We start from the raw sequence: 71,333 nt of genomic DNA on the forward strand, positions 1-71,333 counted from the left end.
TATTTAACTTCAGTGCGTGCAGGCACATGTCTACCCACAGTCCGTGGGCACAACATGCCTGCCTACATCCAACATTACATCAGCTGCAATAAACTTCCACCAAGCAACACCTACGTTTGTTTCACCCACTGCGGCCTTAATTCCTCACCAAGGGAATATTCCAGTGTTTAGTAAAAACCTTTAGCAACAATGTTAATTCAGCCCCCCCCACACACATTTAAAATATGATTATCCTTAAATAACTCTGCAGAATGTGGAATCAGCTGACTAACAACTCACCAACATGGCTCGTAATGAGACAGGTCAAGCAGCTCGTACTGTCATGAGTCAGTTAACATGGTGCGGTCCAACAGGCGGGTCGTGATTGATTGTACTAGTGTGTGGGGGCTCATGTATGTATAAGCCTCTTTTTGGATCAAGGTGAGAGTGTCTCTTTTAAATCGCATTCATACAATGACTAAGACACATTGGAGTCAGCTCTGATAGAATTTTTTTGAATAATTTAATGGTCGACAACACCGCCCCTATCAGAATATCGGCTGCTATCCACTTCAGATTAATTTGTGTCGTAATGAATGAATGGCTGTATAATGATTTCATCACAAACTCAAAAAAAAAAAATGGCTGCATAATTCATTGCACTGAAATTAAAAGCGGGATCGATGACTCTCTCTCTTCTATTGGAAGAGCGGGTGTGCGCCTGTGTGTGTGTGTGTGCGCTGAGAGTGTGTGTGGGAGCGAGGCTCGATGCACACACCTACTGCCATGTAGGCAAAAGGTGCTGTGTGTGGAAAAGTGTTCACATTTGCAGTTGCTGGTTTGTGTTTTAAAATTTCAGGTGTGTTTGTTTGATTTTTTTGGGTCAGCGTAGTTTCTGAGGCTTTGTGCTATGTTGAGTCGCATATAAATTGCTGTCAATACTGATGTCATATCAAGGGGATTTGATATGCATGTGTGTAAATGCGCCAAATATACCAAAATACCAGAAGAATATACACACCTACAGCGTATCTGTGTGTTCCTTGAGATTTGGTTTGACCTTTGCTGTGTTTGAACCCCCACTTGACTGAAAAATCACTGCTGCAAAAAAAAAAAAACACGGCAGCACATATACAGACACACCACAAAGAAAAAGACTGGAGCTTTGTGCTATAAAGAGGCTTCCTCAGCCCACAGTGCAGCGTTTCAGAACAGTTTCTGCAAGTTGCACTCAGTTTTTTTTTTTTGCACAACATGCAAAATTTGCACACTTGTTAAAAAGTTTATTTTGAAAAAGTTCGGTTTTCCACGTTTCGCTTTGAAATGAGATCACTGGGAAGCAAAATCGAACAGTGGTACTACTATTTCTGCCATTCTAACATGTTATCCGCATTGCTTTTGGCCGAAACAAAGACTGGCACACACACACATATGTTTGATTATCAGTAAATTCCTTACCTTAGACAGTGTAGACAAGGCGCTGTGGAATATGTCAGATGTGGGGATGGAATCAGGAAGAGTCTTAACAGAAAGAACAGAGAAAAAAGACACTTCTCTTTGTGAATTACAGCTTGAAATGAGTTAATTGAGAAAACTAGACTTAGGCTATATTTTGATTACCTGCTTTAACTGTAACTAAAAAAGGAATGGTTCGACATTTTGGGAAATACTCCTATTCACTTTTTTTCCTCATGCCTGTGCATTATTTAAGAAGGGAAAATTGAGAGGCAATTAGCTTAGTTTTGCATAAAGACTGGAGGCAGGGGAAACAGCTAACGTTAGCCTTGTTCTCTCCAAAGTAAAAAAAAAAAAATGCACTAAAGCTCACTAATTAATACACTGTATCTTTTTTTTTGTCTGAACACAAATAAAAATGTGAAAATGTCAATTCAGGGAAACAAATGAGATATAATTTGTTAATTAATGAGCATATTTTAGCTGTATTTTTTAGCTCTTTGGGGAGCTAGCTAGCTAGCATAAAGAGCTAACTGAGAAAGAAAGCAAATAACTACGTCCAAAATGCTGACGTACTTTTAACTATAACCTATGAAATTAGCTTTAGTTTTGTTAGCTACTGTACAAAGCTAATCATCTCCTATACAATCATATTCAAGTATTCTGTATTACCAATTTCAATTTATGGGCAACTTTCCGGGCTAAATATTCTGTGATAGAGTCAGGTGTTTAAAAGACTGTTAGCTAAACAGCCAAGACTAGAGCTAAACAACCATCAAACTTAGCAACTAGCTAGCTGGTGAACATACTGGAGTATTTAGCAGTTAAACAGCCAGATATTCCCCTCAGGAGCTGGACACCAAAACAGATTTAAAAGAAGAATGAAAAAGAGAAATAAGGCTAAATAGATTAGGCTAAATGCTAATGTGCGTATTAAGCTAACTGCCAGTATGTTTGCCACAAGATATGTCCCCAAGTGACCAAAAACAATACTAGTCCTTCAACCACAGTCTGTCCTAATTGTTAACTAGCTAGCTTTAGTTGTCTTACCTTAGTTACCATGCACACATATTGAAAGAAGCTAAGTGAATCCAAAAATGGAGCGTCTATTTGCACCTGGTCGTATAGCCAGATAGCTTCTATTTGGCTATTTACACCTGGTCCAGTCATGCAGTATAAATAAATGATAACTTACTAGTTATTGATGTGGCAGTGGTGGTTGAATGGTTTAGTTACAGGACTTAAAGAACAGAGATCAAGCCCCACTACTTAGTTAACTCACATATTTCTGTTTTCTTTTATCATTATCAGTTCTCAGTTGCAGTTTGGTTAGGTTTAGACACCAAAACTTCGAAAGAGATCATGGTTTGGGCTAAATATAATAAGTCAAATCCAAATATAAAAGGCAATGAACACTAAACACAAAATATCCTCATTCCAACATACATCTGGGTGTAAATAGCCATTTTGGTTATCAAAGGTACTCTATGGAATTTCCCCGCTTGGGGGATCAATAAGGTTGAATTGAATTGAATTAATGTTGTGAATAAACCCAACCGAATAAGCCAAAAAGGCAGTGATGGTTAGCTGATGAAATATCTATACTACAATTAGTGACAATTAGTAACAAATACACACGAAGGTAGTATTTAAAGCTTGAATTATTATGCCCTTGTTGGCTGTAAAATCAAGTGGCGGTGTAGAAATGCTGGTTGCCCAACAGACATGTGCATCACTACATAGAAGATCAGTCAACAAGCAGACATTTCTTGCAGGGACTGTTGGCAACACTTTTTTCCACCCTGTCACACATACAGTGTAGCAGTCACTTCCTCAGCAATTAAAGGCATTTCCACAAACAACACTACATTATTTATGATTGTGACAGGCATCCACAACTCTCTGTGACTCTCTCTTAAAGTTTGGTGTGAAAATGTTGGGGGAAAATGTTGGACTGAAGCAGATGCAGACCGTGCACAAGTCACATTACATTACTGTAACTTTGGTGAAAAAGTCTGGAAAATATTCAAATGCCTGTAGCCACAAGCTTTCTTAGTAATTACCAGAAAAGTAATAAACAAGAGGCTCCAAAGTGCTGTCATCTCATCAGTTCAGAGTTACAGAAACATATCATTAAAACAAAAAAAAACTTTTACTTCATTCATCATGCAGTCATCAAATTTTGTCCCAACCCCACGAAAGCACTGCTATTATCCTCACTGCTGCTCACCTCACCTGATCCGAATGAGGATGCATTCAAAAGCATTTTGACTTGGTGGGATGTTAAGGGCAATCCATGCTGTTGACCATTGGCTTCACGGCCCAGATACACTGAGGTCAGACATTGTGGGGGAGATGGGTCACTTAATTGCTCTCAGAGCTCTCTCAGGTGATGCAGGCTGTAATTTCCTCTGAGTGTAATGTTACAGAAACTTGAAAAAAGAACAAAGAGGCGATAAATTGACTGTAATAAGCTTCCACGCCAGGTTAGCAATCAACGACCTATTGCGAGCAATCGCATAGCTGCCAAAGCTCTCACACTGACAGCAATTGCCCCATAATCCCATTTATTCACATCACACCTTATATTTATCACACAGTCAAAGTCTGGCATGGAAACCTGTTCTTTTTCTTCACTTGTTTTTACCAATCACTGTTTCTTTAAATGGTGATGAATCATATTAATGAATTAATGCATGACTCAGAAGACAGAGAACCAGTCTTGGTCTTCAGAGAATTACATTGTATATAAGGCTGTTTAATTATTCAATGCATTAAGTGTATGAATTATTTAATCATAAGCCACTGTACCTATGCTATACAGCACCTTTATCTAGCAAACCCAGCTATTATGTGCATGACACAACTCAACCCTGCATCCTGCAGGGCTAAATACCAGAGGAGACTCAAGGTTACACTTCAATAGTTATCTCAGAATGTGTACAATTGATTTCATTTTTATGTCTGGGTTGGCATGACATTTGGTGTGCACATTCATGCTCCAAAGAGGCACAAGCTGATTTATTCCTCGGGACCCACATGACCCCTCCTCTGACACAAGCCCAATCAAACTCTTCGTGGCCAGCGTAGCCTCTCAAAGTCTCCAAAATCTCCAAAAGTCGCAGCTGAATCGGCACTAAATTTCATCTGAACGTTCACATTCCCAACAGGGGCAGACCTATCGATTAGCTATGACCCATGTGACCTTTGCTCTCCATCACTATCAGGCCAAACATTCAATTTTCAATCCAGCATTCCCCACAGAACTGGCATCAGGATAACTGTGTGGTTTTCAAACTCTTAAATCTCCTAAACCTTTAGTTGTTCCTTCCTGTTATATTGCCATTCAGTACCATTGCCTCAACATGCAGTCCCCAAGCTACAGTTTAAAAGCAGTCTTTTATATTGCCGGAAAATGGAATAAAAATAGCACAGCTTGTTTTAATAAAACCAGGAGACAACTACTATTTAGCTAAATATAACTTCATGATTCTCTGGCTAGCCCTATTGTATGAAAAATATTATCATGATGTCTGATTCTTTGTCTGAACCTTTTTGAATCATTTGGGATGTTACGGTTTCAAAGGCTATTGGATTTTTTGATGGATTTATTGGCTATAAATCCAGACAGACAGACATTGCCAAGTTTTACTCTGCCAGTGTGGCTCAGCCATTGAATTTGTGACTCCTCCAGGGTATTTCTTTATTACACCATATGACTTCATACACCTAGCTGGTATCCAATAAGAGTTGAAACGTTCCTTTAATGAAAATGTGCGGTTTTCACGCAGTGATGTCATTTTTACAACAGTGATGGCCGTTACTTGACTACTAAATCATTGTGACCTTGAATCATCACTTGTACTATTAATCTCCGCACTAAATTGCAATCACGCAGTGTCAGCTAAGTCATGTGAATGTGACTGGCACAAAGTCCTTTATCAGCTGTCTATAGGGCATTCACACAGCACACATTCTGACCTGTCAAATACAGGTTATTTAACAGCATTAATCATGTCAGCATGCTGTTTTACTTCCCTAAATGGGGCAGCGCCTTCATTAATATTATTAGTTACACCTGTATTCATGGAGAACACCTCACACTGGCCTCATAGAATAGGTTAACAAGTGTATTTTTTTTATTTTTCATGATGAAATGCAAAAATTAACCTATTCCGCTTCGGCTTACTTGTCCATTTAAAGGGGTTAAATGAAAGGAAATTAAGAAAAGTCAAGAAAAAAAAAAACACAAGAAACTAAAGATTTGACTCCAGTTGCCACAGATTTGGCGTCTCATGTCATTAAGTGGTCTCAAACGATAAGTACCGCGGAGGGTCTGTGATAGGCAGGTATAAAAATATAAAATGCTGAAGCTGCCTAGCGCTGAGCCGAGATGTTTTTTTTTCTTTCTTTCTTCCTTTCTTGTTTCAATCCCCTGTCTTTTTCGGTGTTTGGCTGAGTCAGACCTCCCACATAAAAGTGGCTCATTGTCAAAGTAAGAGGGGAGTTATTGGGTGGGTAAGACAGAGGCAGAAGTAAAGATATAAATGGTGAAGGTTTTAGTCAGTATCAGCTCCTGGAAAGGAGTTTGTATCTCTTTCCCGCTTGTTGAAATGACTTTTTACAGCGTTCGCCTGCTTTCGTCTCGAGTTGTGATCCCTGAAATCTAAAAGCTCTGAGGACGGTAGCGCCGGGGGTCAAAGGGCAGATCGACGGCTTGGTGGTATCTACCTGACCAGCCAGTACTTAACACGCAATCCATCTCTTTCCCTCACAATGAAGGGAAAAACAATGCATGTGTAATTAGAGCATTGCTATTTTGGTGCTGTCAGACCTGAATCATGAGTTAACAGGCAGCAGCTTCTATCCCAGTGGGTATTTGGTACATTTCATTTCTAGTAACAGCTCATATCTAATTTGATAAGCATGGCGCATGAAATGGAGTGCATAATCATATAAACAGGACACAGACAGAGAATTATGGTTGCCTCAGCATGCCGTGTGCTTTTTCAAGGTGCTTCCTGGGCCTACGACTACTTCACTTTCCTCTTGAAATCAAAATCACACCTTATATTGCTTACTAGTCAAATACGAGTATGTAGGCGTATTAATGATATTTGTCTGATTCACTGACATTTTTATTCACAAACTTATAGTAGCAAGAATTTTAATCTAATACACACTGATGGCATCTGAGTCATCACACAAGTTTCTGTCAATTCTGCCAAGAATGGATCCCCCGCAGCAATGTTTGTAATGGGCCCACATTAAGAATGCAGGTCTGGTTTCTCATGGATTTGTCCTACAGTGACTCCAATATGTCTAAAAAGAACGACAACAGTATTATTCCTCCCTTCTGGTAGAGTTTAGATACAGAGCTCAGCATTTCGATCAAGGGCATATTAACAGTGCACTGCTGCACTGACACTCGTGGGTCACCCAGCAGGTGTCCTCAAATGTTATCATTTCAAGGACTCAATCCAGCCGCCTCCGACAGAAATGGCACCGTTTTGACAGTTTTGTCTCACAAACATTTGTGTTCAGAAATTACCCTCCCAAATAACTTTAATGTAATTCACAGTTGTTTGCCCTTTGAAAATTGTCTGAATAATTTTTTACTGTCTAGGCTAAAATATTGCATAATAGGCAGGGCTGAATTAACACAATATGAGACCCTGCCGCCCCCGTGCAGGAATAAGCTGTTTGGCCCCCGCTGACCCCCTTTCTCTCCTGCTATCTCTGCAATTGTGTGTGTACAACATCGCCTCTAAATACCCCCCCAGGCGCACACTGCTGACTACAATATTTCATGTAGAGACCCACACAGAGAGCATGCTGTCGGTTGGTTACTTTTTGGTGCATATTCCAAAATGTGTAGTTTAATGTGTGTCCTCCGTGCTTATGTATTTCATTTTGTTTTATTTATCTGTTTTTGCAATTTACTGCTTACACCTAAACTGGGCCATGCAGATTGAAGGTGGAAAGGCAGAGTTGCTGACAGCCCTCAGAGAGATTTATTGTCCATCTGTACTAAAGGTGGTGATGATGACATGATAAGAGTTGTTAAAAAGTCTAATCTGAAAAGCGATAGGGTGCACACAGGGTGCAATAGTCCAGATGAGTTTTTGCATTTCTGCGTTGGACCACAGCTTCTTGGCCCTGGGAGCCAACTAGTGCACCCCACAATAGTCCCTGTGTGTAGGGTGCAATAGTCACCTATACACCCTGTTTGCAGGGTGCAATAGTCTCTGTGTACAGGGTGCAATAGTCACCTATACACCCTGTCTGCAGGGTGCAGTCGTCACATATACACCCTGTGTACAGGGTGAAATAGTCTCTGTGTACACGGTGCAATAGTCACATATACACCCAGTCTGCAGGGTGCAATCGTCACTTATACACCCTGTGTGCAGGGTGCAATAGTCACATATACACCCAGTCTACAGGGTGCAATAGTCACATATACACCCAGTCTGCAGGGTGCAATAGTCACATATACACCCAGTCTGCAGGGTGCAATAGTCACATATACACCCAGTCTGCAGGGTGCAATAGTCACATATACACCCTGTGTACAGGGTGCAATAGTCTCTGTGTGCAGGGTGCAATAGTCACATATACACCCAGTCTGCAGGGTGCAGTCGTCACATATACACCCTGTGTACAGGGTGCAATAGTCTCTGTGTGCAGGGTGCAATAGTCACATATACACCCAGTCTGCAGGGTGCAGTCGTCACATATACACCCTGTGTACAGGGTGAAATAGTCTCTGTGTACACGGTGCAATAGTCACATATACACCCAGTCTGCAGGGTGCAATCGTCACTTATACACCCTGTGTGCAGGGTGCAATAGTCTCTGTGTACAGGGTGCAATAGTCACATATACACCCTGTGTACAGGGTGCAATAGTCACATATACACCCTGTGTGCAGGGTGCAATAGTCACATACACACCCAGTCTGCAGGGTGCAATAGTCACATATACACCCTGTGACATATACACCCAGTCTGCAGGGTGCAATAGTCACATATACACCCAGTCTGCAGGGTGCAATAGTCACATATACACCCAGTCTGCAGGGTGCAATAGTCACATATACACCCTGTGACATATACACCCAGTCTGCAGGGTGCAATAGTCACATATACACCCTGTGTGCAGGGTGAAATAGTCCATATGAGTGTTTGCATTTCTGCATTGGACCACAGCTTCCTGGCTATGGGGGCCGGGCCCTGACATGTATTTGGTGTCAGGTCAACCAGCAAGCGGCGCTTGAGTCCCAGCTGAGCCGTCGGTGCTGAACATGTCCACAGAGGATCGGGTTACACTACGCCCCATCTTTAAGCCCCAGTCAGCGCGCCGTTAGCCGCAGGACAACAGAGGAGGAGAGGCTGGGATACTGGCCGCCGGGAAGGTGAAGGCTCCACACTCATGTAAGTGCTTATTTTCTAACAAGTTCCCCTGGAGAAAACATTGCTGAAGATTTTGTGTAATGGAAGAAGTACTTGAGCTTTTTTGCCGGAGCCGCCTTTGTTCGCTACGTTGCCGCTAATGAGAGGAAAACAGTGTTGTAGTCGCGGCGGGTCACTGAGCGAGCCGGAGAGGGTTTAAACTGCTTCTTCGAGCCTCTTTTCAAGTGGAAAGTGCTTTCTGTGTACGGTAAACAGCCACCGTGGGTGTGTTTCCGCCTCAAACCAGCGACACTATCCGAACTTCTCCACCGTCTCCTTCTCGGAAGCCTGTTGCATTTTTTGCTCCGCGGATGAGACGAGGAAGGAGGAGGAGGAGGAGGAGGAGGAGGAGGAGAAAAGCGGATTGTCCCAAGTGCCATGGCGACTGTGTTCAAAATAGGAGAAACCCTGACAGCCTTTTTTTTTGTTTTTTTTACAAACAACACACACACGTCGTTGTGTTGCAAAGGCTTTATTAAGGTGAGCGTGTAGGCCTGTTAATGAACGTGGACCCAGCCTGTTATTTCGGAGGAGAGCCGGAGCCTGTACGGTGACAACCTGTTATTATTAGCTATTTGTGGTCACGGCAAAGCTCACACATGACTTCAGCCACGATTATTTTCGGAGGCAAATGCCGCCTTAAAGCTCCCGTGTTTTTTTGGGTTTGAGCCCACTGTGTGACAGGAGGTAATGAGTTCCTCAGGCCTTCAGTGAATCATTACAAGCCACTGGAGATGTGCAGGAGTGATTCACCCCTGCTCTTGCTTAAGAATAGGAACTGTATATCCTATTTTATGTATGTAAAACTACATGTATATCCGAAGAATACATTTCAACAGACACTATCACGTGTCCCTGAAGGCAACACCTATAGTAGTTGTTGTATTATAATGAAATATTGTTGAATTAAACCAACCATGTGTTAAAGCCCACATTGGAATATTATACTAATGTACATGTATTAAATCTGTAATCCGTAATATTCCTTTATCAGGAGCTGGTTGGCATTAGTCATTCGCATCATCTGTTGGGTGTTCATGCATTCATGCTGTTTCAGTAACAGTAATGAATGAGCAAAGATAGATATTTATTCAGCTCTAATATCTTTTTCCCCCCGCAGGAAATGTCAGCGTGACTCAAAACAAAGATCGATAAAAATACATTAAAATGAATCATTTTCATGTCGCACACGGTGGCCACATACTGTAGGTAGGTAGCCCATTAGTCAGCGTGAGAGTTGTGAGCATACAGTAGACGAAGCAGATTTAATGAACATAAACAAACTAGTGCTGCCGTGATCCTGGCGCCACATGTGCTGTAGCTATTCTAAGAGTCTATATAGGGCTTTTAATTATCCTACCAATCTCCTTTAGTCGTGTAATGTCTCCCTGAGTCATGTCATCCCTGTAACAAAGCCTCTTTTAAAGTCAGGCATGACGTTCCCGAGATGGGAATTGACAACCATCACACCATTAAATAAAGGCATTAGTCAAATATAAAAGACATAACCACCTTCGTGTGTAACCTCTAGGTTTTAATGGCGTGATGTGCCAAGGCTTTTACTGGCGTTGTTTACACCGGAGGATTCTTCCATCTTTTCCTCATTCATTGATTCATACACGTATGACGTGTTGTGACTCCGAGTTAGTCATAAAAGAATGGGAAGCTTTAATGTCTCTTGAAATAGAAAAAGAACACAACAAACGAAGGTCTGTGAAATGATCAATCAGCTTCTCAGATGTGAGGATTTGCTGCTTTTCTTAATCATATATGACAGTAAACCAAATATCATTGGGTTTTGGACTGTTGGTGCAAAAACAATTAGGTAATTAATGATGAAAACAATATCATATGATAAAAATAGTTGGTTACAGTGCTATAATGATGTTAGCAGGGTGTAACGCTAGTTTAAAAATAAAAGACTATTCGCCTGAATATGATTATAAATCAAAAGAATGTGGTTTCAGGAAGAATTATGGCTGTATTTATCTGATGGGAGTAAAATTGGTAATCTTACTTAATGCTGACTCATGCATGTGACAGAACTACTGCCAAAGTGCACTGAATGAAGCCCCAGGAATGTAAATTACCAGGTGTTAATCCATCAATAAGAGCATTAGGTAAATATAAGGGAAGCAGCAACCTGCAGTAAATGTGTGCTCAAACAGACACATTGCACCATTGCGCTGAGGACTCAGTAAATAGCCCACACAGTTCTTTAGCACAATGGTTACTCTGTGACGTTATGGTGAAGCACTCTTAAGAGATAAATATGGCCCTGGCTGAAAGGAAATAAAGCCATTTTCCCTTTCATGTTGACCTTTGGAATAGAGGGTGTTTAAGACGTTAGGTTCAATGGAAAATGAGCCTTTCCACCTCTTAACACCAGTTTATTTTGTACTGAGTGTGTTGGGGAAGGTAAGACAGGTGAGTGAATGTGATGTGCCCCGCTATTCAGTGATCTGTTAGGAAAAATATGTAACATGTTATTTTGTCCTTTTCAGGCCTTGAAAACGGGAAGAGTTTCAAATTGCTACTAATGGAAAGAAGTCACTTTCACGTGGCGTTGTGAACATGATAGAAACAATGGGTAAGTAATCCCTTTTTATGTTTCATGGCAACCACATACAGCTGTACAACCACTATCACATACTGAGTCACTGTGTTATTCATTATGGTCATCTTTAAAATTATAGTTTCCCTTCCTCTATCCCTAATTTAACAAGGCTGTTTTTAGTGGCTCAAGTATCAAATGCTCAACTTAATTAAGAGTCAATACAACCATAATAAACAAGACAAAACATGACATGCTGCCGTATTTTTTTAGTTTTAATCTTCATCTCTAAAATGAGCATTTCTTGCAAAGGGGTTTGGTCTAGTCCTTCTTTGCTGGCTCTGCTTCGTATTTGGCTCCTGCTGTGAGTTTTTCTCAACCAGTGTAAGAGGCCCTGGATGCAGTTCAAGGCTTGTGGACTGCCAATGTTGCCATATCTGATAATGTTGCCATATACTTGATTGTTTGTTTGTCCCCATAGAGATTTATTTGTCCAACTGTCAAGCGTGGAGCCAAATTGGTGCTGCCAGCTTCTCTCTTTAAAGCCGCAATCTGTGGTCACTCTTAAGACTGGCATGTTGACCGCGCACTTATGTACTATCAACCGTAATGTTAGTGCAAAGGTGGATTACACACCGGTGTTGGTAGCAGGTGAATTGAGGCTTTAATAATTGTTATTTACGTTTCACCTCATATTCAAATAACTGTATAACGTAAAATCAGATGGAATGTAACTAGTACTGCAATATTGACGATTTCACAAGTGCCATTATACCCTGACCACCTTGTCTTTTGGAGCACACACAAATGCGAGCAGGCCGACACGCATACATGCCACTCTCTGGTGGGACTCTTCATGCACGATGAGGTGTGAGGGCTATGGAAATGATACAGTTCCCTGCATAGGACCAGTGGAGAACAGGGGGAAAAAAACCCAGCTGCGGGTCCAGTGTTATTGGCTTGTTTACAACCTTTGTTCAAACAACAAAGCTTCGAGAAGCAAAAAGTGCTTTGGACCTTGTGCACGCCCTATTAGGTGTTAGTCACAGTTGGTGAGCTTCGGAAATTGCTTCATTTTTGTCCACATGACGTTGGGCTGGCCCATCCTCGCTAACAAGCCACTCTGGAGATGCTCGATTGTGGGGCTTATGCAGGGTCCAGCAAACAAACTGTGGAGGGCCTGCTTCTTTTATCTTTTCCTCCTGATACCCATTCTTTGCTCCTGTGCAACCCACCATTGACTTTAAAGGCAGAAAAGGAAACATTGTTATTCTGTAGACAAACAGCGTATTGAAGATTGAGTTTTTTCTTCTTCTCGTGCAATACCTTATGTTACGTGATTTCGATATAGTAAGCTCTGTTGAGCACCAGCCAGCCTTAGCTAAGCCTGCAGGTTCAGATGTGTGGCTGTCTCCATCCCATCCATTTACATATTATTGTTAACATGGAGGAGACATTCACACATATGCCAAGTGATTACGGGATGCTGTGCATATTTTTAAGAAAACATTCTATTAAAAGCAAAATGAACTAAGGATATTTAAAGGCATAAATGAGGTCATGTCCAAACACCCCTCCCTGTCTCACTGTATCTCCCCATGCATTGATAAAGCCTCTGCCCTCATCACCTCTCTCCACCTCTATCTCTCCCCGTGCCTCCCTCTCCCTGCATCCACTCCTTCACTCGGCCGGCCGGCGCTGTCACTGAAATATGCGACGGCTTGCAGATACACAGCGTGCCTTGCAGGCGGTGGAGCGTCTCCAGGCCAAACTGAAGGAGCGGGGGGAGGTGCCCACTGAGGAGAAACTCAGCCTGCTCAAATCAGTGCTCCAGAGCCCCCTCTTCCACCAGATCCTGGCCCTGCAGAAGTCTGTCCAGCATCTCCGAGAACAGGTAAGCCACTTTTGGTTATTGTTAAATACCTTTCAGGTAAAACTACAGGACTATTTTATCTAAGTTTGAACGTACATGTAGACAAAGTTGTATTCATTATCATAAGCCTGACGAGGACTGATGTAGAATGACAGTGCCGAATACAAATGAGTGACGCTGGGCTGGGATGGAGGGTCATTAAAAGGTTATAAGGTTCATTTCGTCTTTTAGTGGTCTGCATTGACCTATGAGTGGTTTATGAGTGTAAACTGGCAAAATGACAAATGGCAGCATCATACTTTGTTAGCACAGAAGTAATATAAACAGAAGTAGTCGTGTTTTATGAACAATAAGAGCTCATTCGTCTATTTTTATTGTCATCATGTTGGATGAGGAGGGGCTGAGGCAGTCACAGTTCTTGGGTTTGCAAGCTGCTGTCACCCTGCAGACAACGTAGACACCAAACACCAACCATGGCTTAGCTGTGGTGGCATTTTGATGTTTAGACATAAACCTGCCTTTAGGACTCACCCAGGCCAAATGTAAACCTGAAACCACACTGTATTTGTGAAGGTGACAGTGGAGTCTCTCAGGATATGGCCACAATTTTCCAGCTTTATCTTAAAGTGATACTAGCATGCCCATTTGTAAACCAATACAATAACTGTTAGTGCTTCACATCTTTCAGCAAACTTAAGTGGGATGCTGTGTTTTTCTGTTTCCAGTTTTCCAATAACAAAATCAGTCTCTCTGCTAACAATGTCACAAAATGCATCGTGTTGTATTGGTATTTGAGTCCAATAGTTACAAGACTCAGGCAGTTCCTAAAAGTGTGCTAATGAAGACCGTGCCTGTCCACATCGATCACAGGGTGGATTTGCCGCAGGGAACATCTTAAAGAGTCTCAGTCTTGATAGGTGCAGTTAAAGTCTTTTTTCATGTTTTCAGGGACGGTGTTTCAGCAGAGGAAAAGTAACACAAAGAAGGAATTTTGTACTAAAAAGACTGACCTTGGGAGGAGAGATACCCAGTTAATTAGACAGGCTCAGGCTGTTGAAGCCTCACATTAACTTTGGCTGATTTTTAGAATGCATTTAGCATATAAAGACGACTGTGGAATCACATTAGGAAGGGAGCTCTCAACAGCTGGTACCAGCAAGCAAAACACCAACGGTGAGCAATAATGCTTTTGAAGTACATGGGCATGACTATTGTTTTAAGACTGAAACAAATACGTGCAGAGGTCTGTTGTCAATGGTTACATGATAACCAGAATGGCATCCAGAGGAGGGTAAAATTGCATTACTTGTATCTAAGTGAGGTTAGAAGATTTTCTATGTGCTGCTGCCTTTACCTTTCCTGTTTCCTAGGTGACCTCACTGATTCTGTTTTTGGCTCGTGTCAAGACTCACACTCCCACCCCTTTCAATCCCCATCCCCAATAGTGTTGCAGCTATGGCTAAATTGCTGTCAAAGTTCATGTGAGCCAGATATAATATGGGTACATGAGCACAGATAGTTGGTCTAAGTCAGAAACTCTTTTTTCAAGCTGATTCTCTCCATTGAGAATTGAACATTTGAGTGGAAGGAAAGAGCTCTTAAGTCACAGTGGAAAGGGGCCAGGGTAAGCGTTTGAGAAAAAGAGACGAAAATATGTGAGCTATGCGGTGGGAGGCAGGGATGCTAGAGCTTTTTTACCCCTTGTGGAATTCAGATTATAAAAGCCCTGCTGGCATTTTTGCATGCTGGGCGATTTAGCTTATTTCAAAAGAGGTACATTCCTACGCGTGTGTGTGTCTGCATGTGCTGACGCATGTGCATTTGTTTTACTAAGCAAAATTTATCAAGCAGCCATTCATGTTAAATTCCATTCAGATCTTAAAATGAACCCATTCCAAGTTGTAACAATGGTTAAGGGACGGATTTCAGAAACTACAACAAGTCTGTGTTGTGTTTTTATTGAGCTTCAAAACCCAACTGCACTTGTTTGGCCCTCTTATGCAGAACCAATTTGGAGAGAGGGTACGTTTTGTGTTTTGCTGTGAGACAAGAGCCAGACACATAAACACACACACACACACACTGTCCGTCTTCTGTCTCTGCTAGTTAGGCCGCGCACAGGCCATGTCGCTATGGCGACAAGGCCCTACTCTCCAATGAGAGAGAGGCCGTTGTGTGAAGTGGGGCAGAAACAATTTCTTAAATGTGCAAGAACCAAACTGGAACTTTAATCCTCTTAGCCAGGCCCCAGCTAACAAAGCTCATGCATGAGGACAGCAACTTAGCAGCATGCTACGCTAACTTAGCCCGGCCCATAGGGTTTTGTTTGCAGTGTGCAGCACAAATGTGTCCTGTCCAATGGAGTTTTGTTTCGCAGGACTAATCTGGGACTGCGTTTAATGGAGGCATAATTTACAGTACACGTTTCCTAAGCTCTGACAGTCGTGCAGTCAACTTCCTAATGCAAATGCACAAGTTCACAAGGACAGCTTTAGCTTGGCAATGCCCTACGCCAAATGGAGTGTTTATGAAATTATTGCTGTGTATTATGTCCGTCCTTTTGAATCCAATTCAGATGGTCGTAAACATTATGTCCTTTGGCTAATGAAATCGGAAAAACACTGCTTTATGTAGTTGTCGCTTTCATGTAATTCATCTGTCACACAAGTAAAGTCATTGCAGTAATTAAAACCCAAGCATATTAAGGCATCCAGATGGCCAGTGATGCTCCCCCCCCCCCACCATGGTAGAAATATTGTATTTGGAGCACAGTCATTGTTGGAACATCAGCTAAGATTCATTATCTCCTGAAGGATTAGGCTACCATAGATCCAGTTAATCGTGGTGGGATAACAAACTATCTGGCATCCCAGTGGTTTCAGACACCCAGACTTAAGGGTTTTGGTGTCTAAAATTAAATTCGCTAAATGTTTACGTTCACAGGAGGAATGAGTCATGATGTTTTGTGTTCCAACTTTTAATTGTCTTCAGTTGGATTAACTCCAGTGATTGCTGCTCTCTGTAGGAGAAATTTGCAGAAATTTCAAAGCTGTTATGTAGCTGCAAACTGAGAACCGAACAGACAACATCACAACTTTTATAATGGAAGTCCGGCGTCATTTTCACTTTGATCAGTTAGATTTTTTTTCCCCCCTACATGCTGTTATTTTACATGTCTGCAGCTTTTAGCATCACTCGCTACATGTTAGTTTGTATTCTTCCAGGGGAGTGTCCCAGTGACACGTGGGAACGACCTTGCCGATCACATCACAGCGGTCAAGCCCAATGGCGGCCATGCTTCCTATTCAGACACAGCAGCTGCTTCACATGTCAATGGCAAAGCATCGTCCGAAGAATTCGAACGCATTATTCACTCCATGGCACAGGTATGAGCAACTGTAAAGCCAAAACAATCACTGTCAACACCACATCTATAAACCTGGAGTAGATCTTTTGTTACTCAAACTAAATATCCAAAGATGAGAACCACAGGAGGCACAGTGCGCTCTTTTCTCTCAAGGCACTTAGACAATACTATGGTGAGTCATCACAGGGCTTAATTGTATGCATGTATGTATGTATGTATGTGTGTATGATCCAGGGGCGTTACGTGACACACGTGGAGCTGCAGAAGCCAGCGTCAGGGGGTCTGGGCTTCAGCGTGGTGGGCCTAAAGAGCGAGAACCGCGGAGAGCTCGGCATCTTTATCCAGGAAATTCAACCAGGAAGCGTGGCACACTGGTACGTAAGAATCAACATGCCACCATTCAAGGCTGATTAAAATCTTATCACCACAAAGTTAACATTCCAGAAAAGTTTTCAACATTTGGCTGATTGTTGAATTAGAATTAAGGAATTAGAGAAATGTATTTCAGGCAGTCAGTCAGGGACTCTTAGGGACGAGCATTGGAGAAATTTACAATGTGGTTGTTTAAATAGGAATGTAAGAATGAAGATTTTACTTAATTCATATTATTTACTGCTTATAGTGTGGCTCTCAAGTGTTTTGTTCAAATGAAAACAATTTGTTTGATGCCTTCAAAACATCTCCGAGCTTACTTGCAAAAAATGTTATACAAATAGGAGAGCAACTTTATAACCTACACATTGTTGTGTGAAGAGAATTTGGCAAAAAATGTAAGAGCAAATTACAAAGCTACACTGTCGTTGAGTAGACATATGTACGGCATGTATATGAGAGGAATGAGGAAACAGATGCGGATAATTACTTGCTCAGAGGGAGATTTAGTTTAGAAGCCCTGACATTATTTATTGGACCATGTGCCCCTCTTTGCCCCTAGCTGTAACACCCCATGTGCTTTTTCCTGCCAGTGATGGGAAGCTCAAAGAAGCTGACCAGATTTTAGCCATCAATGGCCAGCCTCTGGACCAGACAGTGACCCACCAGCAGGCCATAGGCATCCTGCAGAGTGCCTCAGAGAAGGTGCAGCTCACGGTGGCAAGAGGACCAATACCTCAGCTGGCCAGTCCTGTTGTGTCCCGCACGCCCTCTGCTGCCAGTACACTGTCAGCCAACTCCAGCGCGGTACAGATACATTCTCACACTAATGTCATGGATGGAAACTTGCCTATTTCTTTTCAGAAAAAAATCAAGATTTCCTACGGTTACTGATTAAAAGTTATCCTTATATTACACACATTATTGTCAGTGAATGCACCATCTGCATTATTCAGCCAAATCTTTTTGAAATCTCTGGAACTCTCATTTGTTGGAAAGCTAATTTATAAGTGTTGTTCTTCTCTCTCTTCTCTTTTGCTCTCCCTAGTGGCAGCATGTGGAGACAATAGAGCTGGTCAACGACGGCACTGGTCTTGGCTTCGGCATTGTGGGAGGAAAGACCACTGGGGTAATTGTCAAAACTATCCTTCCTGGAGGGATTGCTGATCAGGTGATTGCATTAATACATCTCTACTTTCTTTGCAAATTTGATTTCAGATTGTTTAGCATTTTTAGTGTTTAGTGACACTTTAAATGTTCTAGATAGGTGACTCTTGTCAGTTAATAGCAAGTTATTCTATGTTTTGTTTTGGACTGACGGCGCCATTATGGGTTTGATTCCTCCTGGCGCTACACAGACTAAGTCAGAAAACATATTTTTTTCTACCTCAGGATGGCCGCCTGCACAGTGGAGACCACATCCTGAGAATAGGAGACACTGACTTGTACGGCATGGGCAGCGAACAGGTGGCCCAGGTCCTCAGGCAGTGTGGCAACAGGGTGAAGCTGGTGGTCACCCGGGGCCCTGTGGACGAGACTCCCTCTCTTTCTGCCATCATGCCTGTGGTGCTCCCCACTGTCAATGAACAACAGGTAAAACCATAATATGGCAGAAATCTCATACAAATTCGTACTATATTGAAATGTATCACATTCAAATTGATGTCATAGTTCAGTATCCCTATAATAAAGCTGTGTGTCAAGATAATAGTTGCATACCATACATGATACACACACTTAAATCTAAAGTTCAGATCTTTCAATTCCAGTTTTAACCTTTCTTACTCTTGACAGAACAAGAAAGTGGAATTAAAGAAAATATCAGGTTAAATCACCAGTGACTCACACTTTGGAGAGCAGATATTTCTATATTTTCTCAGACACAGCACTTGCAACCACTGATTTAATGGTTTTTCTTAAACAAAATGAGAACAGACGTCCTTTCAACAATGCACTTTGGTGACTCATTATATGAATGATGAAAATCAGACCCTTTTGATCGCACACATTAGCTGTGTTTTTATGGCTGCCAGGTTCAGCGCTCTCATTATCATAGCTGAAAAATGTATTTTGGTGACCATGTGGGTCAGTCAAATGACCGTGGAGCCATTATTTGCTTTTCTACTGTTGTCAAATGAATCATACTTGACTTTTATTAGGTTATCAGTGGATGTTCACCTGTCATTCCCATTAATCTTTTCACAGGACTGTGAGGAAGAGGAGGCTGAAGCATTTGATGTGAGCCTTACCAAGAATGCGCAGGGACTGGGGATCACTATTGCTGGCTATGTTGGAGATAAAAATTCAGGTGAGGAATATCAGATTGATCTTTCAGAAAAGAAGAGCAGTTAACAACACTAATATTACTAATAATAATGATAAATAATAGTAACTTGGATTTAGTTAGATTTAAGTGTCATTTTGATGTTTGACAAAATTTGCATTTAAGCGATGAACCCCCCCAGCGTGTAGTATTATCCCCCAGCATCGTTTAGCATATTAATTTGGCTACGAACGGAGCTCTCATTAACCTTGTTTCAAGCCGTCGCAACTAATTTCAGCAAAAAAGCTCCAAAACCACTGGACGCTGCCTGTCCAATGTTAGCTTGGGGCATTCAGCAGCTAAAGATACAGACATTTTCCTGAGGAGGCCAAAGCGGAGCTAAAAAAGGGTGAATATTAGACTGAGGTTCACATGGTGTGCTTAAACACGGCTTCAGATGCTATTGTAGCCCCGTGTCTGCTGGGTGTGACACTTGTTTGCCAACAGGTGAGCTACAACAACTTGATAAGGTGATGTCACTGTCAGTGTTTTTAGCTTTTTCCGCCCCCTCAAAAGTGTCCAAAAATCACTTTTGAAACCTTTTTTTCACTTTTATTGGCCTGTAAAATGTAGCAATTAGCCACAGCATAATGGAACCACAGACAGCCTTTTATTATATCCTGTTATAGTCACTGCATTGAGTATTGAATTGCCTTGACGATAAAGTACTCCACATTCTGTCTTTATTAAGTGCACTTCATCACATCATTGTTTATGACTAATGTAATATTGAAGTATGGTTATTAACACTGACTTTTAACATCAAACTGTAACATCTGTTTGCTTTTTTCCTTTCTCCTTGGGTCCTTTTTAATGTCATTATCCATGGCTTCGCTCCCCATCTCTTTACTTATCTTTTTTGTCCTCAGAACCCTCTGGTATTTTTGTTAAGAGCATAACAAAAGACAGTGCTGTAGATCAAGATGGCCGCATTCATGTTGGAGACCAGATAATAGCTGTAAGTACCCCAATTATGGTCTTTGTAGCTATTACTATTTTCTCCGTCTTCAGTGGCATGAGGTAAAACATGCAGTGAATGTTTTATACAATCTAATATGGTGATCTCATTTAGTCAATGTGGGGAAATTACCAGATGAATAATGAATAATTCAGAAATAACTGAAGTGTTTTTTTTTTCATGTGACTAAATATAAAAGAATCTTAGCACACTGAGGAATTATTTTCATTATTGCAGGACATTAACAATGAATTTAAAGTGTGTGGGCTTTCGTCAGCCATTTGAATGATGAGTTATTGTTGCTGTGTGTTTTCTAAAGCTCTCACAAACTCTTGTGTTGTTCTGGTGCATTGTATGTGTGTGTGTGTGCAGGATTTTGTTTCTAAGCATAATAATGATGATATGCTTTTGGACCCAATTTAACAAAACACAAAAATTAATTGACTGAATTCTTAAAACTTGTGCATTTTTACCTGTCCTAAATAATGTAAACACGTAAAGTGAATGGTTAAAATTGATGAGAATACTCTGTTTCTACGCCTGCTTGTGTTTATAATAATTTTGATGAACTGTGTTTCAGTTTCACCTCTAAGAACATAGATGGCAGTTCAGCACACTTACAATGTCTGTGCAAGCTGTTGTCTAATCCATGGGCTCACAAATGATCGCCCTCTGCAGGTCGATGGCGTAAACATCCAGGGTTACACCAATCAACAGGCAGTGGAAGTGCTGAGACACACAGGCCAGACGGTCCACCTTAAGCTGATCCGGCGGGGCTTCAGGCCCGACGACATCCCCCCCGCTGCGACCCCCAGTGTCACCGTCCTGTCCCCTACCACCACCATCCCCACCACCGCAACTGTCATGAGGGAGCTAGAGCTGGAGAGGAAGATGGCTGAGGAGGCTGCTCAAGGTAGGAAGACTAAAGTGACAGGAATTTAATGAGGATAGACAAAAACACATTCCATGTTGCTCATCATCCTGACAAGGAAGGTGTCATTTGATGTGTAAATGTGGTTCAGACCGGAGTTTTCATGATGCAGTGATGACTGACTCTAAATGGAAACTTCAAACACTTTTATCAATGTGGTTAAAATACAGAAACAGAACCTTCTCCAGCTGCATATGAAAAACATCGAGTCAAGCTGTGCTCAAATACAGATATATTAGAGATTGAGAAATATGGCCTCCTGCTAAATATGTACTGTAGCATACATCTTTATGCTGCTACAGGAAGATTGTTAACATTAACTGGTCTTAATATTGAAAAATGAATTACTTTTTGCCTGTTCCACTCATTATTATCATATCATATATAGTACTGCAAGAATCTTAGGCAGGTGTGAAAAAATGCTGTAAAGTAAGAATGCTTACAAAAATATAGAATTTATTTATATCAATTTACACAATGCAAAGTGAGCAAGAAGAAACTAAATCAAGTCAATATATGGTGTGACCACCCTTTGCCTTCAAAACGCCATCAGTTCTTCTAGGTACAAATGCACATTGTTTTGAAGGAACTCAGCAGGTAGGTTTAGGTTTAGATTCTTGAAAGCATTGTTACTTTGACAAAGGCTAAGATGACGAAGCAATTTTCTCAGACATGGAAATAAAGTTCACCACAAAGTCTGTCAATTGCTACTCTTATTTATAATTATGTTGCACTGACAGAATAATGCACAGGCTAGGCTGACCCAATAACCACATTTCTGCAGAAAGAACCCAGAACTTTTCATTATGTTGTTTAGACCCCGTCTGGTATTCAATGATACATCTGCAGGTGATGCTCAACATCTGATAGAGCATTCACACTAACTAAGAAATCAACAGCTGAGGTCTGCAATGTATGTGCTGGTACTGGTACCCATGATATGCTTCATTTTTTTTAAATAACTTTTTGCATTTTTATAATATTGACATCAAACAAGATTGACAGAGAGTAAACAGAAAGATTCTCATCTCCAGCTGTACTGACAGGACCTCCAGGCTATTGCAGAAGCAGGATAAGCAACTTGCATAAGTTGTCAATAGTGATAGATGGAACTTGTAAGTGATTAGATCTGGCAGTAGGAAGTCGTCCCTCCCTGTAGAAAAACTAGCAGAAGGATTGACTGACAGAGGAAGCCAGTATTTTCTTGACTGCTGTGAAACCCAATAAAAAACAATTACAGGGTTTGCACTTTTGAGAATTACATATAATAAACAAAGAGGAAGGAGTCTTCAACAAATGCACTACATCACTGCAACCATATATTATGTAGTCCACGGAGATCGCATGGTAGTTTGGTGAGTAACTATAATATATTTTAGCTAACATAGTGGGCATGATATCACAGGTTTTGTGCACAAAGTTGTAATGGGCCATTTTAATGGTTGGGAGTATGGAAAGAAATTTAACTACTCACTTAAATTGTTATCAAGTCAGTGTTAAGGTTGTTGAGTTCCTTGTCTCATACCAGACTAGCTAGATTTAGTTTTATGTTAGCACTCAAAAGGTGCTGATCTACAGCATAGACTATGGCTTGCCTGGGCGCATAGGTAGTAATTTCATGGGTGACCAGTTTGGCGCCCTGTGGAACTCCAAACACATAAACAGTGGCATGAAGTTGTAAAAAAAAGTACCAGGATCATTAAGCAGATATATGAAGCCCTTGAATGTTTATAGTCTTTCATTAGGAATAGCATCAGCAGGGCCAAAAGGGAAATTAGAGGTTTCTCTTTTAAACTGAAAGCGATTATGAAAGAGTAGGAAAAGCGCACATTTTCTATTCCAAATAAATTGGAGAGTAGGTTACTTTTTCCAGTGCCTACATGACTATACTGTCATGTATCTGTGCCGCTGCCTGCTTCTGTCTGTCTCACTGTTCATTGTGTGTTTACAGTCACCACAGATGAAAAGCCGCTCCAAACAAAGAGTGAAGGATCTGATGTCAGCCTAGCCACGGATCAGCTAACAGAAGACAAACATGGTAGGAGGCTGGGATTCTTTCTTAAGCACACCAGCAGAGATACTGGGCACACATCTGACAGATAGGGCCTATTGCTGTCAGGACCACAGTGACTAGCAAAACATACCATGAGGAAATACAGAGATGGGTGCTGTTGGTGGTTTTACAGACAACTTTTTAATGGGCACAGATAAAAGTTTTTTTTTTGTGGGTCTTGTCTTGAAGACAATGTTAGTACTTTGCAAATAGTTAGAAATGTATGTTGTATTGCTGGCTGTGAATTGTTTAGCACAATTTTGCCTTTTATCTTGTTTGGTATATTCATGCAAGTACTTTGGATTGTATTTTTCAAGGGATGAAGCTATCGTCCTTTGAAGAGGAAGAACTAATGAAGAAGTGGCAAGAGATTCTGGGTCCAAGTAATGAAGTTGTAGTAAGTTTCTTTTCAAAGTGAATTCCTTTCTCTCATGCATCAAATTATACTTAACAGAATTTGCTTCCTGGGAAATTACTTCATAATTGTGAACAGCTCCAAACTTTTATCTTAAAAGGTACAATGAACTGAGCCAAAAAACAAAAGGGACCGAGTCATTAAATGATTTAATGTAAAATAATTATCCCTTATAATAGACAAAATGTTTACCATGCCAACTGAGATGTGATTTATTGTTTCAATGATAGGTGGCTCAGGTGGAGAAGTTTAGTGAGAACAGTGGCCTGGGCATCAGTCTAGAAGCCAACAGTGGGCATCATTACATCCGCTCTGTTCTACCAGAGGGACCTGTTGGTCGCTGTGGCAAGCTGTTCAGTGGAGATGAACTGCTTGAGGTACGTGAAAGAGAATGCTTAGTTAACAACAGTGTAGACCTTTTCATATTCATATTGCCATTAACACTTACAGAGGTCCAACTATCCACATGTATTTTTAAAGTTTGTTTATGGGGCAGTAATGATTAAGTTATTTTGATATACTACATGTTCAGATGCTCAGTTTGTTTATGTTGCAGCTATAGAAGCCTCAAAACAAAAAAAAACCAAAAACAGTTGTATGCTAAGACATTAACATTTTCTGTCACAGGTCAATGGTATATCCCTAATTGGTGAAACCCACAAGGAAGTGGTAAGAATCTTGAAGGAGCTTCCACTCTGTGTATATATGACATGCTGCAGACCCGCTCCTCACCTGCAGTCTGACATGGATGCTGTCCAACCAGAGCCAGAAGGTTTAACAAACACACCTGAATTAAAGGTAATGCATTTGCATTGTTATCCTATTGTATATAATAATGCATTTTGCACATTTTTATAAACTATACATTTTCGCTTGTTATGCTTGAGAGTGATGGAAAGGGGATTGATCTTTTCTTTTCCAAGGCTACATTACTTACACAGCATTGCAGCAGATGATGCATATAAATACAGTTGGAAACTCCCTGCATCTCCTTGACATTCAGTAATGTATCATGAAAAATGATCCCCCACCCCTGCATATAAGCAAGGGAATATGATTGGAGAGCAATGCTGTTTAAGTCCTCCTCCTCCTCTATAACCCATCAACCATTATTAGCTTAGCTCGGTCTGTCAATCGCTCCATTGGCTTTCCACATTGCCAACCAAGATGGATTAAGACTTAGCGATAAGCAGGGGAGGCTGAAAGTTTATTAACACCAATTCTAGTAATACGTCAGCTGCGGTAGCCAACAACATTTGCTAGAGATATGAGACATCAAAAGCAGTGTCCCTTTGGGGAAGAGGTTTTCATCTCTCCAGCTTTATCTGTGATAATGTACTAAGGCCCTAGCATCCCTAAGATATTTCCCTTTTATCTACTGCCAGAAACCTGAGCCAGAAACACAACTAGAGGGAAGCAGCCTATGGGTTGGGAGTAAAAGCGAGCAAGGCATGCTGTTACATAGAGATTTGGGGCTTTTCCTCTGCAGAAGCAAATAGACCTGTGCAGCGTACTGGTTGCTGAAGACTCAGTGGTGAACACGGCGGCAGCGACACAGGATAATGTGACAGAGGAGGCGATAGGATCTCCGTTGGCCATGTGGGAGTTGGAGATCCAGAATATCGAGCTTGAAAAGGGAGAAGGCGGATTGGGATTCAGCATTCTGGACTACCAGGTGGGAAATCTTATTGGGACGCATAGAATGTTTCATAAAGATAAAAAAAACAAACTATTATTAAGTTATTGTTATTATTTTCCACCAACTTGTACTTTTACAGATGTTATTGCAAATTTGTTTCAAACATTAACATATGAAACAGTAAGTCGTGTCACCAGGAAAGCAATACTTCATGTTTATAGTCATTACCTAACAAGGTTTTTGATATTTTGGAGTATAGTTTTTAAAGTTTCCACAGAAAAGAGGATATTCTCCATAATACTAACCAAATACATAATATTTCCTGACTGTGATAATTTACCTGTTGACCTCTTCTCACTGAACTTAATTGGACCGGCTCTGCCACAGGACCCACTGGACCCCACCAAGACGGTGATTGTGATTCGCTCCCTGGTTCCCAACGGCGTGGCCGAGCAGGATGGCAGACTGTTGCCTGGAGACAGACTCATGTATGTTAACGCCACCAACCTGGAGAACGCCAGCCTGGAGGATGCTGTTCAGGCCCTGAAGGGGGCAAAACTCGGCAAGGTCCAGATAGGAGTTGCCAAACCACTGCCTGTAAGCATTAGAATTAGTATTCTTCCTTTTGTCTTTGCTTTAATCCTGTGTGAAGATTGAAGATAGAATGTGACTTGTGCGTTGGGGTTAAAGGGGCAAGTGTATGCATATCTGTTGGGGCTACTGAGACTTTTACACATATTGCTTTTGAGGTTGTTTTTTTTTTTTTATAAAACTTGTTCAGCACGTCTGGGATTTATCTCTCTGCTTATATGCAGGGTTGTGAGTCAGGCTGTCTTTGCATCATGTGACTTAGTATCCAGTCATGAGGGTTCGGCTTACAAGGGCTTGAATTTTTCATGCGGGAAAAAGAGAGGCAGTAGGCTGCATGGTTTAGCATTCCACCCGCTGTTCTGTCAGAGGAGGCGACCAGCCGAAAATGCTCTGTGCCCTTTGTTTTATATTATTATGTTATTGAATTTTCCGAAACCACAGCCCCTCTTCTTTAAACACACTGAGGCACCTGTCAAAATATTAGGTCTGTCCAACGGCATGTTCATCGCTCCAGGCACCTGCACTCTTTGTACAGGATGCTTCTCTGTGCAAAAGTGCTTGCATTCTTTCAGCTTTAGAGCTGCCTTTCGCTTGTATTGAACCTGCTGTTGGATTACACAGTGAGACCTCTGGGCTGCCAAGGTTAGCTGGATTACAGAGCTGTAGGAAGCCTCTGTGGAGTTATCCAACCCTCCTGCTAGACGTGGAATGTACTTCTGAGGGGTATTTTGCTGTATTGCCTCTCAAAATTGAGTCTTACAAGAGTAATCCTCCAATATGCCTTCTTGCTTTTCTTATACCTGTTTGGGCTGTTTGTACCTTTTTGGATGCTACACTAAGCCAGTATCAAGACTTTTTTACTAAAGAATACCTGTGAAATGTTGAGAGTCATAAAAGGGCCATTGTGAGCAATTTCTCTTTGAACAGTTGTGCACCAAACTCACTATTTAACACTATAGCTAGTGTATGAAAAATCTCAATAACCCCTAACATCTTTTCCCATTCCGTACTAATATATTTGTACTTGACTTGGTCACAACAACAACAAAAAAAAATCAAACATTATACAAAGCTGGAGAAACTGAAAGAATCTGTCCACTTTCCTAGGGAATATGTGGATATTCCCACTCTCCACACCCATATGGTGAGCAGGAAATTACTTCATCATCCACCATCCATTCATTTGACTTCAACAATATTTTGGTTGAAGAAGGAGAGGAAGAAGGACTGACTGAGGGCGTCGTTTACCGAGCAGAGCCTGCATTGGTTAGTTAGTTTTTGGGAAAAACTGGAAAATCAATCAGAACATGCTGAAACATCAAATCAAATTGCACTTATACGTATGATATTTGCTTCTGCCTATTTTTACCAAGAGAGGTGTGTTTGTTTGTAAGCATGCAACAGTTATTTTTAGTTATCATTATTCTGACAAATAGCTGCCATTAATGGAGGGATACCTTTCTGTTGTATGAGCAGTATTTTGAAGTTAGTTAAATGTAATATTAGAGACATTAGGCTCCTAGAACTGCATGGTAATTTCAGCTATCTGTGATTGGTTAGTTCACCAAATGGCACAAAAATAAAGGCCTGTTTTGTGTCCCAGTAAGTCACACTAGTTCCATTCATCACCACAGATTGACACCAGCGAAGCAGAGCTGTCTGACGAAAAAGTGTTAGAACACACTTTCTCTGGGATAGAGGACGACACTTTCCAGGCATCCATGATTGCTCTCCATGGTAGCAGCTGCAGCGCAGACCTTGATTACCTGCACTCGTCTACGCCCAAGGTAAGCCAAGCATTTTTTTTTTACGTGACAAATGAAATGAAAAGCACCGCTTGTTTCATTACATTAAATGTTACTGCAGTAGTAACTGCCCTTCGCCACCATGTAGTCATTCTTTGTTATGGAGTGCTAAAATGTCATGAGAAATGTTTGTTTTTCTTTGTCAAGGCCATAACAACATTTCTGGCTTTGCTGTTATATATTGGAGCTGCAGCTGCCTTCTGTTGCTGTGGGTGCCCGTGAACAACAGCTCCCCTAAATGGATATTACATTATAAAGATTGTAAACAAAGACGAGTAAGGGGCACAAAAAAGTTTTCTTAAGGGTGCTAAAAACATACTCTAGCTTTGAGAAATAGACGGAGGCCAGGACAACTATTTTTTTAGTACGGGAGGATATTTCACAGAACAGATTTCAAATGTTTCTATGAGGTCAGACAGCTCAGTCTTATCGTGATGATGAAGCTCTACAGAGAGGCTGATGATAAATCTCAGATCTACCTCAGTGACAGTAAATGGTGGACCAGCTTTTCAGTATCTAAGGTGATATTTTTTGAGGAAGGAGGATGTGTGTGTTTTTTTTTTCTCTCTGGCCCGTATCTGTTTACAGAACAGCAATATAAAGGTCAACTGGTTGTTAAAGATCAAATAAGCTCAGTGAGTCCACAAAGTCAGCCTGTAAGTCCCTGTCAATTATGCAGTAATAGCTCTTTTCTCACGATTGCACTGATAGATTACAGTTGTGCTACGTTTTTTTTCTTGGTGTCTGGCTTTGAAAAAGGCCATTCATGTGCACCTGCTCAAGACCACAGAAAAATGTATTGGAAATCCTTTTTAAGGCACTCCAGTCTTACCTCTGTACTAAGGAAGAGCACACCCTTTATAAATAGTGTAACGCATGAGATGAATTTAACAGACCGAAAACATAAATTATTGCCATGAAATAGATATATTTTTATATTATGTTTTACTTGGGTGCGCACACAGCGTTAACAATTAAAAATGTATATTGAATTGCTTGTATGATAATGATTTAACGTCATATATAATTAATTTGTATACATGCTAAAAGAGTGTTTTAAGTCTTACTCTGCATGCAGAGTTTTGTAAAAATGCCTTTTATGTGCATCGCAACCCTCCCAATGACGTGACCTATAATACACTGTAGATGCCATACTATAATACAAGGATTTTGGCTTAAATATGCAGGTATACTAGGAAGTAAGAATTTCACAGTGTTGCCTGTAGATGTCTTAACATTTTTACAATTGTAGTATAGGTGTCATACCTCACCCCTTCGTCTTATAGACGCCAGTCACAGCCCTGTTCACCCCACATTTATAGCACTAGCTTATTAAAATGAACCCTCAATTTCTTGTTTTACTCTGCTTATCGAGGCCCACTTCTTTTTTTTTCCTAAGATTTATATGTCTGCTCTGGCTCCCAAAGGGATGTGTTTGCTGAGATTCATCACTACTCATTCTGGTTCTCATAAAGTCTTAAATGCTGTTATAATAAAATGACATTTTGCGCATGACAAGCTCAAGATCACCAGTAATTTCTGCCATTCTCTATTGGCCACTGATGGCTTTTCTATGGCTCATTACAAGGAGGGCAGGATGGGGACTGAGCAAGATGTATTCCCCCTGTTGGGCAATTGTCTAACTAACGGAGTGCAGAGTGGAACGTTCATTCAGCTGCTGTGCTTTGTTTTACCCTAGCTGACAGCTCGCCTGGATGAGCGTCCCTGCTTTCCACCGTCCGGCCTCGCGGACAACACCCAGACGTTCTCCCCGGAGAAGTCTGCGTCTTTCACTCCTCCGAGTCTGAGAGGTCATGTCCCGGATTTTAAGGCCATGCTGAGCAGCTCTGATCCGTACCTGGCACAGCACCCGACCCAAGAAGAGCCAGCGGAGAGCTCAAACTCATACAGCCCGTTCGCCGAAATAGGGACCAGATCTAGTGTCCCAAATGAACCAGTAGAGTCTCTTCACTATCAGAAGAAGCCACCTGTGTGTTATGGAGATATTGGAGATATAAAGATTCTAATGAAGGTAAAATAAGAAATCTAATCACATAAGGAAGATTTAACATATTATAGTCTTGAAACAAAGAGATGAGCAAAGAGTATCCTGTTTACCTGATGAATGTGTATTAGGGCTTGGCATGCAGTGAACATCAGAAATACGGTATGTTAAGAAGCATTATAACAAACAAAATAATCATCCTTGATCTTCTTTTAAGAAGTATTTACTAAGGTAACATCTAACCTCTCCCGAATCAGATGTGAGAATCTTTTCAAACGGAGTCTTAAGGTTATTTGTTTGGAATTCATTTCTACAGCCCATTCAGTGCGCCTACCTTTTCTCTAGAGACCCCTTGCTTTGTTTGGAATCCAGCCTTATATTTTCATTTGCTCTCATGAATAACTGTGTTGAATTGTCACCCTCAAGGATGAGCCAGTTGGTGTGAAAGAATCAGCAGAAGACGGTGACAAGGAAGCACTGACCTCAGGGAGCAATTTTGAAAGGACTATCACAGTTGTCAAGGGCAACTCCAGCCTTGGTTTGTGTTAATTTCTGCACATTCTTTTATTTGTTTTTTTCTTCCTTTAGCCTTCACAGAAGTGTAAATGAGGTTGCGGGACTGAAAGGCGGATTGGCCTTTACGTTTGTGTCGTGTTTTATGAATGCCAGATTTGAAGCAAAATGATAGAAAAGATTTTTGGCAGTTTTCCAGTCTGAAAGGGTAATTTCATTGCTATACAGGGTATTTGCATTTCAAAACCTGCCCATGGGGCTGCTACTGACTTAGAGAATACTAAGTTTTAACTTTTAACACAAATAGGTGTTATGAAAGTATTGTTTATAATCCTCAGTGCCCCTTTGAAAACAGTGCATGATTTTGATTTTTAACACTCTTTGAAGGTGTCGTATCTCCTGCTCGCTTTAAAATTCCTACCTAATACGTTTGGGTTTTGCATTTCCAGTCTTCTCTTAAATAGAACATACTGATGTTATTTTTAAGATCTTTGCAAAAGAACACCTGTACACTGTGCTATAAGTGAGTCTGAAAGTTCTAGATAGACAAGTCCCCAAATATATTGTGTCACTCTGAAGTTACTCCGCTGAGGATGAATTGAAAACTGAATTTGTGAATTCTGTGACAGTTTCTAGGATCATTTGCTGCGGAAGTTTTCTTTTTTCACAGCTGAAATGGCTTGTGAATCACATTTATTTCAGGCGGAAGTTATCGGTGGAAGTGTACAGTTCAAGTATTAAGGGTATCCTATTATTTATAAAGGAGTTAGTGAAAATCGATGGCTTCAAGTCATCAGTGATTGCTCTTAAATGTTGGATGTTTAAACTATTTGTCATTAATTCAGATCAAAATCCCAGTTTTGTGTGTAACAGTTTCTTATAATTTACCTCAAAGGGATGACCGTATGCGCCATGAAAGACGGTTTGGGGATGCTGATCCGCAGTATAATTCACGGTGGGTCCATCAGCCGCGACGGACGTCTGGGTGTCGGTGATCTCATCCTGGCCATCAATGGAGAGCCCACAGCCAACCTGACCAATGCTCAGGCTCGCTCCATGCTCCGACGACACTCTCTCATCGGACCAGACCTGGGGTAAGACACTTTGATTAGACAGCATCGGCCGAGTGAGCTATCTGCTTACATGTTTTTACAGGAAATAGACGATTCAACCACAAATGCCTTGTAACAATCATGCACCATGTGGGACTATTCAATACAAGTGCCAATCTGAAACACTACAATTTAGAACCAGTGCCAACATGATTTTACTAAGTAAACATGAAGTTAAACCCCTGAAATGTATCTGTGTTTAATGTTGCTTTACAGTTGTCGCAGAATCTTGCCTAAATGAATAGTAGTACATTGATGAAGCTGTGATTTCAATGAGGAAATAACTAAAATCTTTGATTCTTCATGATGTTTTTGTGCCAGTTTGAATTAGCGATTATACATTTGAGTAAAACCTTGAGTAAAAAAAAAAAAGTGTTCTCTGCCAGCTTTTTAGTAACTGAGTTTTCATTTATCTTGAAATCAGTTGGTATTGAAAAAGCACTGGGGTGTTGACACCAAGGTCATATAAAAATGAATAGTGGTGACTCTTAAAGTATATCTGTAAAAACCAGCATGGCTGCCTTGTATTTTTAGTAACTACAAACTTCAAACTTCTACCTCAAATTCATCAGGATTACTTAAATGCATGTCTGATAATCAATACATGTTAATGTATTCAGTGTGTGTATCAAATATGTGCTTTTAAGCATTTCATATTTAGTCTTTATACTTGATTATTCACACAATTGTTTCTATGAACTTGGAGATAAAAAAAAAAGTTCTGTGTTAAGAGGTATGTCTCAGTTGCAATTAAACTAAACCGTGAAAGCTTAGAGCATTAAAGGAGTTACCATTCCTGCCATCCTTTGAGGGAATTACGTCACGAGAAAATTGGATGTGGTGTTTCACAAGTTCTGCTCGCTGAACTAAACTTGGCAGTCTGTTAGCTTCGGTGGATAAAAGCCAACTCTTCACATTCTAGATCTGCTTGTGCACCTGAGGACGATCTGTGCCCATTTTATGTGTGAGTATGACTAACTTCCACGCTGGTGGTGTTTCGGCAAGAAGCTGCCATCTTGGTTTCCTTCCTCTCTCTCTCTCTCTCTCTCTCTCTCTCTCTCTCTCACAGTCTCTCCATCTGCTGTCAGGCTCCACTGCAGTCTGTTCTAAAGCTTTACCCAGACGCAGAGTTCAGAGTCAATTCAGAGTGTCAAAGCGATGACAATCTCAAAATATTAAAAGTTAAATGTTTTGGAATTTAACTGGAGAAGATGCTGCTTTTGATAAAATTGATATTTTATCATATTACTTATGCCGTACCACAGCACATATATTTTAAATCAGTTAAAATGATGTCTGGATAAATCTTGACTGACTGCATCACTCACTTACTGTACTTCACTTGCTGCATAACTTCTTTTATTTCTGTGACTAACGTGCACTTATTACTTGGATGTTCCGTGTTTCCTTTACCACCATTTATAACTCACTCTCTTAACTCACTGTTGTTTTTATCAGTAGCTTCGTATTGAAGCTGGCATGTCTCTCACTGCATGTTGTGATGCTCTCATCATTCATTTTCCTCTTCATGCACACAGGGGAGAAGTTTTCCTTCAGGGCTTTCTGCCACAAATCCAGTTCCTTTCCTCCAGGATGGGGATTTGGGGTTGGGAATGAGGGTTAGGGTTTAGGGTTTAGGGTTACCCTCAGGCTCAGAAAACTTCTCCCATGTGCGCTTTCTGTCTGCATGCCATCATGTGTAAAAACCAAATCAGCCCATCTGCTGAATATCTGTCAGCTTCACTCAAATGTGTTATTATGCCCCTCAGAAACAGCGTCGCTCTGAATTGTTTGAAAATGGGACTTAAAGTGGGTGTCAGATTTTCATCTGATTCATTCCTCAGCGTGAATTAGTAACCTGCTCATGAGTTAATGATGGATACGCCCTTCACGCTTGTCACATGTTCATCACACTAGATGATGGAAGACTTGATTTGCTCAGGCATTTCTGAAGGTAAACATCTGTTTTGAGGAGTCAAGTGTCACGGGCATACAGTATATGGAATTCATTGCATCTCACCTTGGGCTGGAGATGAGGAGAGCTCATTTGAGAAAATGATAGTTCGGGGTTACGACAGCCTCGTGCGCGCCGGTGCCTTTGCTGGAATTGAAAAAAAAAAAAACAAGTTTCTGAATGTGAATAAGCAGTTTTAAAAGAAGCTTTTCTTGTTTAATGAAAAGAAGGTGGTTTTAGTGCTTTACACCTGTTTGCATTTGAATGCCAGTTCGCCTCTATTTTTGGTAAATGACCATGTGAGTTCATAGTGAACAGGGGCATGATTGCGGCTAAAGTGGGTAATGGAGTTTCTAAAAAAGGGGCATGCCAAATTGTTTGTTTAAAGAAAAGTTTGTCAACTCATTCATCTTCGTGTGTGTGTGTGTGTGTTTCTGTGTGTGTGTGTGTGCTCAGCATCACATATGTTCCAGCAGAGTATCTGGAGGAGTACAAGGCCAGCCTAGAGCAGGTTAAAGACGACGTCTTCTCTGATACACTCCCAGTTCCAGCTCCAAAGTATGTCCCTCACACTCTACCACAGTAACTTTTGTCATGTCCTTACGCTTTATTAGAAGTAAACTTAAAAGGTGCCCTTTGTGATTCCTTGGTGTGTGTGTCTGTATCTATCCAACAAGGATGGTGAAAGTACTTCCTTCCTTTTTGTCCCTAGAGCTTTAATGAGCCCCTGACAATCATGTGAATCTAAGTTCTTTGAATTTTATCAAACAGTTGCTTCCTCTATTGTCTGCTTAGGGATATTCCTAACCTCCCTGAACGGGAAGATGGAGAGGGAGAGGAGAGTGCCTCTTACAGCAATTGGAACCAACCCAGGAAGTGAGTACACACTGAATCCACGCTTCTAATCTACTGCGATGAACATGTCGGTGGCAGATATCGTTTGAATACATTAGAATGATGGCACAAGCATGAAGCACTGACACACAAAGGAACTCAGAATCACAGCTTTGAAGTGAAAAATGTTCAAATCTAGCATTCTGGTATTGGCACCTTCCTCAGAGTGGAGCTCTTGCGAGAGCCAGGCAAGTCCCTGGGTATCAGCATCGTCGGGGGCCGAGGGATGGGCAGCCGGCTGAGCAACGGAGAGGTGATGAGGGGCATTTTTATCAAGCACATCCTGGAGGATAGTCCTGCGGGACAAAACGGGACCCTGAAAACTGGAGACCGAATCGTGGAGGTAAAGGAACATTGCAGGATACAGATCTGATAAATTTCAGGTTATGGGTTCCTGATGGACTGACTTAAATCCCTGATATCTCTCTGGCAGGTGGATGGAGTAGACCTAAGAGATGCCAGTCACGAGGAGGCAGTTGAGGCCATACGCAAGGCTGGCAACCCTGTCTCCTTCTTGGTCCAGAGTATCATCCACAGGCCCAGGGTAAGTCTGTATGCCAGTAACCTCATAATTCAAAGGTCACCATTTCCTCACCCCATCGCCTTTTTTTTCCCCACCTTAAGCAAAAGTTTGGTGCATCTGCACAGGTCAATTAGGGCACTTTCAAATTAAAGTATACAATATACACCCCCTCTAGTTCCTGGTTTGCTTTTGAATGTTGAAAGAAAGTCATTTTGAAATATTTTACAAGCGCAACAACAAACTATGCGTGGCATATTAAATATATTAGCAAGATTTAACCTCTAAGTGCAGCACTCATTGAAAATCACCGTATCAACAACATCGTTTGTTGTTTGAAAGTGCCCTCAGGCTTTTAAAGCATAACTAAGTAGTTTCCAGCTGGAGCTGTAACTGGCTTGGCTCCAGAGTCAGATCTCTCATAGTCAATCACTTTTCATGCATTGCTATCTATGAGATATTCCCACACGCTTTCCTTAACACTGTGGATACTCATTAGGCCTCGTAGCAGCTCATAATGTAACACAGGCAGAAGGAAGGACATGAAGAAGGGTGAGGATTCCTGTTAATCATGCTCAACTCTGGTGCCTCCAAACAATACCTTAAAGCGTATTCTTATAATTACCACGCAGGGGTTTCTCGCAGTGTTGAACTACTCTCGCTACTGTTCCCCTCAGCTTTTACGGAGGTTTATAGCATCTTTCACCTCATCGTTTTGGCTCTCTTGGTCTGTAACTGTTTTGGTTCACGGTCATTACTCTTAAAATTGTTTTGCAGCCATAATTGGCAGCTTTTTTTGAGTGAAAGGGCCCTAGCACCAAACAGCAGACAGACAAAGTTAGCAACTAGCTCGCAACAACAGGGGAGTGTTTAGGAGCTATTATCTTACCTCAGCAGCCAGATAGTTCCCACTGGGGTGACTGAGGACCAATCACAGCTAAAAGGAGAATGAATATTGGGAACCATATTGACACTAATGGTGCTAACCCTACCTATCTGCTGGATAGTGTTTGTTTGCTACTAAATTTGTAACTTAAAAGTTAATAAGTGTCTAAAAAAAATCAGCTACAGCAAGTTTAAATACACTTTGGCCTGTTGACAGGTGACATTACTCCAACAGAGCAAAACAATCTACAGCACAAGAGAATAACTTCTGGATGAGAAGATTGATACGACTCTCATTTGATGGTCTGCACAAAGACTGGAAACGCAGGCAACCAGCTATCCTGGCTCGGTCCAGACGACGCAAAATCTGCCCATCAGCACCTCTAAAGCTCATTAACTTCCAACCAAGCAGGTGCTGTTACCTTTGGACAGAGCCAGGCAAGCTGTTTCCCCCGTTTCCAGGCTTTTAGCTAAGCTAAGTCTGCCGGTTGTGAATTCATATTCTGCCTACAAACACGAGAACGGCCTCGGATCTAAATAGCAGAAAAAAGAAGCAAGCAAGTAAAGGCTGCTTCTTAAAATATACTGACCAAAGTGTTATCACTTCATTTTTAGCTACACTTACTACATCATGAGTTGCCTTCAACCTGCATCTCTGTCCCTCCACACTGCTTTCTCAGCCTGAGTCAATATATAGCCCAGCTCCATCACCTGCTGTAGAGAAACACGCCACCACTCTCACATGCATGCTACATCGCACATGTCAGGTAATCTGTCTTTCCCTTTTTGTCTCTCTCATTTCTATTACATCAACGATCCATCACATTTAATCTGTGTTACGTTATCTCTCCTGGCTCCTCTTTCTTTCTGTCTCTCACACAGTTAGCCGAGTCTTTCTTCTTAACTGCATCTTCGACTTTGATATACACATAATGTGTGTATTGACGGAAATGAAGACAAACTAGAATCGGAGATTCCCTCTGGGAGAAAGAGAACTGAAGGTTTATTTTAATATCTCGGAACCCTAATCTATTTTCTATCACAGAGTAATCTAACCATAACAATGACATGAGCCCCAATGCTGTTTTTAATCAGAAGGGTCAGCAAATGGTAGAATCAATTTTGTCACTTGGAATATCAGGTGTTTTAGAAAACCTCTGCTGACATTCAGTGCACGTCCACACTAGATTCTTAATACAACTTAACCATGGGGGTTATTGAAATTTCATCACTATTTTTTATGAAGGAATTCATCTTCATGGTTGTCAAAATACGCTCCAGACGTCTTCTACAAAAAAGACACCTTTGCAATTGACAATAAAGTCACCAATATTGAATTGCAGCTCCACTGTAATTCATAACGGCGGCGTAAATAGTTTAAAAAAATATTTTTTTGATTGGCTGATATCTCTGAGGGCTGTAGGCAGGTCAGTAATGCCATTTTTAAATGCAGCCACCTCAGGCCACTCAGAGAGTGTAATAGCACATCCTCGCTGTTTCCCTTTAAGTTTCAAATCCTTCCCTTGTAAGCAGTGAATAATCTCAAGGTAGCCTGCAGGAATCTTTGAAACATTTTGTTAAAGTATTTCAGAGAAAGAGCCTTTGCTCTGATTTTTTTTTTTTTTGATGCAGAGGAAACGGCTGTCCTCAAGGAAGCCGGTCGCTTTAATGGTTACTCATTTAAATAAAACCCGAGGTGCTTCTGTCCTCCACACACACACCCCCCCCCCTCTTTTTTTTTCCCTCCCAGATGGCCTCCGATTCAATTTTGTCAGAAAGGCTCAGCCGTCATATTAAATATTCGTCATGTTGTCAGCTTGTTGGTCCTGTGTGTTGCTTTTAGAAGCCGCCCCTGCCCTTTCTGCAGCTAAGTAGCCACCGCGGGTCGAGCCTCTGCAGCACTAATCAAACCCACTTAGCACCTGCCCTCCCTCAGGTTAGAAAGCGACCCCAAAGTCTGTGTCTGCCTACGTGTGTGTGTGTGGGTGTGTCTTTCACTTGACCCGTACTCCTTTGACTTGTTAAAGTTGTGTTAACAGTGAGCTGCATGCCAAGAGTGAAGACGATGATGGAAGAAAGCTTGCATGTGTTTGTGTGGAGTCTTGGGTTAAACACTCAAAATAATGAATAATTCATTTAGTGTCAAGGCATGGAAGATAGCCCTGAGGTGCATTAAAATTTGTAATAATTCTTCCTAATACAGGGCATTTATTGTCCTTTATGGAAAACCTCTCTTGTCAGCCATAGAAATTTTCATCCCAAACTTTTTGTCCTATTTCTGCTTCTATATATATATATATGTGTGTGTGTGTGTGTGTGTGTGTGGGTGTGTGCACGTATTCACACATCTATTTTGAATCTATACTTCTCCCTCATTTGTCACCATAAGCATATGTTACCTTATTTTTATCTCTCCTGTGCTTTACTGCATCTCTCTGTTGCACCAAACGAGAAGTAAAATCATAGCTTTTACTTTAAGTGCATTTTACTTTCCTCCTGTCCCCGGCTTTGAAGGCCCAATTTTTCCCCCAATTATCCCTCAAACATTGTCCCAAGTGTCTCACTGTCAGTGTAAAGCAGACAACATGATGCGACAGTGGGCACTCAACACAAATACTATTATATGAAGAACTAGAAACCGCAATATCTTTTTTTCAAAACGCCAGACTTTCTGGCAAAACGTTTAAAGCTCCATCGTCGGGGATAAATGGTCAAGCTTGGACAGACATGTGGTGCTGGATACGCTTTTTCACTCGACACATCAATGTGCTGGCGTCTTTGAGTGTGCATGTGCCTTAGTTCTTAGTCTGGTTTTGCCAAGCTTCAAGCTGAAAACTAGAGAAAGTGTTTTTTTTTTATTTAAGAAAAAACGGATTTTTCTTCAGAAGGAACATTTATAAGCAGATGGTTTTTCATGATATAGCGTATGGAGCACAAGATTGTTTCTTTTGCCATTCAGAACTTATTATTCAGGATTAATTTATTCTTATTTATGATATTATTTACGGGATCTTAATAATTCACCATCTAACTGACAATAAGAAGTTTGACCTATTAATGAATTTAACTGTTAAACAGTTATTCATGTTGCTTATGGAAACGCTTGTGCTGATTATACAGACATTATGGAGCAGCAGAAGTGCAGTGTTTACTCAAAAGCAGAACCTAAACCTAAACCTGTAAACCGCTGTAAGCTTTACAAGATATTCATTTAACTTTTGATTTCTTTTTACATTATTTTTATCACAACCTTCGGTCCGCCCCGCGTTTCTAAAAGTAGACTCACTCATTGTATTCACAAGGTGTCTCAAACTTGTTGTAAAGTGTTTCATTTAAGTTTAAAAACTTACAGTAAAGATGGCGGCGAAGATGGGAGAATATTTATGTGGTAGTATTGTGTGTAACTTAAGTGGCTCAGAACATATTGGATATGACATTAATCTATTTGCTCTGGTTCAAGACGAGACTGAACTTTTCTATTGATGTGAGTTTTTAGCCACGACAAAAGCCAAAATGTGGCCTGACACAGACTCGGTACGGAGTCAAACCTCACCTCTCAGCGAAAAGTTAATGATCGAGATCGAGCCGTCCCGCTGCATCTCACCACGCATTACAATGCGCCAGACATGATCTCCTAGAGCCACTAGAGTAATTGCTAAACCGTCTTCCTGAGTACCCGCTAAAAGCCGAGGAATCAGGAGATCTGAGGGAAAAGCGTAGCTGACCATTTGCTGTATACATTTATTTAAGTTAGACATTTTTGGAGAGAGAGAGAGCGCTGCAAACTGTGAACAGATGTGTCTAGGCGCCTCCCCCTGCTGATTGTGACAGATTAGTGTAAATGCTCTGCTCAGTGAATGTAAATAAATCATCCTTTGTTTAAAGACACTTGTGTTTAGTTTTGTTTAGTTTTACCGGTCAGCATCCAGGCGTCGTCCAATTTTTCATGCGCCCCGTTACTTTTCCTCACCCACCGACTCATCTCAGCAGCACCCTCTGCTCCGGGACTCCTTTAATTCATCTCCATAGTTTTGAACTAAATGTTTTAGTAAGGCTATAACTAAAATCTTAATAGTATTCAATTCATTCAAAAGTCTTACTGTCTGTTAAACAGTTTATTTAATTAATATCCCCAGTTTATGGTATAGAATATCTCTCACCGTCTGCTGACACTGAAGTGAATATTATGAATTTGCTCTCCAATCACGAGTGATTTACCCTCATGTCTGTCTTACACATAGCAGTCGTCGCTAACAGACTCCAGTGAGGAGAGAGCTGCAGCTATGACAAGGGACAACAAGGACAAGGTTGGTGTTTCCAGTTACCCTCCGGTGGCAACTTGTATCAGTGTTTTGTATTTGGCGCTGCTCCACGGTCAACTTTGCTCAAGCATTGCTCTGTACGGTTTGAAATGTTTCCAATTCAGCATTTCTAGAGTAGATGTGTTCAGCTTTTCGACATGGACTCAAGATATGTTTTCAAACGCAACACTGGCATATGTCTGTCAATAGATGTCGGTTTGTCTCAGAAGTGTGTTGTCTTCTAAAGTTGTTGCCCTTTGTCTCTTCTCTGTAGGAGGGTGACAGTCACAGTAGACTTTACCTCCGCCTCTCTCCAACTAACCCTTTCACTCCTACCCCGTTTAAGGTTTGTGGGTCTCTGTGTTGTGCTTCCCCCTTTCCCTCTCCGTGTATGCTTGTACAGATGTGTTGATATACCAGGATACAGCTCATGTATCCGATATATTCTAACATGCTGCGCATGCATACACTTGTACGTGTCCTAACATCCCCTCCATCTGTCTGAAATCCTTTGTGCGTTTTTGTGAAATCAGAACACGTTTTGTCCTTTTGTGTTTGTCTCTTGCTTTTTGTCGCTTCCTTTTAAAGAATAACGGAATCGGTTTTCGATTAAATGCTTGATGAAAGCAAATCTTAGACTTATGGATTGATATTTTCTAATAACTAAAAATGACCAAAGAAAAATGTGATTTGTCGCTCCAGGTTTTCAGGTAAGTGCACATATCAGTGTCTAATGGGTGAATATTTGATTTTAAATACCAATTTAATGATTAGTAATGACATTTGTAATAATTAAGTAATTAAATGTGGTATTTTTGACTCAGTAAGTATCATTTTATCTTAATTCATTGCTGTAAGTAAGCTGATTAACCTAATTCTGATCTGAGCCTCTGGCATCTTTAAGGAACCATATCACATAATTATTTCTCATCCTAACACTAACACGTCCTGCTAAAACCGATGAAGCTGTTAGCGGAAACCAAGATGTGGCTTCTGTTGATCACATCAACAGCTCTCATGTGCCTCCCTGTCTCTATAAACCCTCTATCGAGTTGATTCAAACTTATATGCAAAGACTTAAAAGAAAAAATAAATAAGAAAATTCTCTTTAACTTTCACTAATAAACTATTTTCAAACTCCATCTGTGGCGTGACAGCCGGTGAAGCGTGAAGCAGCGAAGGCATCTCCCACCAGCACCGTCCTCCTCCTGCCAGTGGTGCCCCATGTGGGAGAGACTGATACAGACACACTGACAGAGATTCCTGGCAGCCCCGCCGAGGCAGAGGAGGAGATAAAGGAGGAGGTGGAGGATGAGTTTGGCTACAACTGGAGTGAGTTCTCTCTCTATTTCTAAGGGTGCGATTATGTATTTTGTTTGGCACGACAGTAGAAATGTTCATTTGTGTTACTGGTTCATTTGATTTCACTGTGGCCAAAAGTAAATCCTGGTTTGTGTGAATTCTTGGTGTGAATGTGACCTGTGAGAAACGTGTATTATATACTCAACGAAATACAATCAATTTAATAGAGATGGAAAATGTACTCATTAGCGTACTGTGGCCCGCTTTATCATCTGACTACCACTAGAGGTCCTCCAAGTTACATGTTTGTCTTGCCTGCACATAAACCCATTCAGGGTCTGCAATAAAGAGCACTGATTCCTATGCTTGAGGTGGTCGCACCTCAGCAAAACCTGAAGGACTCAATGTCCCAATTAGCTATTAGCATTCAGCTGTAGGATGAACTCACCGCTTCAAGGAGAACGGGTCACAGTCAGTCACACTCAGCTCAGGCAACCAGCATAAAGGACAGACTTCCAGCCTCCAAACACCTGGGACTGTGGAGAATATGTGTGTGTTAGAGAGTGTGCCCATCCTGCGGGGATAAGATTGATGAGGTTGGGCCCGGGGAGGTGAGTTGTGGAGATTAGTACGGGACTGATGCTTCAACAGTGGCAGGGAGCCCAGAACAACAGGAGCCCATTGGTCCGAACAGCGGCTATCTAACACACCAGAGACAGGAGAGGTGAAGAGAGAAAGAGAACGGGCTGGAGTGAGAAGGGCAGGGATGGAGACAAGATTGAGACAAAGAGAGAGAAGGTGATAGTGAAAAAAAGCAGCAGTCAGACATTTAAAACTTATATACAAGCAATACAGCTGCCCCCTTTTTTGAGCAACGTGAATCATATGGAAGCCCAGGCTCAAGATAAATCTGGCACTGTTCAACAGTAATGTCAGCCTGTAATGTCTGCCATGACTTCACCTGCCTCTTTCAGAGAACATAATCCAGCGCTATGGCAGCCTCCCAGGTGTCCTACACATGATCGAGCTGGAGAAAGGCAAGACAGGCCTGGGCCTCAGCCTGGCGGGGAACAGGGACCGCTCTCGCATGAGCGTCTTCGTGGTGGGAATAGATCCCAACGGGGCGGCCGGCAGGGACGGACGCATGGTAGTGGGCGACGAGCTGCTGGAGGTAAGATGAGCGTCGATTGTAGCTCTCGATAGTTTAAGTAATTTACTCAAGGATTTGAACATCTTATGTCATTGCTTTTTCATTAAAAAGGCTTTTGGTGTCACTGTTATGTATTACATGTTTACTTCTGGAGAAAAAGTGTGTGTAACTGCATATTTTGCTTCTTCTTGTTTTTTTTTTTAGATCAATGGGCAAGTCCTTTATGGCCACAGCCACCAGAATGCATCCTCCATTATCAAGAGCTCTCAATCCAAAGTCAAAATCATCTTTGTCAGGTATAAAAACGCTTTTATTCTTCCTAGTAAAGCTTCTGAAACAAATCTCCATGGCAACAGCAACTACATTTCATTCCCATTCATTGCCCCGTCATGTCTGTTGCACTGCTGTTCGCAGTTCAGTAGAGGGAGCTATTGTAATTCAACAGAGAGATGTGGTATTATAGTGCATATTCAGTGTGGACCAACAGACTCTTCCTTGTGCACTCAAAGTATTTCTTATCTTAAAATGATTAATCCACCACCATTTTTCCAGTAACTTATCAGTTTTATATAGATTTGTAAAAGCAAATGAATGAAGAATATGCAAATTAGAGTTTTGAAAAAACATTTTGTGTTATACTGTATCAATCATTGTACAATAATAAGACTTCCTGTTAGTATGAAATAGTACATTTCCTATATATTAACTGCAAAAGTAGCATACAAGTATATAACAAGTATATGTAGTATACAGTAAGCGGTATGGAAATGGAACATAGCAGCTGACATATCAGCACAAAGTCAGACACTTATGACCCTTGACCCCCCTTCAAACAGTCTTTGCCAGGATCACACTACTTGACCTTCTACTTAACTCACATCCCTTTCCCGACCCCCCGAACAAAACACTGTGATCAGTACACATAAATCACGACTCCACTGTCGCGTAAAAGCAGAGGAGCGACGATTTACGTGAGTTATGACTGTTTGGGGCAGGAACACAGAGGCGCTGGACCAGATGGCTGTGGGACCGGTGAGGGAACATGAGGGAGACACCGTGGAGCCCCAAGCTGAGGTACGACTACACTCCTCGCCACACAGAGAACACACATGTCACACACCCACAAGCACTACAGCAGACAAATGCGCAGATGTTTGGAGAGAGAAGTCCCATCTGCATAACAAGCTATGAAACACACACACACACACACACAAACCTCCTTCACCTGATATCGTGCTCCTGAATGTTTGCTCCTTAAAGTCTCTGTGTTTGTGTGGTCCTGGAGATCCCAAGCTCCCAAGTCTGTGTGGAACTCCCAAGACACCCAAAAACCACAAACCGTGGTGCAGACACACACTCTCACCAGCAAACACACACACACACACACACTCACAGATCTTTGCGTCATACTATACCAACTACTGCCTATGTCCTCACAGCTAGAAACAACTCCTGCTAATGGCTCGACTTCAGCATATGTGCATCACATCATAAAGCTGAAGGTGAGATGCGCACGCACGCACACACACACACACACACACACACACACACACACACACACACACACACACACACACACACACACACACACACACACACACACACACACACTCACACACACACACAGGACAACACTGTTCTTTTGAAATACCAAAATAAAGAAGACAATGGGGAGAAAGTTAGCAGTAATGAGGGAGGTGTACATAAAAAGTCAATGGGGTATGACAGAGCAGAGTGGGGAGCGCACAGGAGCAGTCAAGTCTGACAAGCTGCCAAGAAAGACAAAAGAGACGGAACATTGTCAAATAAAAGGGTGAATAAACAAAACAACAAGTGAATGGGAGCAGAGCTTTTCCGAAGGGGCATAAAGGCTCAGTTCACACAAATGATAAAGAACAGAACAGATTTTGCCCCTTTTCTAGCCATGCAGATATTTTCTTTCTTTCTTGTTGCACAGGAAGTGTGCAAAGTGACCCACTAGCTGGTGCAGCTTTATTATTTAGCTCATGTTACAACTATGGATGCGTGTGCACACAGTTACCATGTTCAGGTGTGTTGGCCTAGACAGAATCAGTTTAAATAATGTTGCTGCTCTCCAACAGGAGGACGGAGGACCTGGCATCACCTTTGTGGAAGGGAACACCGACGGTGGAGTTGAGGTTCAGAGTATATCTGAAGTGAAAGGACACACAGACACAGTATGTATCAAATACTGCAGCTGATGGTTTGAGTGTGTTATGGTTGATTTCTCACAATGTTGATGTGCTCCATGCAGGAGGACTACATGAAACCAGGGGACAAACTCCTAGCTGTGAATGGTGAATCAGTGCTAGGCTACACTGTGGAAAAGGTACACCGTGTCATTGGAAATAAGCTGTAATCATCACATTGTAGTTCCTGTGTTCATCATAATGGATCTTTTTTGTGTGCAGAAGAATTATTATTACTATCTGATTAGTAATTCTACTGTGTTTTAGGTCAATTCTCTACTGAGAAAAGCCAAAGGTCCAGTGAAGCTAACCTTCTCTACAAATGAGACTCCCTCCTTCTCCTCTCCCCAGTCAACCTGCCAGGATAAAGGTTGGTCAGACAGCGTCCTTGCCAGCCTACCCAGCATGCCGAGTGCCGCCACGACCACCCCGACTCAGCCAGAGGCAGACACAGTCACTTGTGAGTGCGCTTAATTTGCTTTACCTGCTTAAAATTGATTAATGCGAAACTAACTACGAGATAAGTAGTCACTTTCTCACTTCTTTTGATTCCACTAATGTAGGTCCGAGTCGCTCGTCCACCCCCTCCACTCTGGTCTGCGACCCGACGACATGTCCTATCATTCCCGGCTGTGAGACCACCATCGACATCTCCAAGGGCCGCACTGGCCTGGGCCTGAGCATTGTGGGAGGCTCCGACACCCTGCTGGTAGGAGAAAAAAATATGAAATTTGAATCAGCTAATGAGGCTGTAATGAAGAGCTTTTCTGATGTGAGAAGTGACTGCTTTAGCAACAAAAATAAGGTTAAAACATAAAGTATTTCACCTTTTACAGTCCACAATGAAATGTGCTGTAAATGTGCAATAACTTAAAAAAGTTACTTGACCACCCACTATGCCACCCACTTAGAATCTTTGGTGGTGGTTTAACCCAGGTTGAAAATAGCTGTGGCGGCTCAGGAATGTAGGAAATGATGTTGTCACAGTCTTCCTCCTCCTCCTCCTCCTCCCAGTGTCCTCTCCTCAGCCCATCTATTCTGTCTGCTCAGTCAGGCTTGGGGGAGCAGCTCTTTGTCTGGCCTCAGCCACGGCAGACAATATCCAGCCCTGGAATGTAACCTCTGAACCCCAAATGACACTCACACTGGACCGCAGAGAAAACACACTAGAAGTCAGAAACACACACGATCCAAAATAATATCTGCCTGCCCTCAAATGCAATAAAAATCACACATACGCACCATTTAAAAAAAAAAAAAAAAACATTCTCTCCTCCAACATGGCACATTACTTCACCTTTTTGTCCTGCGTCCCTCTCACTCCTTTCAAATAAACACTGACTGCTCTCATCTTCCTCTCTTATTCTATACTTATTTGCTCTCTTTTTTTCCCCCTCTCGCTCTAGGGAGCCATCATTATCCACGAAGTGTATGAAGAAGGGGCAGCCTCGAAAGATGGCAGGCTTTGGGCAGGAGACCAAATCCTAGAGGTGCGCTGCGGTATAATGAGCATCACACATGACCTAGATAAAAAAGAGGCAGAGTGAGACGCGGCCGCATGAGGAGTGTTAACATGAAAGCTTCAGTTTCCATCTTCAGTCAAGGATCAAGCAGTTTGATACTACAAAAGATGCTTCAAATATAAGTTATGTTATTATCAAGATGGGGTTCTGAGTGAGAAGTCCAAGAAAAGTAACCACTGGTCTGTAATACGTGGAGAGACAAGTTAAGTATCCAGGCTCAACTTGGATTTGCCCTCAGTTTGACCTCGTGCTTTGTCACAGAGGGAGGCCAGGGGTGGAGCTCAGGACTATAGTTATGGCAGCTCAATCAGTAGACCTGGATTGAAAGCACACATGCATGCTTGCACGCACACATACACACCCTCATGACTTAATTGCCCTCTATTATTCATTTGAGTCCCCGAGCCAAGTCGTTTTGTTTAGAAAATAGGTTCAGAGAGGAAAAGTAGAGAGCTTTTTTCCCCACTCCACAGCAATGCCATTAGCTGGGAAAAATCCTGTGCATGTCCGTGGAGAAAGCTAATGGGGTATTTCCCCCCTTTAATGTGGTAAAAATGAAGAAAAAAAAAACATCAATCCTTAATCTGACCACTGAGGCTTCTCACAGACTTCTGTGGGAAGAAGTGTTGTAACATCCCCTGTGATTTTCATATTATGATCCAGGTCAGACAGCCCAGCAGAAGAAATGTGATGTCAGTGGTCAAAGGAAAATTCAGTTTGAGCATTAAATTAGGCTGTTAGCACTTTGTAGTCTCCTGAGCATTCACTTAACATCAGGAATATAAGAATAGGACTTTGCTACGTTGCAGAATGCCCCAAAATAGAAATGTGACCTTAGATGTAGCACATTTTCCTAGTTTTTAGCACAGTTCAGTGCATTTTTCTAAAGACAAGCAATAGTTATTTTCTCTCATTGCAGGTGAATGGTATCAACCTGCGCGATGCCACCCACGACGAAGCCATCAACGTGCTGCGGCAGACCCCGCAGAGAGTCCGGCTGGTGGTCTACAGGGACGAGGCCCAGTACAAGGAGGAAGACCTGTGGGACTCGTTCACCGTGGAGCTCCACAAGAAGCCCGGCCAGGGCCTGGGCCTGAGCATAGTGGGGAGGAGGTGAGAGAGATTTATTGTTAGCGCTGCTGCGTAGTGATGCGCAGTATGATCTGGAGCTACGCTGGATGAGCTTTACATATGAAAAAGTTGCTTTTTCATGAAAAAGCTTGCAGTTGGCTTTGCAGTTTGCTTTTCAAGTCACAAAAAGAGTTGGCATATTAAAGAGTCTTGGCAACCCTTAATATGTAATAATTAGTATGAGCAGACATAAAAAAGACATTTAAGCAAATAAATCCTTAAAGTCTCAGACGGCTGGCCATTTTAAGATTAATCATATTGCATTGACTTGTCTCTTGAGAATAAAAGCAAACTCAGAACAGCCAGACTACAAATACAAAAGTAGGTATAGAATGGTATTGGCAATATAATGAACATAATTATATTATAGTTATAGTTAATTATAATTAATAGATAATTTGACAGTAACTGTATGAATTTTCTTTTTTAATGCAGATCACGGGAGCAGAGGTAATCATCATAATAAGAACTGTATTTTTAAATAGTGTGTAGTGTGTAGAGAGCGAGAAATAGAGATCCCACACATGCACAACACACTAACACGTGACAAGCAAACGGCAGAGACGGGGCTGCGTCAGGGAGGGCAGCTACTTTTTGTTCCCATGAGAGCAGCTGAGGATGATTTACTAGGACGTGAGCTTGCAAAATGAAGACATTCTTACACATAAACTCAACACGGGCTTCTCGCAGTAGCCTTTGTGTGTTAAGCCTGTTGGTCCACATGCTGACGGCCTGTGGGCGTCAGGTGTGTGTGGTGCTGTGATTGGACCCTTACAGTACATGCACATGTACATGTACATGTCCGTGGCTGCGTGCGTATAACTTTCTGAACAACTGCAGGGTGAAAGGCTCACGTTGGGGTCGTGGGCTGAACAGCCTGGACCGCCACAGGCACATCAAGTTTTAATGCAGTTGTAAATCTTTGCCTCTGTCACAGTGGTTTTGCTCACGAGTGGGAAAAAGCAGCGAAAACGCTCGACAGGATGGAAAAGGCAGCGACATAACAGACAACCTAAAAACCCTCGGCTAAAACGGAAAGTGCAAGCTAGCAGTTAGTGGTGAGGAGTTGTCACAGCCAAGTATCTCTGGCACTCCCATTGAGCGGGATCGAGTGGCCTGGCTTCACAGCCTCTGCTTGTGTTAGTTTTATCCACGTGGAGATTGGCACTTGAGATATGCGGAGTCCACAGAGGAGATGTGCTTTTGGAAGTGAGTGCTCAGAGCAAGCGCAGATTCTTTTCACAATGTCGAGCTTTGACTGTAGGAAAACAAGGCCAAAGTGTATTTTCCTGTGACAACACCAACTGGTTTGTCAAAGGATGTTTAGAAGCTCAGATTTTGGGTTTACTACTCACTGCTTTTTGTGGCAGATAGCAGAGCCTCAAAACCCAAATTTGCTCAAAGGGGTAAAAGCTGGGGGGCTGAGGTGGGACAGGCAGGTGGCAAGTTGTAGGTGTAGACACCTGTCAGACATGCTTCCAATAAAGACCTAATACTTACTTAACACTTGGGGAGCAATGATTCTTATCTCCCTTTGGTTCTTCTCCTTTCACTGGTACAAATGAGACACCAGTAAGCCCTATAATGTGTCAGGATAAGGATTTCTGATAGTTTCTCACTTTTTGCGGCTGCATGGTCACAGTGAAGTGAGCAAATGCAGGATTCAAGATGGGAAACACATTCGTTGAGGTCACAGTTGGGGGGTAAATACACTCTTTCCTATTAAATATTCCATTTTACCAGCTGTTTGTCTGCCGCCTCCCAAGGAGCAGGAGCAGCATTTGTGCAGAGGTTCAGTGGAAAAATGTGAAACGGCTGGATCAATACTGTACCAGCAATTACATGCTCAACAACAGCAGTCAGCGGGGGGGCGAGAGGGCTAAGGTCAACAAGTAGGGAAAAACACGCAAACAGTAAAAGATGTTAGCTCATTGTCGCGTCTTTGTCTTCAACCTTTCCTACCAGGAACGACACTGGAGTGTTTGTGTCCGATATCGTGAAGGGAGGTTTGGTGGACACTGACGGCCAGCTGATGCAGGGCGACCAGATCCTGTCAGTCAATGGCGAGGATGTCAGGTCGACCACGCAGGAGGCCGTGGCCGCGCTACTGAAGGTACGTGTGTCGTGCTGGCCCTCAGAGGGAAGCGCAGTCAGCGAACCACGCGTATATTATCCTACTAATGATGCGCCTTGTGTTGCAGTGCTGCGTGGGGCCTATCAAACTGGAAGTAGGGAGGTTTAAGGCAGGCCCCTTCCACTCTGAGAGGAGGATGTCTCAGAGTAGTCAGGTACTGTAATTTCACATTTTTCACGGTTCATATTTTGATGTCATTCTTGTCTACAAATTGCTCTCATGTACTCGAAAAACAGCAAAGCAAATGTCTTTGTTTCAGATGAGTGAAACTGGAAGCTCCAAGGCGGCCTCTCAGTCATGCTCAGACTCTGGAAACCCTCCCGGCGACCCTGACAAACTGAGTGGGAGTCTGGAGTGTAAGTCGCCTCCGATCTGATATTGATTCATGAAGCATATGAGTTAGGCAGCCATAGGAAAACTGTGAAAAGTGGACAAGGAGTCCTCACATTTTGCCTGTCTGCTTCCTTCCAGCTCCAGAGCATCAGGACACCAGAACAGTTGAGTTCACTAAAGGTCCCAGTGATTCCCTGGGTATCAGCATAGCGGGCGGCGTGGGCAGCCCCCTGGGCGATATACCCATCTTTATCGCCATGATGAATCCAGTCGGCGTGGCTGCTCAGACACAGAAGCTCAAGGTACGAGATTTACGCCGCGGTTTCAGTAACCTTTACTGGGCTGAATGCAGCGCTAAGAATTTGCATGCCAGTAATTCCTGTGTAGGATTTAATTTGAATCTTAAGTATTTCCAAGCGACGTCCTTCCCACTCACTTTACTCAGTCTGTGAATCTCGAATCTTCTCAAAGGTCAAGAGCCAACAGCCTTTAGCAGTGACCCTGCCAGTTAAATGACAATTGTAGCTCTGTGTGACGCAGGCCGGAGGAGGACAATAGCCATTGCTAACATGGATAATAAATCTCCTTCTCCTTCTGCATTCAGATCATTAAGCCTTCTGAGGGGCTCGTTGAAATGAATAGGGGCAAGTCTTGAATAGTATATTCATGCTGCTTTGTCTTATCAGCCAGAATGAGATATGAGAACGCGACATAATGAAATTACTCAGCCGAACACAGGCATAGTTTCGCTTTTGTGTCGTGCGGTGAATTCAATTTTTAAATAGTTTTAGCCAGGGTCTCACGTCCCGTTATCATGCACAGTTCTCCAGACTCAGTGAAGAAACGTTTAAATAATGCACATCGCAGAACAGCATCTCCGCACACTTTTAAAAAGGGAATACAAAAGCAATGGGGACTGTTCATTATTTAAAAATGTCACAGGAGCTACTTCTCTTACTCATGTTTCCAGCCCACACGCTGATGTGTCGCCAACATGGAGCTAAACAGAGTCTGAGCTGCATCTGAAATACCCAGACTTTTCGGTTTTATTTTCTGCCGATGTGCCAGTTTGTCTGTCTCTCACGTATCCTTTTAAATTGCTTTAAACTGTCACTTTCCCAGATTGGGGACCGCATCGTCAGTATCTGTGGAACCTCTGCTGAGGGCATGAGCCACTCACAGGCTGTGGCTCTGCTCAAGAACGCCACAGGCACAATACAGCTGCAGGTCAGAGAAGTGCACACACACACACACACACACACACACACACACACACACACACACACACACACACTTGTCCTCTCTATCGTTCTGTTCTTGTTAGATAAATCTGCAGGCGCAGTTAGATAATCTGCAGTTGAACATGACCTGTATTCTTTACCTTATCTGTGTTCATTTTCGCCTGAAACGAACAGTCGAAGGCCACCACAGTTTGAAGTATCCATAAAACTCACCTCCCTCGTCCAGCACAACCACCATGCTATCAGTCTTTATCTTACAGGTCAGTAGTACCATATAAGTGCGTAATTCTATGTGTGTGTGTGTGTCTTCACTCACCTGTAGGTGGTAGCGGGCGGTGACACCACCGTGACGGGTCCCTCACAGGAGCAGACAGCTGGAGGTCTTACAAGCAGCTGCATCTTCCAGGATGACCTCGGGTATGAACACGAAGAACATTTAGCTGTGTGGTTCCCATCCGTCTTACCTCTAGACTGTCAGTCCACCCAGGGGACTGTTTGGAAATTATGAGGGGGGGGGTCTAGCTTTCTGTTTTATTTGAACTTTTTCTCGAGAGCTTTACGATTTGAAGTTTGTATGATGAAACTGGTTGGACAAATTCAACACTAATATCCAGATATTACGTGAGGGAAGGGAAGGTATCATGTGCTATTATGGCTGGGGCCGGCTTTGTTTCTTCACAAAGTGAACCATATGGTTCAGCCCCCCTCCCCGCCCCTATAACTTACAGTACAGTCCCTAACTGTGTCCATCTTTCCAGCAGCCCACCTCAGTATAAGACCATCACTCTTGGAAGGGGACCAGATGGACTGGGCTTCAGTATAGTCGGAGGGTACGGCAGCCCCCACGGAGACTTGCCCATCTATGTTAAAACAGTTTTTGGAAAAGTAAGTGGCCAAATTATTACACTTTATCTTGTCAGAATTGAGAAATTGCATATTTGTAATCAAAACTCTACCGCCCTGTGTGCTCGTGCCTAGGGGGCAGCAGCCGAGGACGGCCGTCTGAAGCGAGGAGACCAGATAATGGCGGTTAATGGGCAGAGTCTGGAGGGCGTCACTCACGAAGAAGCCGTCGGCATCCTGAAAAGGACCAAAGGATCTGTCACGCTCACCGTGCTATCATAGACACACATATGCAATATGCAAATACACACGCTATCTTCACCACCTTCCTATCTTCCTACACCCTTTTAATGACACCCAAAGCAACGCAGCTCACAGGTGTGGTGTCACGTCTGGCAGGAGAACTCAAACCAGCAACATTTTCGCAACCAGCAGATTGTGCTAAAAATCACCAGATGTTCATTTGTGAAAATGTGCACACTGAAATATGAACACTGCTAATCATGAAGAAGCTTATTGCTCAATATAGAGCACACTGTGATCCACACCAGCCTGCTGCAAATAGACTTATGTGTAGAATGTGTCACAGTAAGAGCTTTTTATCACTGTCACATGAATTCATAAATAGTTCAGTAAACAGTTTTGGTTAGCTAATTAGTTGTTACATAAATCTCAGTGAGGTTGTAAATAGTTTTAGAAACAGCTCCTTTACATTCCATGGCTCTTTTATGAAGTATTCACCGAATAACAAGTATTGAGCGGTTTCCTGTTTTCAAATGAATGGATCGTGAGATCATTATTTTCAAGAGTATTTTACAACACAAAGCAATGTTTCTACAGAAGAGAGGCCTCGTTTTCAAGGTGTTTTTACAGTCTGCGGTCTACTTAAAGGGGTGACCTCCCACCAAATTCACAGCATGAAACAGCACGAAAACGCACTAGAGGCATTTAACAGATTAGCAGGATTTAGCAAATGGCTATATTAGCTGATAATAGCATTATTTGTCTTTTACATTGCACTGCTGTCGGCAAATACTGATTTTCCTGTAAGGCCGATGCTGCTGTAACTGGTGTTAATCAACTTATCATGAAGTCACTGTTGTTTTAGCAAACGTGGCCAAGAGAGACTGATGGAAGTGTGCAGAGTGTTAACACTTCCCCCCCGAAGGGAAAGATGTGAAATCCTTGATGCCGTGGTCATTAAACTGAGAAATGTTGTATGAGTGCACATTTGACTAGATGAGGAATTGTGTGTGTGCGTGTGTGTGTGTGTGTGTGTGTGTGTGTGTGTGTGTGTGTGTGTGGACGACCTACTCACTGAAATATAGTGCTGCTAAAGCTGAAATGAAAGGTATTATGCCACAGTATTTGGATTTTTTAAAAGTATTAATTAATGTTCACTTAATGAAAGTGCACAGACAAGTAAATGACCCGCTGTCTTTGCTGGGATGGATGATTGGTTTTCCTCTGTGTATTACATGTCAAATGTTTATATAACGGACATGAGCTCCTTTTGCCCTTATTATTTACCATTTGTCATCTAGTGTGTAGTTGAGGTCATTACGCATGTGTTGTGTGGTCTAGTTTCAAGAGAAAGTTGTCTCTTCTCTGTCTTCTCACCTTAACTACGAGGCTCTAGCACTGTCAATGTGACAGTATTGAATTTATTCACACTGAATTAAATAAAAGTGACCTTTGGATTCAATCAATGTGTCCCACTGTTGCATTGTTTTGTGTATTGTTCTTCCTTGTTGGCCTAAAGCAGACAGCACTCCTATTTTAGCATCCTCATTCTCTGTTAGTAATTGCCATGAAATATGAATACTCCCTTGTTAAACCTCAGCGGGGTGTCTATAAACTGAAATATAAAAATGAATAGTATTTGAGGAGTGTGAAATGCAGAGCAACTTTGCAAATGCACCAGTTCTTACTGCTCCTGACTGCACACTTGCACAGTATACGTCACATCTGCCGCACATCAACTCAATAAATCTTCTATCCGGGAGATAAAAGCAATTTGCCGTCAGTGAAGGTCACATTTAAATGAAACGCAAGTGGATCTCCATCAGAAGCTAAAGCAAGTTGAAATGATGTGTACATGAACAAAGATTTATAGATATGGGATAATACGACCATGTGGAACAGCGCTATGGTCTCGCTTGAATAGGCTCTCTGTTGCTACTTGAGACTCAATAAAGCCTGGATACAGAGAGACGCAGCTCCCCATTAAAATATGGCATCCTGTCTGTCTGAACACTGACAAGCACAGCTGCCTCGCAGCCCGTCACATGGTCTGCGTGGAGTCATGTGCATGAGCTGTGTTTCTTAAGTCGGTTTACAGCAAACATGGGGACTACCAATTAATCACAGTCTTGCAGGACCTTTGAAGTCCTTCGTCTAATGAGGTCTGGGGTGAGTGCAGATTCAGTGGACTGAACACTGATGTACTTTTATAGCAGAAGTACATATGCTCTGCTGTTGGGTGACTCCTTCACCCCGAGGTCAAGACCCAACACAGCTACTTTCAGCTGCTGCTCGCTGAACTGCAATCTACCGCCTGCACTCGACAGCTGAGCTTTCCTCAAGCACCTGTTGTTTTAATGGTCCCAGGGGGTTTAGAGGTTACCCAGACTCCCTCCAGGTTGAAGAGACGCTGGTTGGTTTACCTAAAGCTTGTCTGCACAAGCCTTTTAGATGTGAGATCAGATGTTGCCACTGCGTCACGCTTGGCCTCAACGTGGGCAAATGGTGTACAGTTTCCGCGACAATGGCGCCAGGGCTAAATCACTTTAAGGGACTGAATTATCAAGATGCCAGTCAGGCCACTATGAACATCTTCATGGGATTTTCCCATGAACAAGGCCTCTTTCTCGACCTCATGAACAACAGATATAACAAAGACACTTTTGATGTCCTGTTGCATACAAAATGTCAACTCCACAACCAATGTCATGCTTGACCCCACAGCTTTAGACGCAGCCTGTTCAACCATTTCGGAGCTCAGTATCATCATGACTCATGCTAGCTCCAAACTGACCATCAAGAGGTTAAGCAAACACAAACCTATAGTTGATGATGATTGGGCCATGGTGACTCAGCAGACATGCCTACTGGGGCGCCATCATGCTGGTTTAACTGCTAAAAGGGGTTTTGCTCAATTGTTTTGATTGTTATCACTGTGCAAATAGGGACAAGGTGGTGGAAATAATTTGATAATGACTGTCTGGCAGATTTTGTTCAGGCTTGAAAGCAGCGAATTTATCTCAACTGAAGAATTTTCATTTTCAGTTATCATCTGAGAAATTTGGCAATGAACTTCGCCACGCATCAAAAAGATGCTTAAATTGGGTTTTTACCAACCATGTCGTGTCAAAAAACTTGGTAGAACTAATAATTCATTAAATGAATAACTAATTGTAAATATTAAAATGCATTACCAACAGAAACAAAGCAGAGCTGTAAAGTCTGGTTTACATTGGTTGATTGGCGTCAGATGTTTCTAATATGCTTCACAGTCATTGGCTCAACCCTCCTCTTCATGTGGTATTCCGTCGTGATGATTTGACTGAGATTAATGCATATGTATTTTTGTTAAAGGGATTATCTCTCCCTGCAGAAAAAGTCCCTGCTCTGATTCTTTGAAAGCTCCTTCAAGCAGCAGAGCCTTTTCGTTGCCAAATCTGACTGTATTACCATTTGCTAAATGTGTCTCTTCCTCAAGGATAACTCAAGTTTCTCTGACAAAAGAGTGCTTTAGTTTGAAACTGACAAGAATGGACCTGACAGAACAATTCCCTGAGATACTGTAGTTTTGATCCCCTCCTTCTATGAATGACATTAAGTCAATTATAATGTGTAACCATGTTAGCAGCATTCAGGGATTACAATGTCAGCCAGTCCAGACTGAAACATCTCAACCATATTGGATGGATTGCCGTGACATTTTGTTACATTTTCACAGTTCTCAGAGGATGAAGCTCGCTGACTTTTGTAATCCCTCGACTTCTTGTCTAGCACCACCAACAGGTTGGCAATTAGTGACATGTCACAATAATTATTAGAGAGCCATGACATTTGATACAGGCGTCCGTGATTCCTGATGACTCTGGTGATTCCCCTGAGTCTCCTGGGTGCATCAGGAGCAGGTCAAAATTATCTTCTTTGACCCTTTCATTCAGCACCATAATCAGGTCAAATTATGACCAAATACCCACTAATGATGTCCCCATCAGCCAATACTTTTTTCCAGTTACTTACATTGTTAAAGAGATGTCTCTAAGTCAGAAGATACACTTCTGTCTCAACCCCCGTGAAATGACTTATTTCACTGTCAGAAACGCAATTAAATCTTTTTGTCCAAATTCAAGTTAGCAGAGGGCTAACCAGAAGCCTGACCTGGGTCATGTTATACAGGGAAAGTCGACCTTTTTTGGCCTCACGTGACACTGAAAGATTTTTATAGGGACCAACAGGTACCCGCCTCCAGCACTGTTTCCAGTTCTCTTTATACGTCCATGCTAAACATCAGTATGTTAGTATTGTCACTGTGAGCTCGTTGCCATGCTAGCTTTAGAATTTAAATGTCAGCTCCTATTAGCATAGGCTCACAGAGCCACTGACATGGCTGCAGACTCTTAATCTTGTTAAAAAACTGGCAGCTCATGATGCAAGTTTCACAGAGGCACGTTCTCACTTGACGGAGCATTGAGTATTTTTACAACAGCCAGCATTTATTTGTTTTTCTAGCAAGTGTTAAAAATCATTCTTAACCTGCCCCGACATATCAAACTGTCACGAAGAAAGAACACATTCACCTCTGAGCAGACACGCTTGGTTAAACAACATCATTCATCTCCTGAGTACCCGATCCGCCTTGTGGACTCTTCAGCGTCATGGAAAAAGAGTCTGCTATCTTTTGCATGAATCAAATATCTCCTTTACATGGCGAGTGTCTTTGTCTTGGAGAACAGAGGGTCTTAAAAAGGTCATCTAACCAAGCCTGCCCTCGCCATGACTCGCTCTTGCATACACAATGTAGCAAACATAATTAAATTTCTACTGTGGCAGTGGTGTAAAATTGCAGCTTGATGAGCACACTGCTCTTTCCCGTCACTGGCTTTTGAAGGAAAGAGCTTTACAAAAAAGTGTCTGAGGCAATCATTTGACCTTCCTGCGTGGTCACTCTGTCGCCTCGAGTCTTTACTTAGCTGTCAAAAAGATTAGCACATCACAGGCGCTTACAATCCTCTGCATTGTTTGAGTCAGCATACATTAGTTGCTCTTTAACAGTCCTTCCTCTCAACAGAATGATGTAACTGCAGACAAATCGGGCGGTGACTCTTTGTGACAACGGACTCTATCCGCTCGAGACGAACATGTCAGATGCCATTTGTCTCAATAAACATTTCGGTCTTTGATTGATGTCTAGCAAATCAGTAATATTTAATTACTAATAAACATTGGAATGTGACGAAGCAAGTCATTATGCAAGTTCCTTGTTTTTATAGGATTAATTCGTATGATTAAACTTTATTGAAGGAATGATTGATAATAGACAGAGACAATGGGTCTTGAGTCTTACAACTTAAACTGGAAAGATAAAGATAAAGGCAGTGAGCAAGATAAAGAACGTTTGCATCAGAAATTTGATCCAGCCCTGCTTATATGGTGTTTTCATTTGTTTACTCTTGTTTTTACATATCTCATCTTGTTTCTAGAGCAAACAAAAAGTTGTATAACTACCGTCCTTTATTTGGATGGCAACACTTATAGTTTTCTGAGTAAACAGTCAAGATGCAAACAAACACATACTTTCCTTCTACTCGATAACCCGAAATTATGCCAGAGTCATACTTTGCAGACAGGAAGCTGGATGTTACCATGATTTACAGTGGGGTTTTCTTCATTTCAAGGATAGCTGCAGCTCTGTGCTCCAGTTAAAATGAAGCTGGGAGTTAACCAAGGCATCGATGACATCATGCACGATCGGATTTCCTCCTCACCTTTGGTGTGTTTGCCCAAAGTGAGGAGTGTGAGGGCTGAGGAGCATGTTTACACAGACAACAGAGCACATGTTCACCGAGTGAACACCAAACACCAACGTTATGTGTTGAATCTTTAACTGCAGTTATTATTACATGTTAGCAATACAAACAGTCAGCTCAGACTTGAACACCACAGCCGACAAGACAACTTTAATGGGACATCTCATACAGTAAAGTGCACTCTATCTGTTTCTGACTGTCTGCCCGATAACAGGAAGCGACTTCAACATGAGGCCACTGCTTGTCTGAAGCACACCTTGCGTGTCTCTCTTGGTATGTTTGCATTTCGGTTACAGCTTCAAATTACATCACTGCGGCTGAGGCCTGATAAGGCAGAGAGTGTAATCATCGTTTTATGAGCTGTGGGTAAAGTAATGTGGTGACACAGGCGCTGGGAAATGTTTGCAGAACTGAGGGTGGAAGAAAAAAAACCTGTGTTTGCCTGTGAGAGGTGCACATGCCTGACCTTATGAAAGGACGTAGCTGCAGGGCTGTTGACAGAAAAACAGACGAATGACAGCATGGAATCAATAGATGCATGCCAAGTATAAAGACAATTAAGGACCAGCTTGTAGTGCTAGATGAAAAGTCAGGGGATCACTACAGTTATTAGGATTCATCCCCAGTCTGGAGAGCAACCTCTAGGGAGCATGAATGTCTGTACACAACCTGAGGACTAAAATGAAGGACCAACCATCAGACTAGACTTTGCCATCACTAAAGCCATGCCACTACTGTGGCTATAAAACACAGCGCTGCAACATACCCAACATCTAGCAAACACGCTGAAATGAGCTTGTTCCATATTTGTTAATGGATTTGTACTATTGACTGCCATCTCTCTGCACTGCTGGGTTGAAAACAAAGGCATCCTATTGATTTTAAGGCAGAATGGAAAAATGAGCCAGTAATGAAAACCCATTTATGCCTCCGGCCCCTCGCTGCTGTTTGCGCCCATTTTCCATCTTCGCTCAGCAAACCCGCCTGTGCCATTACATTGAAACGAGTGTCAAATTAAACGACGTACCGTAAATAACCTTTTCCTCAAAGTGCAACTTCCTCGGGCTTTGACTTGAATATCTAACTTTTGATTCATGTCGAGCTCCCTTTATCACTCTGAAGATGACATTTTTAGAGACCCTTTTATCAATCCTAGAATTTACAACCCAGGCGTTAACCCCTATTTAAGAATTTTAAAGAGGGGTTACAATTGATGTGAGTTTCAAATTGTGGTGGTGATGGTGGGGTGGGGACATACGTCATCTGGAGCTGTAAACTCTGAAAAATAGTCATATTCTAGCCTGTCTAACTGTCCCAGAGAGCTTTCTGCAGTCTTTGATCATTCTCATGCAACCGCCATCTCATCATTGTCATTATACAGTCATAAGAGCCGATAAAGTCATAAATTCAGCATCCGTGGAGCCATTGAGCACTCTGTTGCCTAAAAGCCTGAAAGGTACATTTGCAGCTTTTGCTCTGCTCTGTTATTATTGTCTTATTTGTTGAGCAGTGCTCCAGTGATGGCCTGACAAAGCCAAACAACGTTGGTCCGTTGTAATTTTGGGATTTTGTGGACACGCTTGCAAGGTTACATTCTCAGACAGACCCATAAACAGTGAAAAGGGTCTGCACCTAACAATCAAGTTCCCACACACGTAGGACGCCCTAAAAGTGCTTAGTTGAACCAAGCAGTGATGTTTAATTTAGCCAGAATTCAGTTTTATTTCATGTGCAAGTTCACCATTTTGGTAGTGAACAATATATAGTGCATAAACAGTGCGAGAACAACTTTTATAAAGTCGCCATCAGGGAGAATCTGCTTCAAAATACATTCATTTTAAAAGAATCTTTGTGATGAAGCTAAAAATGTCTAAATTCCATTGGTGACTTTCTGGAATATGTTTTCCTTTTAATCCAGCAGCAGCAATAAATTAAACTGTTCTCTGACAAAACATAACACTGCTGTGATAGTACTTAAGGTGCTGCACTTAAAATCCAGTTTTCCGGCTCCTCGGTTTGATTTATGAGCCTTTAAACGAGACCACAGCCGGCTGATCGTAGACCTCTGCAGTGCTTTACAGCATGTTTACATGTCTCCGACCACGTGAATGTATCCCTGTTCAAGGATTTGCTGCCACTGCACATTTCTCCTCTTCCTCAAGATCACAGATGCCAGATAGCTCCTTTGCATGACTCCTGAGTGGATTCCAAGCTTTAAACAGGTGTAGCCATGTCCTCTAGCCATTGTAAAATCAAGAGAAGAAGGCACAGAAACATGTGTCCCCTGCACGAGCTTTCATCCACCCCACAGCCAACGGTGCACCTATGGGTGACTCTCAGGCTGGATTCCATTGATGGCTATCTGACGTGCCTCTGGTTTACTGTCACTTTAATAATAAAGGAAGAAATGCTTCTCTGTGACAATGTTGCATGTCCTTTAAAGATAAGCACACATGCTTGAGCCTGACTTATACTGCAAATGCACCTCAGGGAAAAAGATTTTAAAGAGACAAAATATGAAAAAGGAATCTGTTTTGCATGCATGGACAGAATATGGAACGACAATGACTGGAATTTTAAAATGAACACCTGTCATACCTGCACAAAGTCCAACATAAAACATACTACAGTGTGTGTGTGTGTGTGTGTGTGTGTATACATGCTCATGTCTCCAAAGGACCTTATTTTGTTGGAATTACATTCAGCGACTCCACAATGCTGTAGAATAGAATATAAAACAGCTCGATATGAACAGTTTCCGTCAAGATCCAGTGATTCGCAACAATAAATGCCCTTCAGCTACTCATGAAGCTCTCTAAGCTGTTTGATTAAGAGCACATTCACTCAGTGTATTCCTGAGAAAAAGTCAAAAGGAAAAAGGAGGACACAAGCGTCAGCAGCCTACAAGGCATTCATCACACCAAAGCTGTAGGGTATTCAAGGAACAACGTTCCATCAGACTTGCATGAACTTGTTATTTTCAAGCAGCCGAACTGATTTATGCCCTCCTGATATGTTCCTCTATTGGTGTTGCTTCCTACGGGCAAATCAGCGGCACCACTTATCGTCATCGTTTACTGCAATACAATCAGATTAATTTTGGCTAAATTGCCACCTGGCTTGGAGAATTTATCTAATGAGTTATTTAAGGACAAATACAGACAGTGGCCCAGTCAGCAATGCTATTTGTGAAAGTCGTAGTCATGGTAGGCACAGAAAGTGAGCTGCCAACAGACGTGGCTGCAGGGCTTTACTGACACATGACATCATTAGGGACCCTTTCACATGACTCGACAGGCTTCGTTTTCACCGTGGCGAGGTCGTCGACATGCATTTACATACATTTCTACACAATGCATCATGTTGTAAAGGCGTGGAAAAAAAACTCCAGTGTGACTGACAGTTTTACTGTTGGATTTTTAGTCATACTTGACTTCCAGGTAAATACTAGAATGGACGAGATGACTCTCCTTGTTGCAAATTTGAGTCAAGGTATGAGCCTCTTAGCGATGAGTTGTGATTTTTATGTAAGTGTGTGGACAGAATCCATAAAACTCCTCTTTGTTTTTATGTAAACGCTAACATGCTCAGTCTTCTTTGTATTTCAAACCAATTCAAAACCATTTATTCAGCTGCATTGACTGTTGAACTTTACCAAATGCAAGCAGTTAATTAAATGTGCAAAATTGTTTGGCAAACTCAGTTAAGCTGTGTACATACATTTAGCGCAGAAAAACTTCAGTGGAATAGGTAAATACTCCCTCCATTGTACACACGTAGAGGTAACCTCCACATTATATAGAAATAACCATTACTAAACATTTATGCCTGTCAGCATCACAGCACACAACAAAAGCCTCACAGCCAAGCATCTCTCCTCCCTCTGCTTTCAGAGGTGGGCTGCTGGTGGAATCCCTGTTATGTAGCATTGCCAGCCAAAGTCCTGAAATTCCCCACGAACTTCATTTTCCAACACTTCCTAGGGAACGAGCTGGTTGCTGCAATTCATCCACTGTCATGTTAGGTATTGATTTTCTGAAGTTTAGCCAGTGAACCTCAAGTTTATTTTATCACAGAACGCTGAATCGGTTTTGAACGGGAGTCATGCTGGTCCGATTTCACAATCGTCTCTCCTTGGTGTCATCAGTACATATTCGTCGGATCTCTGTAAGGTTTTGATAATGTAATAGGTTTAGAATTTTTCCTGTGTGAGTGGAAATGGGTGAGGAAATGTCCCTGAAAGCCATTAGCAGAGTAATTCACAACTGAATGGATCCACGGTTTTACAGGCGAGGGAATCTATCTTGCTCTTCCAGCGCTTTTACCCTATCAGCAATCTGCATGATCATTTGTCTTCATTAGTCTCTTAGCAAGTCCAACATCCTCACCTATGTGGCCACAGAGAATGAGGGGGTAGAACATCGAGCCATCTCGCTCCATAAGCAGACAAGCTGTCAGTGAGTAGTGCACCGGTGATTTAAATGATGATCCGTGCAGAGGCAATCATTAACGCAAACCGCCGGCAGCCTGAACACTGTGAGGTCAGTTATTTGCAGTTGCTGCACTGTGTGTTTTAAAGCTGGGGTCACCTTGGTTGGCCTGTACTGTACAACACAGTTTAACACCAATCCTGCATGCAAGACCTTTTACTAATACAAAAACCTACAGAAGCAAATTGAACCTGAACCACTGGTGATTACAAAAAACAGTAGGTGAACCACGTCACTGTAATACACTGCTGTAACCCCCTCCCTGACAGCAGCAGTCTCCCGAGTCCTATCAGTAACAGCCTGCTAAGAGGCTTTTCTCCCCCCAGCACAAAGAGCTGTCTGTTAGGCCAGGGAGGCATCCCAGGAGTCAGGAGAGACAGGTGGCTATCCCCACAGGGTATGTATGTGGGGGCTGGGAGGCTGAATGCTGAAGTAATCAGAGACAAGTCAAGACAAAAGCATGGTGCTATTTCAACGGTGCGGGTTTCCAACTGTTGAATGTCTGGGTTAAATGTTTGGTGGAGAGGAACGCCACAGCAAAGGAAGAAAAAAAAAAAAAAAGACAGTATCTTTAGTCCATCTGGAGTGTCTAAACCTGCAGCCTGAACACATGAGAATTAAAATTGTTTGAATGCCTTCCTATTAGGAACTGTACAAAAAGTATTTGTTGGGTGGGTTGTGTTTTTGGCATGACTTACATGAGCCAGTGGGGACAACATCTCGGTTTTGACAAAAGAAGAATGTTTCTAGACTTGGTTCTCACCTTAGCAACAAACGGTAGTTACATGTGTCATGTAAAGTTAGTTCATATTCTGTATAATTCAATTCTTAGCAGCTCTTTGTTTAAAAAATACTGTGATTTGTCATCATGTTGTTATTTTGCCTAGAAATGTGCTAATTGCCAACTCAGTTCTTACTGTACAATTGGCAGCTACGTGAAATTATTTTTCAATTAAGATATCGTGGTTTCATTTATATATTTAGTTATATTCTTAACTCAGTCAGTTATTGATAAAATGAGTCGAACTAGTTAGTTTTATTTTGACAGACATGTTGGTGGGAGGATGTTGTTGTTTTCCCTAAGACAAGGGGAAGGTATATATTAATAACCCCGAGGGGGGCATAGCTTTTTGAAATAAGAAAACAAAAATCACAGGAGGTTCTATCACCTCCCCACCCCAATCATTTTTCCTACAGTCATTTACAAATCAGAACCTTTCAGTCATTATATCTCTGGATCCGTTAAGGTGATGACAAATGCAGATTGAAACTCAAATATGATATGGTTCGAAAATCAATGTGAGGAAACTCTATCCAACTGTTCCTCCAGATTTACAGCCTGACTCTAAAGCTACTTTTCTTTTGCATGCTAACTTTCAGGTAGATGGGGCCTGATGGTAATTCAAACCCTCCAAAATTACACTCCCGCCGCGGAGACCATCCAAATCCTACTCAAGTAGAAATGATCTTGTGTTTTTGTTGAAGCTCTGGATTTGAATGAGGGGGCTTTAAGAGGGTGCCAGGTAACGTTGCCAGTTTTGCATCCTAATCCCCCCAGATATTAGAATCCTTTACCTCTTTAACCAAAGCACTTGAGTGAAATCTTCTGGGTCGTGTTACACCAGTTTTGAGCTGCAGAGGAGGGTTTTAGTGTTAAGTTTTGAGGTTTGAACTTGGATGGCCCTGGGAATTTTCTTTTTTAACCATCTGTGCTACCAGGTGGAATATGAAGATTTTATTTATTCATCAAAACTAAATGGTCCCAATTTTTGATGCATTTCAGCACATCAGGACCGAAGGGGCTGATGAGAACTGCTCTGTCTGTTTGTCAGGAACCAAGCTCTGGTTGCTGAAGCACATATGCTGATCAGGTAGAAACATTTAGAAGACTGGAAATGAGAGGAAATGCACTGTGAGCACTAATCTATGATACAAAAGCCACATGACAGCTAAGCATTGTCTTGATAAGGACTTGGACCAGAATAACTTACACAAAAATGTGTCCAAGTTGTACACTTATTTTTGTGAGTAGATTACGAAACTAATTTTGCAACAGGATATCAGACAACAGCACTGACTACCACAGAGCCATTAGGAAGACCATGGGAGGATCTTGTTTTGGAGGACAGTAATGGGGGAGTGCACCATTTGATCTTTCCCATGAGAATCGCATCTCTTTCCCAGGAAGGATGACAGTTTATGAGAGAGTGCAGACAGAACGATTGGCAAAATGGAATCCCATCGTGACAAGAAAGCTACAACACTCCTGGGTACAAAGATAGGAGAGCAAATTAAAAAGAGCACATACAGAGCACATGTGGAGAGAAAATGACAGATTGAAGGAAGGACTGCAGTCTTGTTCTATAGCCTTGTTCTGATTGAGCAGCTTAAGGCAACAGTAACACTGAATTATGAACTTCCTTAGCAGAATTACTAATGAGCTTTGAAAAAAGGAAGGAAAACACTTGCGTCTTTTGAATTGAAACAAAGCTGGCTCACGTGCGCACCAATGCAAACCTGCACCAGTTGCAATAATAAACACAGTTAATCCAATCCTGATAAAAAAAATCTCCCACCAAAAGAACAAAAACATGAGCTAACATCGACCACATTGGTAGGCCATCCAAACTATTTCGCCACAATGCCATCAGATCAATGCTTCCTGACCTCTATGGGTCAATTATAATTGTAATGCTTGCCTGTTGACCCCAAACTGCCCTCATTTGACCCGAATGAGTGTCCAGGGAACTACAAAGCAGTTATCCACAGGGAAAGATTCTGGTCAACCGTGTTTGCCAACCGAGGGACAGCCCCAGTCCTGCTCCTTAATGGCACAGGGTACTCTTGTTGCCTGGATACACTTGAAAAGATTTTTGACCTTTTGCCTGTTTGCTGGGAGGGTTTTGTAATCCCCACTGACTAACACCACTGAGGAAATAATTAATCTGAGAAAATCCTAATAAGGTGCTTGTGTTCATTTTTGATTTCATTGCCGTCTTTGTTTTGCATAAAAAATTCAACATTACTGCAATGCCGTAACTTCTGTAAACTTCAAAGCGACTGTGATAACACCTATTTCTGTCTCTCTCTTTCATTTCGGGACTCACAACTTTGCTTTCAGAGAGCAAAGCAAAAGTTCAAAAGCTCTGCCAGGGTCAGTGCCTTCTGTAGAAGTCCCTTTGATTCCTAATGTAGTCATGGGAAGGCTTCCTGGCCCGGATAGAGAGAGCAAAAGGGAGTGAAAAAGGGGGGATCAAATGGGATAGAGGTTTGTTTTGTTCTCTCCTCTCTATCTGTTGAAGGTTCCTGGCTGATGTAGTCTGCTGTTTAATCTCAGCCAGCTCAGCAGCTCGGCCTGCGGTAGTGTGGTCAGGAAAAGGCCCATAATACAAAGATTTATCAAACACAGCCTACTTTTATAAATGAACCTACTGTACAGCTGTGAGTGAATCACTATCAGCTCACAGAGTTGCTCTGATGACCTTAAACTGCACTGTTCAGGGCAGGCTAATTCACTGATCTTTAGGGTAAAGGTTACAATCTTCACAGTCATTAGTCTGACTAATGATGACGAGTTCCTTGCATAAAAGGCAGTGAAGGGACTTCATGGGAGTAGATCACAATAGTTGAGAAATATGTTGACATTAGCTGTGGTCACAGTGTGTAGCTGGTTCCACCAGTTTGCACCTTCAATGGAAAATGATTTCACAACAAGCCACTCACAGCATTAAGAAATGAACTGTTGTTAGCAGGAGCTTTCAAATGTTGAAATACTTTTCTCATTCTTCAAGGCCAAGAAGGGCTTCCTGTTTTGCATCTCTCTTATATCAGTGTCAGGCTGCTTGAACTATGTGTAAACCAATTAATTTCCAGTGTGTTCTTAGTATTAGCTTGTTTTAAATTTGTAACTGACTCATTTGGGTTCACCATTGAAAAGCCTGTAATAACTGATTCTTATGGCCACTGGGAAGCGGCAGAAACGAGCCGTGAACACAACACTGACATATCATCACCTTTTAAGTTGATTCGGCGATCTTGTTAGCAAACAGTTGTTTATTTATACATTAATGCAATTACGGAGCAACATTAGCGTTCATTTGGAGCTGTTCTGACCACCTGATGTCCAGTATTGTCCAGTATTCACTTTCTTTTAGCTCCATTTTTGGTCTCTACCAACTCCTTGGGCAAATATCTGGCTTGTAGCTGCTGAATACTTCATATAATTTGTTACATCCTGTGAGATCTCCTAATACTAGAGGAAAAATGGCCCAGAATAGGTCTCAGGGGGCAATTTCAAATCTTTACAACTGTAACTACATCTGATAAATAATCAAGCAGTCCTTGTGTTTATGGTGATTAGAAATAACCCCATGAACTATGAATGGAATGCAGCCTGACCAGCCTGAAGGGTAATATATTCTCAGGCCGGCCACTGTCTGTATTTGGGTTTCTCAAATGCTTTCTTTGCGATGTTTACAGAAGCATCCAAAGGGTGTGTTTTTTTTCTAAATCTCAGCTGAGCTTATTTATGGGAGCAGAAGTGGCCATTGTTAATGTTTTAATATTTGCACTGACGGAAACAGTGCTGCTGCGTGCGGTAATAGTGGTTCCCAGGAGCAAAGAAGTTTCACAGGCCTCTTAAGAAGTGATTCACAGATCCACAGCTTGGCAGAAGGCCAACTGAGAGCTCCTTCAAGACTTTATCTCCCCCCAAAGTGGATGCTTTCCTGACATGTAAGGTAGACATACATGACTTCCACTTATGTAACAATTTAATCAGAATGAAATATTTGCTCGGTCTGAACGCTATCATTGCATCGGCAGTGCAGAAAATCTCATGTGAAACACAACATTAAGGTTGTGGTTAACCTTGACATTCATTAAGTATTTTTCCTAGACGAAACAAGATATTCATGCTATGGGACAAGCCTTATTAAGTTTTCCGTGGCTTCATAAATCTCCCAACATGCAGCTCCTCATGTCTGGAAATGCAATAAGGCTGACATGGTGGATCTAATGTGCGACATCCATCACGCGTATTAGCATGGCTGCGTTGCGCACAGAGCCATTACAAACATTCATTCTGAAGTCCACCACGTCATGCAAAAGACTTTACATTCCCTTTAATAAAACAGTAAAAAGTTGTAGGAAAACTGACTGAACGGTGAAACAAACCAGAGGCCCAAAACCTAATTAAAACAGAAGCAGAAGTAACTTGACAATTGTATATATTTACATGGCATCTGGGGCTTCCTGTCTGAGGGGTCCACTGTGTCTCTGGCTCTTTTGATCCCCCCCATAAACCCCACTCCAGTAACCCATATCCTGTATCCTCATTTGGTAGCATGGTGACAGTTTCCCAGATACCACACGGTATTGGTTTCCCTTCATCTTGTGGCACAGGCCCAACCCCAGTGTCTAATTTGCTAATGGATCCCTGCTGGAAGCTGCCGTCTCGACTGTACACAAGTGTAATTATCTGTGCTCAAGTGAAGTAACTGAGGACTAACTAAGAGAATGAATAAATCATTGTTTTGCACTCTGCTCCCAAACTCTGTGGACTGGAGCTTATTTTTCCCATTGTTTGCTTTCCACAAAGCCTGGATGTCATTCACCCTCAGAATAGGGTGACTGTAATTGCTGACAGAGGAATTTGACAAACTTTGAGTAACTTCACTTGAAACTGATAGTAGGTTTTGGCCCTTGCCTTCTAAGGGGGGAAATTACGTGGTCAAATGCGTCTAAGTTTTTGCTTGGAATAAGTGAAACTTAAGTTTAAGGTTGTAGCAGGAGCAAAAGAGTACAACGTCCGTTTTCTCAAATGTGACTTCAGGATTTGGTGTAAGACATCACTTGTCCTCACCACAAACGCTGGGCCAACTGGCACTTCTTTTCATGTCAGAAATGTACTCTTATAAGGGCAGGGGAAGGCAACTTCTGTTTATGTGTAGTGTACCATGTTAGCTGAGGAATTTTGACTCATGCCTATTACAACATGAACTCGCAGAACCTGTTCTGTACGTCCAATTATTTCAAGGCCACTAGCTCCAGTCTAAACATTTTCCCCTGAGGGATACTAGTCAGTCGGGACATGGTTGCATTTTGTTAAGACATGAGATTTGGGAAAGTTTAGAGAACTTTCTGTGTTCTTAATTGAATTGCTGACAAAGAGGTCATGCAGCCATACACAAGGCTCTTTGGTTTAATGGCCTCAGCCTGGTTCAGCTTGACAGGGAGCTTAAGCTTGCCAAAGCCTTTGGGAGGTAGAGATAAGGAAAGGCAGCGTAAAACCAAATAAAGCTGCTTTGCACTTGGAGTGAGACAAAGTTACAAGTATGCTTAATGTGTCTGGTTTAAGTCATTATATCTGTCTAGTACTTATGCAACATTAAATGTGTCCTTTGTGTCCAATCTTGTTATTTTCTGCTTTTCATCTCACGCAACAAGAGAACTTCCACAGAATCCTTCCTGAATGCTGGTTCCAAATCAGACGATATCCTAGCACGAGACAGATCTGCAGACAAAGTGAATAATTGAAGACTAATCCAACAAGGCAGGATTTCCATAGCCGAGTCCTGATGTGAGATCCCACTCGGAGAACTACTGAAGTACTTGCGCCCCATGGCCACTCATTCATTTGCAAGCCAAAGAGACCAAGGTTCTCATCTTTCCTATAATGACTTTCCCTGTATACTGTCTGGAACTCCAATTATCACATGAAAGATAAGAAGCCAGTGACTTGCATAAAAATGAAAATAACATAGCAGGCCATTGAATACTCTGCATGGCTGGCATTTCAATTCCAGCTCTATTTCACTTTAGATTGGTGTTATTTTTAAATGGCTTCAGTCTGAGCACTCATGATAGACACGTATATATTTTTGGTAATATGATTCATCATCTGCGAAAATACTAGCACAAATGGCATTCCTCTGCTAATAGCATGGGCATTTTTAAAGACACAAATAAGCAGCAATTTGCCAGTTTTAGAATCATCTTCCTGGTTTTGTGTTTATCAAAAGGAAAGCGACACGGAGTGACAAAGCTAATTAACGAGGGTAATTTTCCATGCTACATTACGCACGGCACCGCGAAGCCCAACATCATTATTTAGAGATTATTCTTAACTTAAAATTTTCCAAAAAAGGAAACCACCATAATTTTCACTTTCCATCTCATTAAGATTCCATAACAGAATCAGTGAAGTGGTTTTGGTTTCTAAAAATTGAGAATTACACAACAGTTAACAGTTGGTATGTGGTGATTCACATTAAAAAGTTACACAGTGTGAGCCAGAGCAAAATCACAATATATTATTTCAATTCCACAACAAAATTAACAGCAATCAATAATAAAAAAAAAAATCTTTCAAAAGCAGGCAGCATAAAATACAAATGACAAACAAATCAACAGAGTTTAAAGCTAAAAACAAAGAAATAATGTACACCAAAGAATAGCTCTTTTTTGACATCAGGGTATTAAAATGTGCCCACAAAGCAAACATGTGTTCCACATATGTCCACTATTAACAAATCTCCCATCTGGTGTGAACAGGGTTTCGCCTCAGGCCTAAATTATCGATCCTACAATCAAACTGCTTTGGTTTTCAGTCAAGCATCTGTGCTTTAAATGTGCTACTAATGTCGTTGCGTGTACATGGACATTCTGCTATTGCAGGGTGGGGTTTAGCTTAGGAACTTCCATCAGTCAAAAGGTAAAAATAAAAATAATTAGAAGCTTAACATTTACAGTAGGTGGTGCTCAGAATTTGGCATTGAAGCAAATTGCACTTGCTGTAACACTTTAGGTTACTTTAGGTTAGGCTACTTTAAGCAGTTTAGCCTTTTGAATCACTCAGCATGAAATGTCCAATTTTCCAAATGGCTGCTCTATCCTAATCTACTCCTTTTCTGAGATCAGCTGATTGTGGTTGACCCAACACTAAGCTGATGTTGCTACTTTAATTCACCCCTTCTTCAGTAATTTTAAGATAGAAGGGACTCTTACTGTGAAAAGAAACCTGCCGAGGTATTGGATAACTCCACAATAAATACAATCTATTATCATGATAGAGCACCTTTTTAATGTAATTGACCTGCATGATAAAATATTAAGACATAAAGAATTGTTCAAATGTTTCACCTGCATTTGGTGTGACAATCAGTGGCAATAGTCTGATGAGGTGTATTCAAGCGACAACATAAGGAAGCTGGTTTCAAGTAAAAAAAAAAAAGAAAAGAAATAAAAACATGAGTCATTTAGTAAGTCTTGTCAAAAAACCTTGGCTGTTGCAATAGAGAAAAAAATGTGAAGCATGTGGGAAATAATAATAATCTGACAGTGGTGTTCATTTGTCAAACTGAAGAACACGTTTTTAAATCTTTCTTCACCAAACATCTCAGTAGTCTCTGTAACCACCGTGTTCAGCTTTTCATTATCCGAAGCAGTAGTATTCATCTGATTCCACTCGGAGTTTCAGTGGCGATTTGCTGAAAGCGTCGCCGTCAATGACTGTTTTATCCACAAAACAGTCCAGCTCTGTGGGCGAGGGGTTATCTGAGAGGTCCTCTGCTAGAGTGTCCAAGTAGCTGCCCACAGAAAGGCCATCCAGCCCATCACTGTTACCATCATCCAAGCTGTTGAAGCTGCCTCGCAGCGACGCACCGTCCTGGCTGTCTGACAGGCTGTACAAGCTGCCCGACAGGCTGCCCTCTTGGCTGGCCACGCCCCCTTTGTCTTCTATCATCCAACGGATGGACTCGATGCCCTCGTTGATTGACATAAGCTGCTGCATCAGTTTCACATCAATTGCGCGCAGATGTGCCTATGAGTTTGGAAAAAAAAAAAACATCCCAGGTCAGGTCATTGTACACTTAAGGATGAAACAGCATTTAAAGGAAGAGTTCCCACATTTTTGGAAATTACCCTTTCTTCACTTTTTCTCCCCAAGTGTTGGAGACCAATATTGATGCCACTCTC

General features: G+C 41.8%; 2 protein-coding genes across 2 annotated transcripts in view; one reads left to right on the plus strand and one right to left on the minus strand.

Moving 5' to 3' along the window:
- Positions 1–8,818: 8,818 nt before the first annotated feature.
- LOC139222594 (multiple PDZ domain protein) lies at positions 8,819–53,525 on the plus strand. The gene is made up of 49 exons (XM_070854398.1): positions 8,819–8,870; positions 11,393–11,478; positions 13,170–13,336; positions 16,540–16,701; positions 16,917–17,056; positions 17,648–17,861; positions 18,103–18,225; positions 18,447–18,647; positions 19,260–19,362; positions 20,247–20,335; positions 21,014–21,248; positions 23,218–23,304; positions 23,637–23,716; positions 23,965–24,111; positions 24,362–24,532; positions 25,224–25,409; positions 25,761–25,970; positions 27,072–27,230; positions 27,599–27,751; positions 29,469–29,801; positions 30,201–30,312; positions 31,183–31,381; positions 32,322–32,363; positions 33,810–33,911; positions 34,149–34,229; positions 34,413–34,590; positions 34,681–34,791; positions 37,496–37,588; positions 39,897–39,959; positions 40,228–40,299; positions 41,111–41,285; positions 42,230–42,426; positions 42,610–42,701; positions 43,401–43,479; positions 43,845–43,907; positions 44,508–44,603; positions 44,681–44,755; positions 44,883–45,075; positions 45,179–45,324; positions 46,022–46,105; positions 47,058–47,251; positions 49,235–49,382; positions 49,471–49,557; positions 49,663–49,759; positions 49,875–50,038; positions 50,859–50,963; positions 51,300–51,394; positions 51,739–51,862; positions 51,956–53,525. Exons 2-49 carry the CDS (start codon positions 11,463–11,465, stop codon positions 52,100–52,102), a joined length of 6,390 nt encoding a protein of 2,129 aa, XP_070710499.1. The 5' UTR covers positions 8,819–8,870; positions 11,393–11,462; the 3' UTR covers positions 52,103–53,525.
- Positions 53,526–70,730: 17,205 nt separating this feature from the next.
- The window catches only part of LOC139223068 (leucine rich adaptor protein 1-like), a 3,273-nt gene continuing 2,670 nt past the window's right edge, over positions 70,731–71,333 (minus strand). Inside the window, exon 2 of the mRNA XM_070854994.1 lies at positions 70,731–71,178. Coding sequence (XP_070711095.1) covers positions 70,789–71,178 — 390 coding nt within the window. The 3' untranslated portion in view covers positions 70,731–70,788. The remainder of the gene's footprint in view (positions 71,179–71,333) is intronic.

Source organism: Pempheris klunzingeri, chromosome 23 (genome assembly GCF_042242105.1).
Source record: "Pempheris klunzingeri isolate RE-2024b chromosome 23, fPemKlu1.hap1, whole genome shotgun sequence".
Taxonomy (NCBI): domain Eukaryota; kingdom Metazoa; phylum Chordata; class Actinopteri; order Acropomatiformes; family Pempheridae; genus Pempheris; species Pempheris klunzingeri.

Excerpts from the sequence above, each read along its gene's own strand:
- LOC139222594 (XM_070854398.1), top strand. Across the intron at positions 40,300-41,110 it reads TCACTCCTACCCCGTTTAAG|CCGGTGAAGCGTGAAGCAGC; the intron begins GTTTGTGGGTCT and ends GTGGCGTGACAG. Across the intron at positions 43,480-43,844 it reads CCGTGGAGCCCCAAGCTGAG|CTAGAAACAACTCCTGCTAA; the intron begins GTACGACTACAC and ends ATGTCCTCACAG.